The sequence below is a fragment of the Natator depressus genome, chromosome 24 (assembly GCF_965152275.1).
Source record: "Natator depressus isolate rNatDep1 chromosome 24, rNatDep2.hap1, whole genome shotgun sequence".
NCBI lineage: Eukaryota > Metazoa > Chordata > Testudines > Cheloniidae > Natator > Natator depressus.
The window spans coordinates 12587965-12656704 of NC_134257.1; the positions used below are offsets into that span (position 1 = coordinate 12587965).

General features: G+C 58.3%; 2 protein-coding genes across 9 annotated transcripts; both read right to left on the reverse strand.

The window, feature by feature from the left end:
* Positions 1–17471: 17471 nt before the first annotated feature.
* On the reverse strand, positions 17472–25248 carry SCN1B (sodium voltage-gated channel beta subunit 1). The gene is made up of 6 exons (XM_074938649.1): positions 24253–25248; positions 23001–23167; positions 21827–22067; positions 20638–20779; positions 19515–19624; positions 17472–19012 (listed from the first exon to the last, which is right to left on the reverse strand). The coding sequence occupies exons 1-5, from the start codon at positions 24293–24295 to the stop codon at positions 19558–19560; spliced, it is 660 nt and encodes a 219-aa protein (XP_074794750.1). The 5' UTR covers positions 24296–25248; the 3' UTR covers positions 17472–19012; positions 19515–19557.
* Positions 25249–29110: 3862 nt separating this feature from the next.
* Positions 29111–57450, reverse strand: GRAMD1A (GRAM domain containing 1A). Of its 8 annotated transcripts, XM_074938870.1 has the most exons (20): positions 57020–57081; positions 52793–52889; positions 50724–50925; positions 49149–49169; positions 48203–48287; positions 47529–47632; positions 42816–42911; positions 42099–42179; positions 41355–41476; positions 40777–40930; positions 39295–39499; positions 38901–39041; positions 38058–38176; positions 37350–37492; positions 34813–34916; positions 33015–33200; positions 32491–32578; positions 31205–31312; positions 30873–30993; positions 29111–30339 (listed from the first exon to the last, which is right to left on the reverse strand). In XM_074938870.1, exons 3-20 carry the CDS (start codon positions 50820–50822, stop codon positions 30253–30255), a joined length of 2064 nt encoding a protein of 687 aa, XP_074794971.1. In that variant the 5' UTR covers positions 50823–50925; positions 52793–52889; positions 57020–57081; the 3' UTR covers positions 29111–30252. The 8 variants fall into 8 exon arrangements, with proteins under 8 accessions (XP_074794971.1, XP_074794965.1, XP_074794966.1 ...); XM_074938864.1 differs by lacking the exons at positions 52793–52889; positions 57020–57081 and adding an exon at positions 57348–57450 and having other exon boundaries at positions 50724–50920; XM_074938865.1 differs by lacking the exons at positions 52793–52889; positions 57020–57081 and adding an exon at positions 57344–57419 and having other exon boundaries at positions 50724–50920.
* Positions 57451–68740: the final 11290 nt, after the last annotated feature.

Sequence of the window (68740 nt, forward strand, 5' to 3'; positions counted from 1 at the left end):
TATGTACTGACTTTCCTGGAAAAGCTCGCTGAGGTAAGCCCGAGGTAAGCAGGTCTGGTACGACCACTCAGTGCAAACTCGCTCCTATGCCACCGGGGACCAGGCGATGGTTCTCATTCCCGTGAGAAAGAACAAACTACAAGCTACCTGGGATGGGCCCTTTAAGCTCATCAAACAGCAGAATGAGGTGAACTATGTAGTGGAACTGTCTAACCAGGCTCACCAAGTCAACATGATGAAGCCGTACTTTGACAGGGAGAATTTTTTACTGACTGTGTGTGGCCTGTGGGAGGAGGCCGGCCCTTCGCTGAATCAATTCCCCTCTCTGACCAGCTAACCCCTGCCCAGCAGGCGAGATCTGAAAGGTGCTGGGTTCCTACAAGCAGCTGTTCTCCAGCCGGCCTGGGCTCACTAACCTGGCTGTCCGCCAGGTGGAGACAGGAGCTCACCCTCCTGTGAGATGCTCCCCCTTCCAGGTCAGGGGAACAGCCCAGGGCCTGGAGAGAGAGGTCAAGGGTATGCTGGCTTTAGGGGTGAGCCAGCCGTCCCCCAGCCATAGGCATGCGCACGGGGTGTGCCGGGGGTGCCCAGGCCCGCCCTAACCCCCTGAGCTCCGGCTGGGAAGGCTGCTCCTCCCCCTCCCCCGCTGGAGGCTGGGGAGGAAGAGGAGGAGGCTGCAGGAGTTGCAGGCAGCGATGGCGGCGGAGCCGGGGCCAGTGTTCACGTCGCTGCTGGCCCCAGCGGCGCGGGGTGAGTGGAGTCGGCCCAGGGGCCCAGCTCCACCAATATTTGGGGCCGCGTGTCCACCCCAGACCCTCCTGCTGCCCCCCTGCACCTCCCTCAACCCCCTCTTGCTGCCCCCCCACACCTCCCCGGGCCCCAGAGCTGAGCATCCCTGCCTCTGCCCTGCAGCTCCATGCTGCCTCCCTGCAGCAACTGCTGCCGCGGGGTCCTAGTGCCGCCATCTCGACTGCCAGGACAGACTGACTGATCCTGCCCTTCCACCTCAGACCCTTCCCTTTTCCAGCGGGACCCTCCACCAGCACAGGGCCCCCCACCCGCAGTCACCGCTCCTGCCCCATGCTGGGCAAGGGGCAGCCCCATCCCTCGCCCCCAGTGAGGCTACAGTCAGGGGCAACAGCAGGGGAGGAGGCGCACGCAGCTCCCCCCAGCACCCACCATGGGGGAGGTGAGGGAGATTCCTGGACCTGAGAGGGACCCTAGGAGCACATGCAGTGACAGTGGTGGGGGGAGTGTGCTGCTGGGGGGGGCGGGAAAGGGGGGCTCCTCCCCGAGAGCTCGCTGGTGCCGGCAGGGAAAGGGCTGGGGGGAGTCCTCCTCTCTGGCCCCTGTCCCAGAGCAGCTTGCCTGCACCCCAAACTCATCCCCAGCCCTGCCCCACCCCAGAGGCCACACCCCCAGCCAGAGCTTTCACCCCCCCACCGCACCCTCAACCCCAGCCTTGAGCCCTCTCCAGCACCACAAACCCCTCATCTTCAGTCCCAGCCAGAGCCCTCATCCCCCCCACACCCCAACCCTCTGCCCCAGCCCTGAGCCCCTCCAGCACCCAAACCCCCCATCGCCAGTCCCAGCCAGAGCCCTCATCCCCCTGCACTCCAACCCTCTTCCCCAGCCCTGAGCCTCTCTAACACCCCAAACCCCCCAGCCCCAGACAGAGCCCTCACCACCCACACTCCTACTCTCGCCCTGAGCCCTTCCCACACCCCAAACCCCTCATTCCCAGCCCCAGACAGCGCCCTCACCACCTACAGCCCTACTCTCACCCTGAGCCCCTCCCACACCCAAACCCCTCATCTGCAGCCACACCCCACAGCCCTCACCTCTGCACCCCCTTCCATCCCCAAACTCCCTCCCAGAGCCTGCATCCTGCACCCCAATCCCCTGCCCCAGCCTAGGGCCTGCACTCCAGATCTCCCCCACCCAAACTCCCTCCCAGAGCCTTGGGGAGGTGGGGGATGGAGTTTGTTGGGGTGGAGTTTGGACAGGGGCAGGTTCTGGGCATCACCAAAATTTCTACAAACCTGCCACCCCTGGTGATAGGGTCCCTCTGGCCCACCCACGCAGGGTGTATTTGTTACCTGTACAAACTTCCCCAGCTGCTGCACAAAGTTGTTGTAATTGTGTCACACAGCAAACCCCACGCTGCTACCATGATCCCTCCTGGCCACCCACCCAGGCCCGTCCAGCCAATCGCCGCCTCCCCAGTGCTACATGTGACCTTTGTTGACTTACGTCAGTCATAGTGCTCTTCCACCGCTGCGCTCCGGCTTGGTTGGCACTCTTTGCGCCCACCCCGTAAGTGCCATCACGTCATTAGTCAAGGGGATGTCCAGGGGGTGTATCATAACCATACAGCTAAGGATAGCCTAGAATGCCTCCTTACCTGTAAGGGGTTAAGAAGCTCAAATAACCTGGTTGGCACCTGACCAAAGGGATCAATGGGGAAAGAAAATACTTTCAAATCTTGAGCGGGGGGGGGGGGAGGGCTTTGTGCTGTGTTCTCTGGGGAAAGCAGAGAAACATCAGATAAAAAAAACCTCCTTCTCCTATAAACCATCCTGTACAAGTCTCTGATATTACAAAAAGAGTAAGTAAATAAGGCAAGGCGCGTTAGATTACCTTTTGTTTTCAACTTGTGAATTTTCCCTTTGCTAGAGGGAGGTTTATCCTGGTTTTTTGTAACTTTAAAGTTTTGCCTAGAGGGGAATCCTTTGTGTTTTGAATCTGATTACCCTGTAAAGTATTTACCATCCTGATTTTACAGAGGTGATTCTTTTACCTTTTCTTTAAATAAAACCCTTCTTTTAAGAACCTGACTGATTTTTACATTGTTCTAAGACCCAGGGGTTTGGGTCTTTGATCATTTTGTAACCAATTGGTTAGGATATTATTCTCAAGCCTCCCCAGGAAAGGGGGTGTAAGGGCTTGGGGGGGGGGGTTGCTAGGGGAAGAGGAACTCCAAGTGGTTCTTTTCCCTGATTCTTTGTTAAAATCACTTGGTGGTGGCAGTGATACTTAACCCCAAGGTACAAGGGAGAATTTGTGCCTGGGGAGTTTTTAACCTAAGGTGGTAGAATAAGTTTAGGGGGTCTTTCCTGCGAGTCCCCATGTCTGAACCCTAGAGTTCAGAGTGGGGAGGGAACCCTGAGAGGGTGGGATTTGGTGGGGACTCTGTTCTGAGTGGTGGTGTGGTAAGGGGGCCGGGCCCGAGGGGGTTGGATATGGGCCAGAGGATCTCGGGGGGCAGTCAGGGGATGGGGAATGGGGGCGTTGGCTAGGGTGTGGGGGTTTCAGGGGGCCTGTCAGGGGGAGGGGGTGTGGCTAGGGGTCGGGGCAATTGGGACAGGGGGTTTGGATAGTTGGTGGAGTCCTGGAGGGTGATTAGGGGGTGGGGGAGTCTCTGGAGGGGGCGGTCAGGGGACAAGGAGCAGGGGGAGTTGGATGGGTTGGGGGTTCTTGAGGGGCCTGTCGGGGCAGGGGTGTGGAGAGGTGTCGGGGCAGGCAGGAAGCAGGGGGAGTTGGATGGGTTGGGAGTTCTGGGGGTCCTGTCAGGGGGCGGGGAGCAGTTGGATAGGTGTGGGAGTCCCGGGGGTCTGTCTGGGGGTGGGGGTGTGGATAAGGGTCGGGGCAATCAGGGGACAGGTAGGGGGTAGGGTCCTACGGAGGCAGTTACAGTGAGGGGGTCTCAGGAGGGGGCAGTCAGGGGACAAGGAGCAGGGAGACTTAGATAGGGGGCGGGGTCCTGGGGAGCAGTTAGGGGCAGAGTCCCAGGAGGGGACAGTCAGGGGACAAGGAGCAGGTGGGTTGGGGGTTCTGAGAGGGGCAGTCAGGGGACGGGAAGTGGGAGGGAGTGGATGGGGGCTGGGCGGGGCCGGGGCTCCCTGGGTGCACACCCTAATGACATGTGCTGCCCACGCCTATGCCTCCAGCCCTTGGGCCTCTCCCGTGGTGTTGGTCCTCAAGAAGGATGGGTCAGTCCAGTTTTGTGTGGATTACAGAAGGCTTAATGCCATCACCAAGTTCAATGCCTACCCCATGCCTAGGCCTGACGAGCTCCTACACAAGCTGGGGGGGGGCGTTATCTCACTACTATGGATCTCACCAAGGGCTACTGGCAAGTACCTTTGGATCCAGATGCCCGACTGAAATCTGCTTTTATCACCCCTCTGGGTTTAAACGAGTTCCTTGTCCTACCTTTTGGCCTAAAGGGGGCACCTGGTGGACCAGTTACTCAAGGGGATGGAGAATTTTGCCCTAGCATATATTGATTATATCTGTGTTTTTTAGCCAGACATGGGAGGACCATGTGTCCCAGGTTAAACAAGTGCTGGACCTGCTCCGGGACACAGGTCTGACTATAAAAGCTGGCAAGTGCAAGGTGAGGGTGTTGGAAGTGTCATACCTGGGCCACAAAGTTGGGAGCAGTTGCCTAAAGCCAGAGCCAGCCAAGGTGGTGTTGATCAGAGATTGGCCTGCTCCCCAGACTAAGAAGTAGGTCTAGGCTTTCATTGGGATGGTGGGCTACTACCAGAGGTTCATGCGCCATATTAGCTCCATAGCCACCCCCATCACTGAGCTATGTAAGAAGGGTAAGCCAGATAAGTTGGTCTGGGCCGAGCAGTGTCAGAGGGCTCTCTGTGTTCTGAAGGAGGCTCTGGTCAAGGGTCTGGTGCTGGTAAACCCGGACTTTGACAAGCCCTTTATGGTGTTCACCGACGCCTCAGACACGGGCCTGGGTGCAGTGCTAATGCAGGTTGGCAGAAAGTGGGGGAGACACCCCTCATGTACCTGAGCAGGAAGCTGCTGCCATAGAAAAGGAATGTCTGGCCATGGTATGGGCCCTTAAAAAGCTGCAGTCCTATCTATTTGGGTGGCGCATCACCATGTACTACATGACTACACCAGATGAAAGAGGCCAATGCCAAGCTCCTGAGGTGGAGTCTCCAGCTTCAGGATTATGACATGGAAGGTTGTCCATGTTAAGGGGAGTGCCAACGTTATAGCTGATGCTTTGTCCCAGAGAGGGGGGCTGGAACTTCCCCAGTGGCCCCGCTCGGTTCAGTCTTGGAGGCGGGAGAGAGATGAAGTGGGGTTTTATTTATCTTGTTATGTTACATGTGAGTCTTACTGTCCTATACTAATACTGTGTGTACCTTAGATTCCCTGTGTACTGCACCAATACTTCGGTGGTGGGAATTGGGTGTGTGATTTTGCTGAGGCCCTCAGGGCAGGTGAGGCTGCCCAGCTGTTTGCACCTATGTAACCTGAGACCCAGGAGGGGGATGTGACCAGGTAACACCTTTTGCCCGGGAAGCAAGACAAAGAGAAGGAAGAGGGGCAACAGGGGGGTGTTGGAGGTTGGGTTGCTGGAAGCTGGCAGTCTGCATGCGGGGACTAGAAGAGGGGAGTCCAGGGCGTCTGGCCCAGAATTCCCAAGATGGACTTGGCTGAAAGTCACTGATGTCTGTAATAGCAAGCTCTGTTCTACGCTGTGTTCCTGTTGACTAATAAACCTTCTGTTTTACCGGCTGGCTGAGAGTCAGATCTGACTACGGAGTTGGGGTGCAGGGCCCTCTGGCTTCCCCAGGAGCAGACTCGCTGCAGGAAGCGCATGGTGTGGAAGGGGATGCTGAATGCTCTGAGGTCAGACCCAGGAAGGTCAAAGCTGTGTAAGCTTCTTGCCCTTGAGACAATATAGCTCAGAGAGAGGAGGCTCCCCCAGAGTCCTCACTGGCTTCGTAGGGAGTAGCTCCAGAACGTTAACCTTGTGACTCCGTGACAGAGGTGTAACTGCTATCTGTATGTGTGTATCATTTTTGTAGTTGAAGTTATGAATATTGGCTCTGTACTTGTATCTCAATATGTTTGATTCTCAGTAGCCTCAGTGAAGCATTTGGTCAGCTTCTTGAGAAAGGACGATTCTCAGTAAGTGCCCAATCAAGAAACACTTAACTGACAATAAGAAACGGAGTACTTGTGGCACCTTAGAGACTAAGAAATTTGTTAGTCTCTAAGGTGCCACAAGTACTCCTTTTCTTTTTGCGAATACAGTCTAAGACGGCTGCTACTCTGAAACTTAACTGACAATGAACTTTGGGAGATGCCAATCCACATCTGAGCTTTCCTGAGAAGGTCAAACTAACATGTCAACAATGTCCTTGGCCTGCAAACTGAGTCATGTGTGGACATGTGACTTGCCCATGTGACCCCAGATTCCATCTTGCTGCTGTGATTTTCCACAGTAATAACAAAGGGGTTTCCTTCCACATGGCAGAGAATATAAAAGTCCCTGGAAACCCCTCCATCTTGTCTTCAATCCTGCTTCTTACTTCTGGAGAGACTTTGCTACAAACTGAAGCTCTGAACAAAGGACTGAACGACCCATCCTGTTATCTGAAATTGGGCCAGCTAGAAAGCTTAGGGAGGACTAATGACCCACCAGAGTTTGGCAGAAAGCAGCACGTTTATTATTCTGATAGCTAAGCTCAAAAGAAGGGCGGGGGGGGGGGCAGGGAGGGGTGTCACACTCACACTCGCATACTCATGTTCCCAGGACAGGCACAGCACTGGAGATGTTGGGATCCTTCAAGGTAAGTGTCTCACAGCACAGCGATGGACGGTATGGTGAAGGTCAGTCTTCCCAAGGCACGGTGGAATGCAACGCGGTGAACCACTTGCCAGGTGGTCTGGGCGAAGGGCCTTCATGGGAGGTATAAGCTTGTGAGTGCACTCCTGAGCACATGGCCCCTTCCCCTTTTAAGGACCTGCTCCTCATGGCCTGTGACTAGAGATGACTTGGCCACGTCTGGTTGGTCACACTCCACCTCGGATAGTGTCCATGCATTGGGCACGTGATCGCTGCCTAATTAGAGTCCCAGACACCTTGTCTACCTGGGAGCTCTTCTGATCTTCCGGCTGTTCAACCAGCCCATTCATCCCACAAGCCTTCCAGGAGGGAGGGGGAGGGGGAGGGGGAAAGCCACTTCACAGGTATTCAAAGAGAGAGAGGAGACAAAAGGAGGGGGGAGTGCAACAGACCTTTTGAGCATACAGGTTATACAGCACATAGTCATGCAGAGCATACAGATCACTGCTGCTCCTACAACCCATCCCAACTGGGGGTGTTCTCCAGAGACTTGATTTGAACCTGCAGTTCATTCCACCACTGATGCAAGCCTGAACCAAGAACTTTGCCAATACTGTGTGTAATTGATTCCATTTAACCAATTTTAGCTCTCATCTGTATCTTTTTCCTTTTATGAATAAACCTTTAGATTTTAGATTCGAAGGGATTGGCAACAGCGTGATTTGTGGGTAAGATCTGACTTGTATATTGACCTGGTTCTGGGGCTTGTTCCTTTGGGATCGGGAGAACCTTTCTTCTTTTACTGGGGTGCTGGTTTTCATAACCATTCGTCCCCATAACGAGGGGCACTGGTGGTGATACTGGGAAACTGGAGTGTCTGAGGGAATTGCTTGTGTGACTTATGGTTAGCCAGTGGGGTAAAACCACAGTCCTCTCTGTCTGGCTGGTTTGGTTTGCCTTAGAGGTGGAGAAGCCCCAGCCTTGGGCTGTGACTGCCCTGCTCGAAGCAATTGGTCCTGAATTGATGCTCTCAGTGTGTCCCGCCGAAGGGCAACATTGTTACAGCTGCTATTAGAGTTTGTTAGATTTTCTTAGTGTTATAGGGGTTCTGTTAGTTTTTCCCCTGTTAAAAAACAAACCAAATTTTCTTACCCCTGTTGTTCCCCGCTTTGTCGCCCCTCTGGGGATCACCAGTAGGGGGCATGCCTGGGTCATCTGGGTTTAAACAGTGCCTGTCCTGCAGGGAGAAAATACCAGTTACGGATGGACATGCCGCTGCATCTGGTGCCTTGGAGAAGCTCCCTTCTGCAGAGGTGTACTTTCTGCCAGCAGCTGAAGGCTGGCTTCTGAAAAAAAACAAAAAACAACAGAAGTTAAAGATGAGGGTGCTTATGGAGGGTGCTCTTAAGCCGGTGTCCAACCCTCGTCCCGAATCCCCTCTGTGGCACAGAGCATCCCTGGACCCTTCTATTTCTAAGGAGGGCGAGCAAAGGAGGAAATCTGGACTTACCTCACAAGGCTTGCAGCCCTCTTTTTGCAGACATCAAACTGAGCCCTGGACCAGCCAGAGAAGATCCCTGGCTGGATTGATCACTATGGCACTGATGTCACCGATGGCTCCGAAGCACCATTCCCATTGGACACCTGGGTCCTCCAGTGCAGACCACCTATAAGCCTAAGGACCCAAAGGGTGCAGGCTCTGAAGTGGCACCATCACCTCTCAAAGGCAAGAGCACAGACCGTACTGTCTCTGCCCAGGTGGTACCGGTATGGAAACCCTCAGTACCAACTATGTCCAAGCAATCCTCCTTGGGCTGACCATCTAGGGCAAGATCTCTGATGATTTCCTCAGGGCCAGCGAGTCAGCACCAACAAGCCCTGATGGTACTGATCACTGTGGTGCTGCAGGAGTTTTGTTTTTTCAGAGATCTCATAGTGGCTGAGACTCCAGAGTTCTCGCTCCTTGGTACTGGGTGTGACATTATTGACATGAACTGTGACATGATCATTGTTGCAACCAGGGTCCTATGGTTGCACCAGGTCTTGTACAGAAAAGAATGTTATTCCTGCTACCCTTGTCAAAGATAACACAGAGGGAGGGGCCGAGGGCAGGCATGGTTGCAGTGCACTCTTTCCTTGCCAAAGCCTCAAACACATGCCAGAATTAAGAGCCTTCTCCAGAGAGGCAGAAGAATCTGTATCTGAGCACCTACCATGGTACACAAAGGGATTGGGAAATGTACTAAACACTGGGGAGCCAGGCTGTGTGAACAGAATCTGTCTGTCATAAGTTGGCTATTGATCCTGTGTCTTTTGCTACTTCATGAAGGCGTCAAGACAAAGGAGTTAATACTAATGGTAAACCCTTTAAAGATGTGTGACATATGTGATTTGTGGGGAAAACTTTTATACATGCTAGGGATGGTGACAAAACAGTTGCTTTTCAGTTTATAGCTGTAAACAGGCTGTAAGCTTGGCACAGCAGCAAAAGCATAACAGGCCGACGCCATTGTTTACATGTTAGTTTGAACATTCCCAGGAAAGCTCAGATGTGGATTGGCATCTCCCAAAGTTCATTGTGAGTTAAGTGTTTCTTGATAGGACTATTCTTAGTAAGTGCCCATTCTCAAGAAGCTGACCAAATGCTTCACTAAGGCTACTTAGAATCAAACACATTGAGATACTAGTACAGAGCCAATATTCATAACTTCAACTACAAAAATGATACACACATACAGATAGCATAATCATAACCAGCAAACCACAACCTTGTCTTAGACACCTTGTTTGACCCCCTTTATACAAGATTTGGTGCCATTACAGGACCTGGTTGCAACAATGATCTATACGGTCACAATTTATGTCAATAACATCACAGTAGCTCTAAAAACCGAACTCTAAAACTCTGAGGTAAGAGAAAGTGGACTGCTCTCCACCCCTTCTTAGGCCAGAGGGTGGTTTGCCCGCTCAGCACAAGTTAGCCTCAAGGCAGAGCACGTGGGAGGGAGAGTGCATGTGCGGGCTGAATGGACAGTGCCACCAAAGATCTCTCATCAGGGACACCCATAGGGACACATCTCAAAGAAGAAATCTGGGTTCTATCCTGGCTGATGGAGGAGAGTGGGTTCTGGTGGGTTAGAGCCAGGGGTCGAGTGTCTGGGAACCAGGACTCCTGGGATCTATCCTGGCACTGGGAGGGGAGCGTGGTTTGGAAGTGGGGTGGGCTTTGGAGCCAGGACTCCTGGGTTCTGTTGTCCATCTCTTTCAGGGTGGCTCCCTGGCTCACAGCCTGTCTCTGTGGGGTTTCTGCGCCCCACATGCCAGATGCAGTTGCTGGTGACATGCAGCAGCAGCCGCTGACCCTAATTCAGTGAGTAGTGCTTGGTGAATGGAGCACAGTGCCAGGAATCTCGAGTCCCCGATGGAGACCGGGGACCCTTCACTGCATCCACGTGCGTAACCAAGCCAGAGCCAGCTTCCTCACAGCCACCTAAGTATGAACCAGATTCAGTGCCCTTCAGGGGGAAAGGCCCCATCTCCCATTCCTCCAACTTTGTGGCCCCCTAAACCGGCATGGTGGCCTGGGGCAGATGGTTCCTGGGGTAGACAGACTGCACTCCCCACACCTTCTGGTCCACATCAGCCCCTCAGTCCTCGACATCCCAGCCCTCAACTTCAGAACACCAGTTTTGATGCCTTGGTCAAGGTCCTGAGAGACCATGTGACGAAGTTTGGGATTTTTGTAGTGTTTTCCATGAATAGTGTGTGCGCGCCTCAGTTTCCCTGTGTGCTGCATGTTTGACAAGGTGGTGGGAGAGGGTTTTTTGTTGCAAAGGACCAGGGGTGATCTCGCCTAGCAGGTGGGGCCCCCGGACAATGGCCTGGAGATGGGGAACCCTAACAACTGGTGACCTGGTGACAAAGAGGACCACCCCAGCTTGCCTGTCAGCTGGTTCTGGCCAGTGGGAGGACAAAGGGCTGAGGAGTGAGGACCCCGGTGACCTGACCAACCAGTTCCAGCCAGAGGGGAACAAAGGACTGAAGAGAGAGGGTCCCAGTGACCTGTTTACCTGGGATGGAAGTCAAAGGACAAGGGAGGAGCTGTTGGGGCCAGTGATATTGGATGCCCAGCTGGAAAGTGCAGGGTCTCTGGACTGGACAGAGAGAGCAGATAGAGCCCACCTGGATGCAGGGGAGACTTAGATGTATGGTGCTCAGGGAGGCCAGGCCTGAGGGTCCTGAGAGTTTCCTGTGCTGTGTTCAGATGCTCAGTAAACCCTCCTGTTTTATGTTGGCTGAGAGTAACTCCAGTCTAGAGAACAGAGTTGCATTATTTCCTCTGGGAGTGGAGGCCCCTGGGGGTCCAGAGCAAGTGGACTCCCTGTGGGGGCCCACGGAGAGAGACAGGCATATGTCTACACTATGAAATTAGGTCGAATTTATAGAAGTCGGTTTTGTAGAAAGCGGATTTATACAGTTGATTGTGTGTGTCCCCAAACAAGTGCTCTCAGTGCATGTAGTCGGCGGAGTGTGTCCACAGTACCGAGGCAACCGTCGACTTCCAGAGCGTTGCACTGTGGGTAGCTATCCCACAGTTCCCGCAGTCTCCGCCGCCCATCTGAATTCTGGGTAGAAATCCCAGTGCCTGATGGGGCTAAAACATTGTCGGGGTGGTTCTGGGTACATATTGTCAGGCCCCCATTCCCTCCCTCCATGAAAGCAAGGGCAGACAATCGTTTTGCGCCTTTTTTCTTGAGTTACCTGTGCAGACGCCATACCATGGCGAGCGTGGAGCCTGCTCAGCTAACCGTCACCGTATGTCTCCTGGGTGCTGGGAGACGTGGTACTGCATTGCTACACAGAAGCAGTTAATTGCCTTTTGGCAGCAGACAGTGCAGTATGACTGGTAACCATCATCGACGTAGTCCTGGGTGCTCTTTTAATCGGGCGCCTGGGCAAACATGGGAGTGACTCAGCCAGGTCATTTCTCTTTTAAGTTTCGTCTCGTGGCGATTGAGTCCTACCGGCAGTGCACTGTCTTTTAACCTCCAGCCAGCAGAAGATGATGGCTAGTCGTCATACTGCACCGTCTTCTGCCGAGCACCCAGGAGATGATGATGGCTAGCGGTCGTACTGCACAGTCTGCTGCCAGCAAGATGTATAAAGATAGATGAAGTGGCTCAAAACAAGAAATAGACCAGATTTGTTTTGTATTCATTTTCTCCTCCCTCCCTCCTTCCCTCTGTGAAATCAACGGCCTGCCAAACCCAGTTTTGATTTCTATCCTTGAGGTTTTGAGTTCTATCCTTGAGGGGGCCATTCAGTTTCTCGCAAAGCCACCCCCATTGTTGATTTTAATTCCCTGTAAGCCAACCCTGTAAGCCATGTCATCAATCGCCCCTCCCTCCATCAGGGCAACGGCAGACAATCGTTCCGCACCTTTTTTCTGTGCAGATGCCATACCACGGCAAGCATGGAGCCTGCTCAGATCACTTTGGCAATTAGGAGCACATTAAACACCACACGCATTATCCAGCAGTATATGCAGCACTGGAACCTGGCAAAGCGATACCAGGTGAGTAGGTGACGTCAGCGCGGTAACGTGAGTGATGAGGACATGGACACAGACTTCTCTCAAAGCAGGGGCCCTGGCAATGTGGGCATCATGGTGCTAATGGGCCAGGTTCATATGGTGGAACGCCGATTCTGGGCTCGGGAAACAAGCACAGACTGATGGGACCGCATAGTGTTGCAGATCTGGGACGATTCCCAGTGGTTGCGAAACTTTCGCATGCATAAGGGCACTTTCATGGAACTTTGTGACTTGCTTTCCCCTGCCCTGAGGCGCAAGAATACCAAGATGAGAGCAGCCCTCACAGTTGAGAAGCGAGTGGCAATAGCCCTGTGGAAGCTTGCAATGCCAGAAAGCTACCAGTCCGTTGGGAATCAATTTGGAGTGGGCAAATCTACTGTGGGGGCTGCTGTGATGCAAGTAGCCAAAGCAATCAAAGATCTGCTGATATCAAGGGTAGTGACCCTGGGAAATGTGCAGGTCTAGTGGATGGCTTTGCTGCAATGGGATTCCCTAACTGTGGTGGGGCCATAGACGGAACCCATATCCCTATCTTGGCACCGGAGCACCAAGCCGGCGAGTACATAAACCGCAAGGGGTACTTTTAAATAGTGCTTCAAGCACTGGTGGATCACAAGGGATGTTTCACCAACGTCAACGTGGGATGGCTGGGAAAGGTACATGATGCTCGCATCTTCAGAAACTCTGGTCTTTTTCAAAAGCTGCAAGAAGGGACTTTATTCCCAGACCAGAAAATAACCATTGGGGATGTTGAAATGCCTATATGTATCCTTGGGGACCCTGCCTACCCCTTAATGCCATGGCTCATGAAGCCATACACAGGCAGCCTGGACAGTCGTCAGGAGCTGTTCAACTACAGGCTGAGCAAGTGCAGAATGGTGGTAGAATGTGCATTTGGATGTTTAAAAGCATGCTGGTGCAGTTTACTGACTCGGTTAGACCTCAGTGAAACCAATATTCCCACTGTTATTACTGCTTGCTGTGCGCTCCATAATATCTGTGAGAGTAAGGGGGAGACATTTATGGCGGGGTGGGAGGTTGAAGCAAATTGCCTGGCTGCTGGTTTCGCACAGCCAGACACCAGGGCGGTTAGAAGAGCACAGGATGGCGTGGTGTGCATCAGAGAAGCTTTAAAAACCAGTTTCATGACTGGACAGGCTACGGTGTGAAAGTTCTGTTTGTTTCTCCATGATGAAACCCACCGCCCTTGGTTCACTCTACTTCCCTGTAAGCTAACCACCCTCCCCTCCTCCCTTCGATCACCACTTGCAGAGGCAATAGAGTCATTGTTGCTTCACATTCATGCATTCTTTATTCATTCATCACACAAACAGGGGGATAACTACCAAGGTAGCCCAGGAAGGGTGGTGGAGGAGAGAAGCACCAGGAGGGGTGGTAGAGGAGGGAAGGACAAGGCCACACAGCACTTTAAAAGTTTAAAACTTTAAAACTTATTGAATGCCAGCCTTCTGTTGCTTGGGCAATCCTCTGGGGTGGAGTGGCCAGAGGCCCCCCCACCGCGTTCTTGGGCGTCTGGGCGAGGAGGCTATGGAACTTGGGGAGGAGGGCGGTTGGTTACACAGGGGCTGTAGTGGCGGTCTGTGCTCCTGCTGCCTTTCCTGCAGCTCAACCATACGCTGGAGCATATTGGTTTGATCCTCCAGCAGCCTCAGCATTGAATCCTGCCTCCTCTCATCACGCTGCCGCCACATTTGAGCTTCAGCCCTCTCTTCAGCCCGCCACTAACTCTCTTCAGCCCGCCACCTCTCCTCCCGGTCATATTGTGCTTTCCTGCACTCTGACATTGTCTGCCTTCATGCAGTCGTCTGTGCTCTGTCAGTGTGGGAGGACACCATGAGCTCAGAGAACATTTCATCACGAGTGTGTTTTTTTCGCCTTCTAATCTTCACTAGCCTCTGGGAAGGAGAAGATCCTGTGATCATTGAAACACATGCAGCTGGTGGGAAAAAAAAGAGGCAGTGGTATTTAAAAAGACACATTTTCTAGAACAATGGCTACACTCTTTCACGGTAAACCTTGCTGTTAACATTACATACACAGCACATGTGCTTTCGTTCCAAGGTCGCATTTTGCCTCCCCCCACCACGTGGCTAGCCCCTCACCCCCACCCCCGGCTAACAGCGGGGAACATTTCTGTTCAGCCACATGCAAACAGCCCAGCAGGAACGGGCACCTCTGCATGTCCTCTTAAGAAAAGCACCCTATTTCAACCAGGTGACCATGAATGATATCACTTTCCTGAGGATAACACAGAGAGAAAAAGAACAGATGTTGTTTGAATGCCAGCAAACATACACTGCAATGCTTTGTTGTACAATGATTCCCGAGTACGTGCTACTGGCCTGGTGTGGTAAAGTGTCCTACCATGGTGGGTGGAATAAGGCTGCCCTCCCCAGAAACCTTTTGCAAAGGCTTTGGGAGTACATCCAGGAGAGCCGCAAATGCCAGGGCAAATTAATCATTAAACATGCTTGCTTTTAAACCATGAATAATATTTTAAAAGGTACACTCACCAGAGGTCCCTTCTCCGCCTGACGGGTCTGGGAGGCAGCCTTGGGTGGGTCCGGGGTGGACTGCCTCCAGGTCCAGGGTGAGAAACAGTTCCTGGCAGTCAGGAAAACCGGTTTCTCCGCTTGCTTGCTGTGAGCTATCTACAGTTTCATCGTCATCTTCCTCGTCCCCAAAACCTGCCTCTGTGTTGCCTCCATCTCCATTGAAGGAGTCAAACACCACGGCTGGGGTACTGGTGGCTGAACCCCCTAAAATGGCATGCAGCTCATCGTAGAAGCGGCATGTTTGGGGCTCTGACCTGGAGCGGCCGTTTGCCTCTCTGGTTTTCTGGTAGGCTTGCCTCAGCTCCTTAAGTTTCACGCGGCATTGCTTCGGATCCCTGTTATGGCCTCTGTCCTTCATGCCCTGGGAGATTTTGACAAATGTTTTGGTCTTTCGAAAACTGGAACGGAGTTCTGATAGCACGGATTCCTCTCCCCATACAGCAATCAGATCCTGTACCTCCCATTCGGTCCATGCTGGAGCTCTTTTGTGATTCTGGGACTCCATCATGGTCACCTCTGCTGATGAGCTCTGGCCAGCGTGACAAGCTTCAGGTGACCATGCAAACAGGAAATTGAAATTCAAAAGTTCGCAGGCCTTTTCCTGTCTATCTGGCCAGTGCATCTGAGTTGAGAGTGCTGTCCAGAGCGGTCACAATAGAGCACTCTGGGATAGCTCCCGGAGGCCAATACTGTCTAATTGCACCCACAGTACCCCAAATTTGACCCGTCAAGGCCGATTTAAGCACTAATCCACTTGTCAGAGGTGGATTAAGGAAATCGATTTTAAGAGCCCTTTAAGTCGAAAAAAAGGGCTTCATCGTGTGGACGGGTGCAGGTTTACATCGATTTAATGCTGGTAAATTCGACCTAAACTCCTAGTGTAGACCAGGGCTTAGGCTCAGAGAAGTGCGGTTCCAGGAGGTGGAGGGGCTTAACCCCTGAGAGTGGACCCTCCAAGAAGGGCTGTCACAATGAAGGAGGTTCCCCCCCAGGGACTGTATGGGGCCAAGAGTGGGCACAATCTGTGGGTCTGTGACAGACCATGCCCCACATCAGCTACAACCTCTCTGCCCGCATGGCCTGCACTCCCCACGCCACCCCCTCCCATGCTGACGGGCTCCCTTCCAGCCCCCTTCCTTCACTTCCCCCATGCCACCCCCTTCTCCCCCTGTCAGCCTGAACTCCCCATGCTGTCCCCTCCTCTACTGCCAGTCTCCCTTCCTATCTCCCAGCCCCCTCCCCCGCAGCCTGCACTACTCACACCACCCCCTCCCCTGCTGCCAGGATCCCTCTCCCCATTCCGGCCTGCACTCCCCATGCCTCCCACTTCCCAAGATCCCCCTCTACCTAACCCCATATTTCCCATCACCCCCCACATCTATCACCCACATAGCCCCCTATCTGCTCCCTGACCCCCCTGTGACACAGCACCCCATACTCATCATAGTGATGATTATGGTGTGATTATTGCATAATTATGATGCATTTTGTACAAAATGGGTCATGTGAGGTGTCTTTGGAAAAGTTATGATTTGCCAAATATGATTATCCTATTTGTGGGCATGTATCATTTTTGTATCTGAAGTTATGAATATTGACTATGTACCTGTATTTCAAATGTGCTTACTGTGGGTAACCCCCACAGCTAGCCTTTCAGGTACAACAATGAAGAAGCTAGACAGTGCTAATGGCTCATCAACAAAGACAATGGACCATGGAAGTGTTTAGCCTTCCTGTGTGAACATTTCAGCCAGCCTATGAGTAATGGCTGCTATGACTCAACAAGGCATGTAAGGGCATGTGACCAGACCACATGACATTGAACTCCATTTTGGTACCTGTATTTGTCCACAAACTGGACTGGGAACTGAGTTTGGAAGACAGGGTTCCCGCTATATGTTAAAGCTATACAAGGCAGGGAGTGACATCATCTGGTGTCCTCACACAAGGACACTCCTGGCAACACCTGGGAACAAAGACTGAATTGGGGGAAAATGCTGGTCCCAGGCTAAAGAGATTTTTAACCAGTATATGAAAACTCAATGAACTGCTTGTATCATCAGTAAGATGGAGAAATTGCCACTTCAAATCTTATCCCTCTAGTATTTTAGGCTGTTTGTGGTTTTGTTTATTTACTAGGTAATCTGCTTTGATCTGTTTGCTGTCACTTAAAATCTATCTTTCTGTAGTTAATAAACATGTTTTATGTTCTTATTTTTACCAGCATGTTTTAAATGAAGTGGGTGGGAAAATCTCATCTCTGTAAACAAAGGCTTTTGCATATCTTTCCCATATCAAGGGGAAAGCAAACTATATTAATGAGCTTGCATTGTACAGTGCAAGATGGTATAATACTGGGTTTATACTCCAGCGAGGGTGAAAGGCTGGGGAGATGGGAAATTGGCTGCTGTCTTCTCGCTGTCCTTGAGTGGCTTAGGTAAAGCACTCAGGTAGCTCAGTTGGGTATGTGGCACCACCTGATGTCATGCTGGGTGATAACAGGGCCTGGAGAGGCTGGCTGAATCTCTACAAAGCAGTGTGAGAGCAGCCTGCCCAGCTGGTGGGTTAGGGGGCACAGCAGTTCCCACAGCTCCCAGGCTGCACCCTGGGGGTTGACAACCCATTACACCCATACCCCACCTCTATCCCCCGCCCCATGTCCCCTCCACCCTAGGAATCACACTGTGAGTGCAGGATGAAATCCAGTCTCTTTATTCCATGAACAGCCCCTACGGCACCGTGACAGGCGGGTCCCCAGGACCTATCCAAGGGTCGGAGGAGGAGGGGCCAGAAGCCACTCAGCTGTATTCCCTGAAGAGCCCAGAGTGGCTGGGTTGGGGTGATGGGTCCCCTGGGCCAGGGGGACTGAGAGGGACATGGCATTGGGGAGCAGGATGGCATGGGGGTGCTGGCTGCCACAGGGAATATGGCTTTGGAAAGATGGCATTGAAGGGGCTGGCTGGCATGGGAGATATGGCTGGATGGCATGGGGGCTATGGGCACTGGGGGGCTGGATGGCATGGAAGGATATAGCACTGGGGGGATATTGCATGGGGGGCTGGATGGCATGGGGGCAGCTGGTATCTCAGGTGTCAGTGCATGGAGGGGAGGGGGTAGAGTCTGCAGCACCCCTTGGAAGGCTGAGGAGGGCACTCACTAGCAAACCCCTCAGGTACCCTCTGTGGGGGCTGCTCCCCCAGATCTCAGACCCGCCCCACCCCCCACACAGGAGGAGCTATCTGAGTGCCATGGACCTGGAGGAGTCCTAACCCAGCCCTGCCCTGCCTGCCATGCCTTGACCGTTGGGAGGGGATGCAGGGTGGGGGACCCAGGGGAGTCTGCTCTGGGAGCCCGCAAAGCAGCCCCCTGGGGCAATGAGGAACATCCCATTTGCGAATGGAAACACTGGCTCCTTCAGGGAACGTGCCTGGGGTCCTGAAGGCAGCCATCTTGTATGCCTGTCTCAGCCTCTGGGTGGGGCCTCAGGACCCCTTGGCAGCCATCTTGGACATTTCTCCCATCCCCACGGTGCCTTGGGTGTGGCCAAGTTGGAACCCATTGGACAGCCATGTTGGAAGCATCCCCCATCCTCTCATGTGGCTGGGAACATGGGATCCCAGGATGCAGGAATCCTGGACACTGCTTCGAGTCTGGCTGAGGCCTAGGAACCCACTGGGCAGCCAGCTTGGAGGCCTCACCCAAGTCCCTGAGAGGCTGATGCTTTGCGCTGGTAACCTGGGACCAGGCTGGAAGCTGTTTGGGGCTCTGATGCCCTTCCCTCCCCGTCCAGGATGTCCCACATCAGGCCCCCGCTCCTCAGACCCAGAACATGCTGGCAGCGAAGTCACCAAAACAACCTGAAGCGCGAGAAATGTGCAAACCAGAAAGCGCGAGTGCAGTGCCCAGAGGTGGGGGTAGGGGGGCTGGAGCAGGCCAAGGCCAAGCTTTGCATTGCGTGAGCAGCGGCCATGTTGCTTCCCCCATCATGCATTGTGGCGGGGGCAGCCTCGCTCACTGTGAGGTGAAGGGATGTATCTAAAAGAGCGAGGTGCCCACTGTCCGCCCCCCGTGGGTCTGGGAGAGCGAGCACTAGGATTCATAACAACATGCTTTGTTTGGGGCGGCACCAGGCGTGCAGGGTGTGTGGGGGAGCCAGTTGCGGGGTACTCTCTGGGGGGCACCCCATCTCGAATCACTCCCCTCGTCCTTCATTCGTTCCTCACCGTCGCCTCAGGCCTGCAACAAACAATGTCACTCAAAACCAGGCCACCCTGACCACAGCCCCTGCAGCCAAAGGAGAACCTCGCTGCTGTTAGCAGTAGTGGGCTGTTATCCTCTCTGGGATATCTCTCTCCCCACCATGGGAGTGGGACGTGACGCTGTGTTACAACAAATTGTAGTTGAAATAGGGAAAGGAGTGAGGCCTAGTGGTTAGACTGGGAGCCAGGACTCCTGGGTTCTCTCCTGGCTCTGGGAGAGGAGTGGGGTCTAGTGGCTAGAGCAGGGGGGGCTGGGTTTTCTCCTGGCTCTGGCCCGCAGGGCAGGGGCACAAGGCACAGCACTATGGTGGGTGCAGGGAACTCTTGTGCCCCTACCAAGGAGGGGAGGGGCCATGGGGCTGGCAGAGGCAGTCGGTGCTGGGGGTGCAGCGAGGCAGAATCTGATGGGAGGATGCAGGGTAGCGCCAAATCCTGTGGGCCAGGCCGACCCCCCAGGGCTCCCGCCTGTCTGGGCTTACCCGCCTCACGAGGTTCCCCAGGCTCACGGACGGCCCCCAAGAGCTATTCTGCCACCTGCACCCCGGCACAGTTCTCCTTGCTCTCCGACGTGATGGCCAGGTACTCGGAGCTGTGGAGAGACGGGGGTGAGGACAGCCCGCCACCCACTGCCGACCCCAGGGTTGCCAACTTTCTAATTGAACAAAACCGAACACCCTAGACCACCCTTCCCGAGGTCCTGCGCCCCACTCACTACATTCCCCCTCCCTCGGTGGCTCGCTGTCCCGCACCCTCACTCACGTTCAGTAGGCTGGGGCAGGGGGTTGGGGTGCAGGAGGGGGCTGCGGGTTGCACCAGGGGGTGGGGTGCAGGGTGGGTGAGGGCTCCATTTAGGGGTTTGGGCTCTGGGGTGGGGCCAGGGTTGAGGAGTTTGGGGTGTAGGGGGGGGCTCCAGGATGGGAGCTGGGGCAGAGGGGTTCAGGGTATTGGAGGTGGCTCTGGGCTGGGGCAGGTGGATTGGGTGCAGGAGGGGGTGAGGGCTCCATCTGGGGGTGCAGACTCTCAGGGATGAGGGTTTTGGGATGCAGGAGGGGGTTGGGGTGCGGGCTTACCTCCTGCGGCTCCCGGTCAGCGGCACAGTGGGGAGTCTAAGGCAGGCTTCCTGCCTGTCCTGGCTCTGCGCCCCAGAAGTGGCCAGCAGGTCCAGTTTCCAGGTGGGAGAGGGTGGGGCAGGAGGCTCTGTGCGCTGCTCTCACCTGTAGGCACCGCCCCACAGCTCCCATTGGCCACAGTTCCTGGCCAATGGGAGTGCAGAGCCAGTGCTCGGGTCTGGGGCAGCGCGCAGAGTCCTGTGGCCCCCCGGCCTAAGAGCTGGAACTGCTGGCCACTTCCGGAGTGCAGCGTGGAGCCAGGACAGGAAGGGACTAGCCTTCATTACTCCTGCAGCACTGGACTTTTAACGGCCTGGTCAGCAATGCTGACCGAAGCCACCAGGGTCCCTTTTCAACCAGGTGTTCTGGTTGAAAACTGGACACCTAGTCACCCTACCACACCTGGCCTTCCCCAAGGCACCTTCCACCTGGGTCCTGCCCCCCTCCCAGCCTCCACCTGCCCCTCTGAGCGCTCCCAGCTCTCTGCACTCACGCATTCTCCTGTGCAGCCGCCTCAGTGGCCGCCGCGATCTTCTTGTAGCAATAAATCATCTCAGCCACCAGCCAGATGGTGAGCACCACAATGAGCACATACATCATGATCTCCGACACGATGGACGCCATGTCCCGATTCGCTGCGGGGGAGGAGAGGGTGAGACCCCCTTCCCACTGTCCACAGCCTTCTCCTCTGCCCCAGCACTGCTCCTTGCTGGAGAAGCCAGCTCAGTACCCAGCACCACGCAGGCCTGGCAGGCAGCCCTGTCTCAGCACCCCCTCCAGGAACCCGAGCTCTGTCGGCAATGGGACAGGTTCCCCCAGCTCCTGGGGGCTGCCCCAGACCCTCCCACCTCCGGCCGTCAGAAACTGGCTTCTCCCGACACTGCCATGGCCACCTGCCCAGTTCAGCCCCAATGGGCCTTGTGCCACGGGGGCCTTTAGCCCCTTAGCTCTTCCCCGCCCTGTCCCCCTCCCTCGCTGAATTTATGGGGTGCACACGGAGCCTCCCAGCATGCATGGGAGGTAACCAACCCCAGCTCTTCCTGCCCCTCTTGGGAGCTCAGCCTGATTGTCCTGCAGCCCCCTGCACCAGACCAGGTTGGACTGAAGTGGGGATGGGTGTACACCCCCACTCCTCTGTGTGGCTCCGCCCCTGGTGAGTACCTCCACCCCCATGTGTGTGGCTCTACCCCCTTGTGCCCTCACTCCCCGTGGGTATGGCCCTCTCCCCATGTGATTCAACTCCCCCATGTATGTGCCTCCACTCCTGAGTGCATGGTGCTACCCTCACACCTGGGCTGCCTTACTTTCAGGATGTGGGACCATGCCCCATGTGTGTAGCCCCACCCCAGTGAATAAGACCCCTCCCTCCATGTGGCCACAGCCCACATGTGTGGCCCTGCCCTGATGTCTCTGGCTCTGCCCTCTGTAGGTAGCCCCACCCCTGTGTGTGGACCTGACCCCATTACTGTGACTTCCCTGTACCTGTGGCTCTGCCCCATGTACGTGGCACTAGGGCGACCAGAGGTCCTGATTATATAGGGACAGTCCCAATATTCAGTGCTTTGTCTTATACAGGAACCTCTTACCCCCCACTCTCTGGCCACCCTAGTGGCACCACCCTGTGTACATAGTTCCGCTCCTGCCCGTGGTCCCACCCCCTGCCCGTGAACCCGCCCACTCACCCTTGTCCACCACTTCAACGTGGATGGTCTTGTTGATGACGATGTTGTAGACGTAGCTGTTGAAGGTGAGGTTGCGGTCGACACGGCACAGGTACTCGCCCGCCTGCGCATAGGTCACGTTGGTCAGGAAGATGGACAGATCCTGCAGGTCCCGCGTGTTCTTGCTGCCGTTCCACACCACCAGATCCTGGAACCGCTCATCCACCACCTCCAGCAGCGCATCAGGGTCGTAGCGCAGGATCTGGGGGGGAAGGGAGTCAGAGGGACGGCCATGCAGTGCGGGGGACGCCTGTCTCAGACCACAGCCCCATGGAAGATGTCTGTCCTGGACCAGACTCCCATGAGGGATGCCTGTCACGGACCAGACCCCCACAGGGGATGCCTGCCACAGACCACAGCCCCGCGGGGGACACCTGCCCCGGACCATAGCCCCACAGGGAGCAGTGGTGGTGTGCTGGGGACGGGACAGCAGCCTCAGCACTGTGGGTGAGGCTGGGGTTACCCCGCCGGGGGAGCTAGGAGAGTGGAAGCCAGGCTGAGACCCTCATGTCCGTGGGCAACTAATGGGGCCAGCCCCCTCGTGAGTGACACTCCCTCCCACGGCCCCACAGAGAGTGACCCCTCTGGCCCCACAGAGAGTGACCCCGCCCGGGCCCACAGCATCACAGAGAGTGACCCCCCCTATATTCAGCGAAGGGAGACATAAGGCAGTATGGATGTGGTATCTGTTTTTCATAGGAGGTTCTAACCTCCTGGGAAGGGGATGGGGTATACTGGTTAGAGCCGGGGGGCTGGGAACCTGGTATCCTGGGTTCTATCCCCAGCCCTGGATGGAGAGTGAAGTCTAGGGGTTGCGGGGGGGGGGGGGGGGGGCGGGGGAGGTGGCGGAGAGTAGTGAGCACCCAGCAGAGAACGAACCTTGTCTGCCTTCACCCAGCTCAGGGCAGCTGGTTAGTAACCAGGGCCTGTCTGGAACAGGCCAGTCCTGAGATGCAGCCACCTCTGGGGTGGGGCCCAGCTGCTGTCTAACAAAACATGGGGTGAAGGAGGAGGCTGCGTGCAGGGGAAGCCCCAGGGAGGAGAACAGAAAGCCCTAGACAGAGACCTGATTCCCTCTCCCGTACCCTGTGCTTCCCCCAGTGCGGTCCAGCCCCCCCCACCAGCCCTCACGCACCCTGGTGAAGGTCTCAGTGCCCTTCTCCTTGAAGTACCACTCCGTGTAGGCCTCGGCTGCGGTCTCGCTCCGCTTCTTGCAGGAAATGCAGAGGATCTTGAAGGTCATCCCGAAAACGGCCTCGGTGTGGGACTCCACCTCCACGCAGCCGGCCCAGCACAACGCCACTGAGGAGGGAGGGTGTGAAAGGGTCACACAGAGCCCCCTCCAGGCCCCCAACACCACCCCTGAGCTCCAGCTCCAGTCCCCAATCTGCACCCTCCAGAACCCCCTCAGCACCCCACATCTGCATCCCATCATCCTCTGATCTACACCCCTTCCACCACCACCCCCAGATCTGCACTTCAGTACCCCGAGAACCACCCCCAGCCCCCAGGCTCCCCCATATGCTCCCCCTTCCCTCCAATCAGCTCTCGAGGGCCTGCACTGGCCCTGCCCCCTGGGGGAGCTGCAGGTCACTTGCCGGAGAGGTAGGGATCAAGGCAAGGGCCTGGGAAGGCCACTGTTGGCTGGACAGGATGACACCTGCTCTGTGGGTGTCTGTCTGTGTCTGTGCTGCCCCCAGCATGCACCAGATTACCTTGGGGCAGTGCTGGGTGGGGCGGAGCCCAGGGCTGGGCTAGCAGAGGGCTGCAGGTCGGGAGTGAGAAGCCCCAGCAGAGATGCAGGGAAGCCCAGGGCTGGGCTAGCAGGGGGCTGCGGGTTGGGAGTGAGAGGCCCAGCAGAGCTGAGGACAGAGCTCAGGGCTGGGCTAGCAGGGGGTTGCGGGCTGGGACTGAGGGGTGCCGGCAGAGCTGGGGGGCCCAGGGCTGAGCTATTCATTTTGTCACTGCAGTTGGATTCTGATACCTAAACTTTCCTGGGTGGTTCCTGCCCTGGTCGCTTGGTGTCATCCCAGGGCCTGTGAGGGATCAGCCCCTGCGAGGGCAGGTGGCCCCGTTTCTCTGAATCATGGCTCTGGGCACTCGACGTCCCCCTGTCTGTCTCTGTCTATCTGTCTCCCCATCCCCATCTCTCCATGCCTCAGGGCTAGTCCCACCCCTGCCCCGGTCAGTGGCTACGTCCTGCTCCAGGCTTTCCCTGAGGGGAGGGAATCTGCCCCAGAACGGGATGGGGGGAGGGGGAAGGACGGTGTGGAGAGGGCTCAGGGAGTCCCCACTGGGACAGGCCCTGCGGCCCCTCCCCCCATGGCCCAGGAGCCCCCTCTCTGGGCAGCCCTCAGCCCAATCTTTTGCCCCAGGTGTGCACTCACCAAGGCTGAGGCAGAGCAGGAGTGATGGGCCCAGCAGGGCCATGGTGGGTCCCTGGGATCAGGGGCCCAGGCCAGCTGGGGCAGCTCCTCAGTGGGGCTGGTGCTGTGGGCCCCCTCTGCCCCTGCCCGCCGGCTCCGTGCTCAGCGGACAGACGATCTCTGACAGGAATCTTCCAGGAGGGTATTTATAGCTAAGGGCTCGGCGCCCTGCACTGCCCGGCCTGCGCCTTGGAATGTCCTGGCCGGATGCTCCCAGCTGGTCCTGGCCGGCCCGTTCCCCAAGGCAGAGGCTAGCACAGCCTGGCTGCCCCTGCTGCCATGCGACACCCCAGATGAGCCCAGGGCCCAGCACTGCTGGGAAAGGGGCACCCCCACAGCCCAGGGCAGACAACAGGGCTGGCCGGAGGAGCCATAAACAGGGGAGCACGGGGAGCTGTCAGCAGGCCTGGGTCCCTTGCCCTCCACAGCGACCCCGTCCAGACGCAGCTCTCCTGGTCCACAGAGCACAGTCCACAGCTCAGCTGCTGCCACCTGGATCCTGGCAGCCCATGAAATGACTCAGGCTCACGAGGGATGCACTTGCTCTGCCTGGGACTGGTGCTGTCAGGACTGGGTGCCTGGAGTCCTGGGGGGTGGGGGGGTCACTGCGGTCCCAGCTCGGTCCGGTCCAGCCGCTGTCTCAGTGTCACTGCAGAGCTGCAAACTGGCTACTCAGCAAATCCCTGGGTGGTGCCCACACCCAGCCAGCTGCCCTGACCCACCTCCGACGGTGATCAGGGCATGGTGCCCTGCCGGAATCACGCCCACTTTGGGGATGCCCAGGGCGACCTCGACACTGCCCACTAGGCTGGAATAGGGAGGCAGTGATGAAGCCTGTGTCCAGTAGGGAGGATGCAATGGAGCCAGTGCCCACTTTGGAGGGGGCGATGAAGCCGGGGCCCAGTCAGGCCGGGAGGGGGCGATGAAGCCGGGGCCCAGTCAGGTCGGGAGGGGGCGATGCAGCCGGGGCCCGGTGCGGAAGGCGCGCGGGGACCCTGCGGCTCAGCCCCTGTCCGGCGCACTGCAGGGGAGCCGGCTGCGGCGAGCAGCTGCGAATGAATGGAAGCGCCAAGCGCAGAGGGCGGGCGGGGATTGATGCATTGCAGCATGCGCCGACGGCAGGCCGGGGAGCGTGGGGCTGGGGGCGGGACGCAGCGGCCGGTCCCCGCCCACCCGGGACACACGTGGGGACGGGACCGACAGTACTGGGGGCAGCAGCCACATCCACGGACGGAGGAGAGAGTCATGAGGACGGATCCAAAGACCCAGCTCTGGTGGTGCCCCTCACACCCAACCCGCAGCCCCCTGCTAGCCCAGCCCGCCCACTCTGCCTGTGCCCCTCACTCCTGACCTGCAGCCCCCTGCTAGCCTAGGCTAGCCCAGCCCTGGGCTCCCCACCCCCGCAGCTCTGGCAATGCCCCTCACTCCTGACTCGAAACTCACTGCTCGCCCAGCCCTGGGCTCCCCAACACCCAAGCTCTGCTAGTGCCCCTCACCCCAACCTGCAGCCCCTGGCTAGCTCAGCCCTGGGCTCCTGCCAACTCGGCTGGTGCCCTTCACTCCTGATCCTTAGCCCCCTGCTAGCGAGCCCAGGGCTTCCCCCAGCTCTGCCAGTGCCCCTCGCTCCTGACCCACAGCCCCCTGCTAGCCCAGCCCTGGGCTCCCTACCCCCCCAGCTTTGCCTGTGTCCCTCACTGCCAATCCAGAGCCCCTGCTAGCCCAGCCCTGGGCTCCCTACCCCCCAGCTTTGCCAGTGTCCCTCAGTGCCAATCCAGAGCCCCTGCTAGCCCAGCCCTGGGCTCCCTACCCCCCAGCTTTGCCAGTGTCCCTCAGTGCCGATCCAGAGCCCCTGCTAGCACAGCCCTGGGCTCCCTACCCCCCAGCTTTGCCAGTATCCCTCACTGCCGATCCAGAGCCCCTGCTAGCCCAGCCGCTTTGCTCTGTGGAGTGGGTGAGCCAGAGCAGATGGAGGCTGCTGTGGTGCTGGTGCTGCCTGGCTCCCCCGACCTTTCCCTTCCTCAGTGCACCTGCCTTCATTTGTAGAGCTAATGTCAGGTGTGCAGGGATCCAACCACTCCCGTTTCTCCCTCCCTGTCCGCCAGCCCAGAGGGGCCGGCTCCCTGTGCACTCAGCTCCCTCCCGCCTCCCAACTATAGCAGTGCCTCAGGGGGATGGGACATGGGGCCTTTCCCTTCTAGATGGCGCTATCCCTTGTCCGGCCCAGGGCAGGGGGTTGACTGAGCAGGGGTTGGAGGGAACACCCCATAAGGGATGGAAGGAGGGCTATGTCTACGCTGGCAAGTGAAAAACAAAACTTTTGCCATTCAGAGGTGTTAACCCCCCCCCACACACACACACACACAAAAGACAAAAGTTTTGCCCACAAAGTTTTATGTCGGCAGGAGAGCTGACAAACAGCAGCTACACTGTGTGACTTTTACTTGCACAGCTGGGTCGCTAAAAGCAAGGTCTCAAGTGGGGCGAGGCCTCAGCTGCAGTATTGGGTCCGGTTTTGGTCACCAATGTATAGAAAGGGTGTAGAGAAACTGGAAATGATCCAGAGGTGAGTGACAAAGATGAGCAGAGGGAGGGAATGCAGGCCATCTGACCACAGGCTGAAAGAATGGGTAGGTTTAGTTTGGAAAAGAGGAGATTAAGGGGGGACATGATAGCGGTCTTCAGATATTTGAAAGGCTGCCATTAAAAAGATGGAGAAAAGTTGCTCTCTCTTGCCACGGAGGGCAGGACAAGAGGCAGCGGGTTCAAACTACAGCAGAGGAATTTAGATCAAATCTCAGGAGAAACTTCCTAACGGTAAGAACAGAAGGACAATGGAGCAGACGCGTAGGGAGGTTGTGGAAGCTCCTTCACCGGAGGTTTTCAAAAGGAGGCTGGAGCCATCTGTCTGTGATGATTTAGACACAACAAATCCTGCACCTTGGCGCGGGTTGGACCAGACCCCTGTGGTCCCTTCAAACCTGATGGCTCTGGAATTCTAAGGGCACCGCTCGTCTCTGCCCAGCTGCCTCTGGGCTCAGGGAGTGACAGCCCCAGCTGTGGGCTGAGTCTGGGAGGCTGGGTGTGTGAAGCAGGCTCAGCGCACCTCACTCGGCCCCTCATAGGGGCTCCGTGGGGCTGCAACCCAGCAGTGGGGCTGGGAGACAAGTCTGGAGTATGGGGGAGGGGCCCTGTCACAGAAGAATCTGGGTCACTGTCACCACTGCCCTAACACTTCACCATACTGCCCCTAAGCACTGCCCCATACTACCCCCAACACTGCACTGCCCCACCCCATACTGCCCCCAACACTGCACTGCTCCGCCCCATACTGCCCCCAGCACTACCCCTGCACTCAGCCCTGTACAATATTTCCCCAGCACCCTGAGGATCATGCTGTGCTGCCCCATGCAGGTGCCGCCTGGCCAACGCAGCACACTCTCGACAGCTGAAGGCAGCCTTGGCCAAGGAAGTGCCGGTTACGGAAGCAGATAGGTGGGATTCCAGCTGCAGGCTCCAGCCATCTCGAGCCATGGGGAGGGGGGAAAGCCCAGGGCTGGGCTAGCAGGAGGCTGTGGGTCAGCAGCAAAGGGCACCGCAGGGTTGGGTGGGGAGCCCAGGGCTGGGCAAGCAGTGGGCTGTGAGTCAGAAGTGAAGGGCCCAGGCAGATCTTCTGGGGGTAGCCCAGGGCTGTGGGTCAGGCGTGAGGGGCCCTGGCAGATCTTGGGGGGTAGTCCAAGGCTGGGAGAGCAAGGGCTGTGGGTCACGAGGGGCACCAGTGGGGCTGGGTGTGGAGCCCAGGGCTGGGCGAGCAGTGGGCTGTTAGTCAGGAGTGAGGGGCCTCAGCAGATCTTGGGTGAGGGGAGTCCAGGGCGGGACTAGCAGGAGGCCGTGGGACAGGAGTGAGGGGCATTGCAGGGCTGGGTGGGGAGCTCAGGGCTGGGTTGGCAGGGGGCTGTGGGTTGGGAGTGAGGCGGCATCACAGGGCTGGGTTGGCAGGGGGATACGAGTCAGGAGTGTGGGGCACTAGCAGGGCTGTGGGTCAGGATTGGGCCTATGGCCAATGTCTAAGGACTGCAAGGGGGTCTCCGCTTGCAGCTGGGTCACGCCAGGTGATGTGTCCTTGGGTGGGCTGCAGGAAGCTGCTGGGCCCATCTCTGTCCCCAGGGAGGGGGCCTGGCAGGGCAGAGCAGTGAGATGTGGTCAATGGGGCCAGGCAGTGGCAGAGCAGGGGGGCGAGGCAGGTGTACATTGGCCTGGGAAGGATCCTGAGCAGTATTGGAGCTGAGCTCCACTGCAGAGGGGAATGGGACAGGACATCGGGACAGTAATTGGCTCATCTGCACGCGCCCCTCCTGGCAGCTGGGGTGGAAACACTGCCTAGGGGGCAGTGGGGGGGCGGTGCTGGGCAGAGCGGGGCATGGATGCAGGGTCAGAAGCACTGGCTGGGGGGGCGGAGGAGAGCACTGATTGTGGGGTGGAGTATGGGGAGCGCTGGCTGGGGGGGCCCTGGGCAGAGCAGGGATGCAGGGGGTAGATAGGGGCGGAAGTGGCTGTGGAGCAGGGGGGAGCGCTGGCTGCGGGGCACTGGGCGGAGTGGGGTGGGGATGCAGGGGGTTGATGGGACAGGGGCAGTAGTACTGGCTGGGGAAGAGCTGGCTGGGGGGCAGCAGGGGGAGGGGCAGGAGCACTACCTGGGGGGCAGTGGGGGGGAGGGATGGAAGCCTTGGCAGGTTCTGGCTGTGGGGGGGCACTGGGCAGAGTGGGGCAGGGATGTGGGGGGGTGATGGGGGCAGTGGCAGGAGTGCTGGCTGGGGGCCAGCAGGAGGAGGGGGAGGAGCTCTACCTGGGGGGCATTGGGTGGAGGGATGGGAGCAGGCTCTGGCTGTGGGGAGGCGCTGGGCAGAGTTGGGCAGGGATGCTGCGGGGGCCTCTCTCCCTTGTGGTCCCCTCACCCCCAGACACAGAGACTCGTCTTGGGTGACACTGTCCCAGCCACTCTCTTTAATCAGCTAATAAATAGTGGGGTGGGGCCAGAGCCCCATAACACTGAGGATAGGAGGGAGCAGACAGCGTGCAGGCTGGTGGGGGTGCTCACGCACACACACAGTCCCTTCCCCCCCAGCAACGGCGAAGGGCAAGAGGCCCAGGCCGGGAGACAACAACCCAATGCCTGGTGGGCACCGAGCCCTCCAGGAATCGAGTGTTTGGGAAGAGGGCAGAGACATGGGCAGTGCCCCCTGCAGTGCACAGAGCCTGCCCCAAAAGTGCCCCTGCTCCAGCGCAGAGAGGACCCAGGAGTCCTGGCTCCAAGGTAAGGGGATGGGGGAACGGCCCTGGCCACTCCTCACAGTAACACCATGCAGCTAGACCACCTAGAAAGTCAATTCCCAGCCCAGACTGGATGGGTTCCCCCCAGGTCACAACAGGCTCTCAGCCAGCAGACATGGGGGGCTGGACCCAGCTGGCAGCCACAGTCCAGCCACCGTTGTCCTGGGCTGCAGCCAGCGGGTGGATCACGGGGGGCAGAGCCGGCCCCCAGCGGATCCTCCATGTGTCCCACGGTGCAGCCTCCACCTAGCTGTCCCCACAGAGACTGGCTCCGCCAGGGGGTGGCAGGAGCGCGGAGCAGCCCAAGCCAGGGCCGACGCCAGCCAATGGCTGGGTGCTGCTGACCCAGCAGGAGAAGCAGACCCTGGGAGGTGTCCACCAGCCAAGGACGGGGCAACACTGAGCTGGCCGACAAGGGGCGTCCGGGCGGCGCTGACCCGGCTGAGGGAGCCGGCCGACGAGGGGCGTCCGGGCGGCGCTGACCCGGCCGAGGGAGCCGGCTGACGAGGGGCGTCCGAGCGGCGCTGACCCGGCCGAGGGAGCCGGCCGATGAGAGGCGTCCGGGCGGCGCTGACCCGGCCGCACTCTCAGATCCAGGTCAGTCTCCCGTGGCCCCTGGTGGCCAGCGCAGCCTCAGGAGACAGCATCAGCCTGGCCCGGCTCCGGGGGCGGCTCTGCCATCGCGATGCCCTGGTGCAGCTTCTCCAGGGAGACCTTCATCTGGGGGGCGGCGGGGGGAGGAGGTACCAGTTATTCCTGAATGGCCGACAGTCCATGAAGAGGGCTTCAGCCTTGTAGTCCTGGCTCCCAGCCCACCCCTCCCCCCATCTAGACTGCACTCCCATCAGAGTAGGGAGAGAAACCAGGAGCCCTAGTGCCCAGACCCCCACACACACTAACCCCACTCCCCTCCCAGAGCTGAGGAGAGAACCCATGAGTCCTGGTGCCCAGCACCTCTGCTCTAACCAGTAGATGACACTTTCCCCAGTGTTTCCTCTTTCCTCAGGCTCCCGGATCACCAGCTGGGCTGGGTCCTGCTGCCAGGCAGGCGGCGCCCCAAGCAGCTCTGGGTGCAGGGATCTGGGGCTGGGTGACTGTGCATTAGTGCTGCTGGCACCAGGGCTGCAAAGCAGGCAGGGGGAGCCAGGCCCAGGGGAGAGCCAGGCCAGGGGGCCGTGCAAGCAGAGCTGCAAGCCCCCACTGGGCAGGGACCCAAAAAGCAGAGTGAGTCCGGCCCAGCCCGGCAGCATCACCTCGTCCAGCAGTTCCACAGAGGCCTCCAGGATCTGCCTCCACTTCCGCACCTCGGCGCCATGGAAACGGTGCTGCAGCTCCAGGACCTCGGCCCACTCGCCTGCTGTCTGGGGCAGCTTCCTGGGGGGGCAGGGGGTCATGGCCAGCTGAGGTGGGGGTCATGGCCCCCAACGCGAGCTGCTGGGACCCCTCCCCTGGCACCTCAACCCTGCTCCAAGAATACCCAACCCCCCTCGCCTCTTATGCTCCCCACACTACCCCTCCCCCACTGCCAGAAATCTCCCCATTCCCCCACCCACCCACCCACCCTGCTCTTGCCGGGATCACTCACCCTCGGGCCAGTGCGGAGGCCTGCCAGGCCTGGAAGGCGCAGGCTGTGTGCTCCAGCGCCCACAGCCGGTATAACAGCATCACGTTGAGAACCACCAGGATCAGCAGGCTGGGGGGAGAGGGAGAGTGAGGGGCGGACAAAGCCCCCCCCCAGGCCGGATGCTGGTTAGGGACACTGGGTGACCCTAGGACGCAGCCCTGTGTTACATGGGGCAGAACCCAGGGATCCTGGCTCCCAGCCTCCCTGCTCAAACTACTACACCCCACTCCCTTCCAGAGCTGGGGAGAGAACCCAGGAGTCGTGGCCCCCCTGCTCTAAACCACTAGACCCCTCTCCCTCCCAGAGCTGGGGAGAGAACCCAGGAGTCCTGTCCCCGCCCCCCAGCTACATGTGTGGCTGTCTCAGACCCCATCTCCCTGCCCAGAACACACTCAAGGCAGGCTGTCAGATTTGCATACTGCACTCTGATTGGTGGGGCCCGGAGCTGAGGCCTGCCATTACCCATCATGTCCGTGGTATGCTGGCCAATCAGAGCACAGTATGCAAATCATGCCACCTCAGTCAACACTTCAAAGCTCAGAACACTAGGGGCACGGCAGGGGTGGTGCTGGGGGCAGGCGGGGCAGAGCCAGTGGTCCATGGGGGCGTGTCTGGGGGCACAAGGGGGCGGGGTCAGGGGGTCCATGGCAGCCTGAGGGGGAGGGGGGGTCACACCGTACCTCACACAGATCCTGTGAGGCAGCAGAGACAGAAGGAAGGAAAGAGACACGTGAAGCCTCACCCCAGAAAATCACCCCATAGCTCCCTCCACGTGCAGCCTCCCTCTCCCCACACACAGCTCCCCCCACCAATAGCCCCTGCCTGGCCATGCACAGAGCAGCTCCCATCCCCCCCACAGCCCAGTCCAGTCCAACTCCCACATTCCAACTCGGGAAAGGGTCTGTGGCTCTGCCCCCAGGGGGTGCCCCTGCTCTGCTCCCCAGACCATACCCCCTCACATCACCCCCAGAGCCCAGCCTGAGCCTGGCTGTGTGTCCCAAATCCTGGACCCTCCACCCCCGCCCAGAGCTCCACCCCCGCATTACTCCCCTCAGAGCCCTGCCCTGCCCCCACATCAACCCTCCCCACAGCGCCCTGCTCAGCCTCCCGCATTATGCCCCCCAGAGCCCTGCCTGGCCCCCTATATCACTCCTCCAAAGAGCCCCAGTCCCCTTTAGTCCCATCCCCCCATAGCTCAACCGCCCACCCCTCCGCCTCCCCATAGCCCAGCCCCACATGCCCCTTACACCAGGCTGACGATGAGGATGAGGGTGGACATGGTAGGGCCCCGGCTTCGCTCCACCAGCTGCTGGGAGAGCCGGGTTGCCAGGCTGCCTGCGGGGAGAAGGGGCAGGTTAGGTGGGGGCCGAGCCAGCCCCATGCGCCCATGAGTCGCTCCCCATAGGGGACTGCAGCAGCCCATCTCCCATCCTCTGGCGGGGAGGAATAGCTGCCCTCGCCGGCTCCCTCATGGGGGATCGTCGCGGACAAGGCATGTTCCCCCTTACCGGGGGGGCGGTGATGGGGGTGCGTTCCCCTTTACCTGGGAGTGGAGGGACAGGGATGGGGGTGCATTTGGGTGGGCGGGTTCCCTTTGTGCTGGAGATGGGGCTGGGGCGGGTTCTGGGGGGCAGGTTACAGGAGGGGGCATATTTCCTTTGGACGGGGGGTGGGTTGTGGGTAGACGGTTGGGGGCAGGTTCCCCTTTACCCGATGGGGGGGAACAGGTTCCTTCTGGACATGGGCAGGGATTGGGTGGGTTTTTCCTTACTGGAGGGGTGCAGGGGGCGGGGCCCCATCTCTCTGGGGGGCAGCGTGGCCAGGGTAGGCTCAGCATGGGGGGCCCTCCAGCTCAGCGTGCGCTTCCTGCGGTGCAACCCAGCCAGCAGCCCCCGCGGCTCCGTCCCGCGGCCACTCTCCTCCAGCAGCGTCTTCTCCGCCCGTGCCAGTGCCAGCCCTGCAACACCGAGAGGAGTGAGACACCCACGCCAGCCCCGCCACACCAGGGGGTGAGACGCCGATGCCAGTTACGCCCTGCCATGCCAGGGTGGGTGAGACGCCCACACCAGCCCCACCACACCGGGGGGTGAGATGCCCACGTCCGCTACGCCAGCCCCACCATGCCAGGGGGATGAGATGCCTGCGCCAGCCCCACCATGCTGGGGGGTGACGCCCGCTACGCCAGCCCTGCCATGCCAGGGGGGTGAGACACCCACGCCATCCCCACCATGCTGGGGGGTGATGCCCATGTCCGCTACGCCAGCCCCACCATGCCAGCCCCGCCATGCCAGGGGGGTGAGATACCCGCGGGGGGAGGGCACACACACCCCATAAGGCCCAGGGGGAGAGAGTCACTTGGAGCCCAGGGCCCATCCCAACTGTGTCCCTCCAGCTGCCCAGCTGTGTCACCCCCACCCAACCAATGGATTTATTGGGAAACCCCCTCTGATTGGTAGCCTGTCCCACCCGGACCCCTTCACGTCACCTCCCCAGCCCCCTCGTTTTGCCTGCCCCCCTCCTGCCACCACACATGGGATATGACACAGTGGGAATTTTCTTAGTATTTTGTACGAGTTCTGGGTGTGCCTCAGTTTCCGCAGTGTGCTGCATGTTTACGTAGCTGGAGGGAAAGGGAGTTTAATTTTGCAAAGACCCAGAGAACCAGGTGGGACTGTTGTATGGCTGCCTGGACCCAGACGATGGCTAGACATTTTATAACTCAGCAACTGATGACCTGGGGGCTAGGACCAGGGAGAACAAAGCTTAGGTGGAGACCAGGTGACCCTCTTTGCCCTGAAGGGGAACAAAGGATGGAGGAGGGGCAACTGGGCCTGACCGAGGGTGGGCTGCTGGAAGTGGATCTCAGCCTCCTGTTGGGGTCCCGGGTGGAGAGCAGGGCTTGGAGCTCTGGGTCTGACCAAGATGGACGTGGCTGGAACTTCCTGGGTTCAGTGCTAACAAAGAACTTGCCTACGGGACGGCTGATAAACCTTCTGTGTCACACGCTGGCTGAGTCACTCTGACTGTGGAGTGGGGGTGCAGGGCCCTTCTCCAGGTGTCCCATCCAGGCAGACTCCCTGCGGGGAGCTCAGGGTGGAGTAGGGGCTGAACGCTCTGAGCTCAGACCCAGGAGGCGCTGAAGCCAAGGAGGCTTCTTGCCCCTCTGAGAGTGTCTGGGGGTGTCACGCTGAAGAGGGTCCTGCCTGGGTTTGATTCAGAGCTGTTCAAGAGCACCGAGCCTGTGACACAGCCCCACCCACCCAGCCCCCCTCACATTGCCCGCCACCCGCCCACATCACCCCCCTTGCCTTGGCCACCCACGCAGCCCCGTCCACATTTCCCCCAGTAGCCTCCCCCGTATCTCCATCCCTGCCCGATACCCTCTGACAGTCCCCTGCCCCTCCAGGCCCCCCTCCCCCCATAGGCACCTCTGAGACCCCAGAGCACTCCCAGACTCCAGCACTGGGCGCACTCTTCTGAACCTGCCCCCTTACCCCGGTGCCAGCCATCCCTCGCAGGCCCCATCCGTTCCGTCCCGCCCCCCATCCCAGGTGCCAGATGCCCCATACCCAGGTGCTGGAAGTACTCCTCCACGCCGCTCCATGTATTCTTTTCAATCAGGGCTCTCACCAGGTTCCAGGGCTGCTTCCGGTACCGGATCTCAGAGGAGACTCTAGAGAAGGCAGAGCCAGGGGGCAGGGAGGGGGCCGTGTCAGTGACCTGCTCCTTGAGGCGCACTGGTGGGGGACGGGAGCTGCCAGGCCAGGATGCTGGGAAGCAGCTCTCTAGAGCAGATGCGGTGGGGGCCTGTTTCCCAGAGATTCCCAGCAGCAGGCCCCTCCGTCACAGATCCCAAGGCCAGAAGGCACCATTGTGCTCATCTGAGCTGAGTTACCCCTAGCATGGGCCTGTCACAAATGAACGCCTGCCCCCACCCCATGGCTGCAGCAGGGCCTCAGCGGGGTCCTGGCTCCAACTCTAGCCCCCCAGGGCCAAGAAAGATCAGCTCCACCCAGGCTGATGCAGGTGGCTGCAGTTACACTCAGGCCTAGCTCCTGAGCGGGGCGGGAAGAGCTGGGCTTGGTTAGCCCCCAGTGCATGCTGAGAGGCTTGAGAGGCTCCATGTGCACCCCATAAATCCAGCAGGGGGTGGGAGTAGGGCAGGGAAGAACTAGGGGGATAAAGGCCCATTTGGCACAAGGCCCAGTGGGGCCGAGCTGGGCAGGCGCCTGTGGCGGTGTCGGGAGAAACCAGTTTCTGACCGCTGGAGGTGGGAGAGTCTGGGGCAGCCCCCAGGAGCTGGGGGAACCTGTCCTGTTGCAGACAGAGCTCAGGATGTCCCTGAAGGGGTGCTGAGATGGGACTGCCTGCTGGGCCGGGGACCTGCCAGCCCTATGTGGGCTTTACAGATGGGCAGTGAGGGGGAATCTGCACAGCCTTGGAGATTGTTCCAGGGCTGAGTTCTGGGCACAGTTCAGTTCCAGGCTGATTTAGTCCAGCTTCAACTTCCAGCTGCTGGCTGCTCGTGTTGGACTTTCGTCTGCTAGAGAGACAAGCCTAGCACTGGGTGTCTGACCCCACGCAGCACGGCCAGACGGGAGCCTCACCCCTGACCCTACTCTGGGTTAAGTGAAAGAGCTAGAGCTCCGGGAGCCTCTCCCTCTCAGGCAGGGTTCCTGACCCTTTCCTCATTCTCGAGGCTCTTTCTGGACCCCTTCCCAATTTATCACCATCCTCGTTGGCCTGTGGGCGCCAGACCTGGACACGGGCCCAGCTGCATCACACCAGGACCAAACCCAGAGGGAAATCACCTCCCTGCTCCTCCTTGAGATTCCCATTTGTGCACCCAGGGCTGCATTAGTCCCTCTGGCCCCAGTGTTGCATGGGAAGCTCGCATTCAGCTGGTATCTCTTTGATGCCAAGGCTGGTGGCAGGAGGGAACACTGTTCACGTAACACACTTAGATCTCCTACAGCCTTTGACTTGGGACCACACGACATTTAGAATGACAAACCGAGACTGATACGAAATCGGCATGGCCCACACTGAAAGCATTCACAGCCAGCTAACTGAGAGGGCCCAAAATGAACCTGTAAAGGGGGACCAGACCTTGAGGGGGGTGTCTCTGGGGTGGTCCTGTACGGATCAGGTCTTGGCCTGTGCTATTTGCAGCTTTATCAGTGACCTGAAAGAAAACATCAATTCGTCCTTGGTAGCGTTAGCAGAAGACACAGACTTTGGGGGAGCAGGAAATAATGCAGGGGCCAGGTCGCTGGCACAGAGCCACTGGGATGGGGGACTCCACGAAATCTTTTCACCATCCCTGCTCCACACAGAGGAGGGACAGAGTCCCTCTGGCCTGCGTGTGTGGCCAATGCTCTTTGTGCCTAGCTGGACAGTTACATGGAACCATATTACAAGACACTGTGTGCTCATGGCCAGCTCACCAAGTCGTCCTGATTTCGTATCAGTCTCGGTTTGTCACTCTAAATGTCATGTAGTCCCACGTCAAAGGCCGTAGAGGACCCAAGTGTGTTACATCAACACTGTTCCCTCCTGCCACCAGCCTTGGCATCTTCTCCCAAAGAGACCAATCAACACTGTTCCTTCCTGCCACCAGCCTTGGCATCTCCTCCCAAAGAGACCAAGTTAGTGACAGGATCTATTCTCCATAAACCCATGGCGATTGACATTAATTCCATCCCCCTCCTTTAATTTGTTATTAACTGAGTCCATATCAGCTGCTCCTTTCTCTCTCCCAGGATTGCTGTCAGGCCTATAATCATCCAGACCATCCCCCTTACCCTTTTTAAAAGAGTGGCATAATAGCAGTTTTCTACCAGGCCTCTGGAACTTCCCCAGTGCTCTAAGACTCATTGAAAATCAACCTTAATGGGCCAGCGAGTTCCTAAGCCAGCTCTTTTCAAACTCTTGGATGCAAGTTATCTTGACCTGCTGATTTCAAAGGGTCTGACTTTCATAGTGTGGAGCAGCCATGAGACAAAGAGAGCCAGCCACCAGAGGAATTCCCAGCACCACTCTCTGGATGGGGGGGGGGTAACCCCCCAAACCCCCACTGCAAAGGGGCTCTTAGCTTAGTCGGTACCTGAGGCGGGCCGTGCCTGTGGCCAGTGTGCTGATGCAGTAGCGGTGAGTGGTGTAGAAGTAATCCTGGTAGGGGATGCCCTGAGTGATCACCTCCGAGTCTACCACATAGGCACCGCTCTCGGGGCTGGCACGGAACAGGGTCTGGGGGGAGGCCAGCTCTACTCATCCCATCACAGGCCAGAGACAGCCCCGCTTTGTTCCCCCACACCTGCCGCCATCCTGCACCTGCTGCTCCCCCACACCTGCTGCCCGCCACCGCACACTCCAGCCCCCATGCCTGCTGCCCTCCACCATGCAGTCCAGCCCCACCCCGACCTGCCGCCCCACACTGCGCAGTCCAGCCGCCACACCTGCTGCCCCCCACCATGCAGTCCAGCCCCACCCCTGACCTGCCGCCCCCCACCGCACAGTCCAGCGCCCACGCCTGCAGCCCCCCACCATGCAGTCCAGCCCCACCCCTGACCTGCCGCCCCCCACCGCACAGTCCAGCGCCCACGCCTGCAGCCCCCCACCATGCAGTCCAGCCCCACCCGTGACCTGCCGACCCCCACCGCGCAGTCCAGCGCCCACGCCTGCAGCCCCCCACCATGCAGTCCAGCCCCACCCCTGACCTGCTGCCCCCTACCGCGTAGTCCAGCCCTCCCATCCAGCTGCCCTGTATCTGCTCCTTCACGCCCTCCTGGGGCTGCGCTGCCCCCTCCCTCACCTGTGTCTCCACCACAGCAGCTGCTTTGGGGCCCAGCGGGTTGCTGAGGGGGATGGTATAGGAGAGGACGCGGCGCTGGCGGCACTTGCTCTTGCTGCTCCATGAGGTCAGGGTCACGTCTGGGGAGAGCAGGGGGTATGTCAGGGCAGGGGGATCCCCCACTCAGGGGCCTCCCTCTATGTCCCCCCACGCGTCCCTCTCGTCCCTGACTCCCAGCTGCAGGGCCCTGCCCTTGGTGGCATTAAACTGGTGTGGCCCAGTGGGGTGCCCAGCAGCACAAACACCTGACCCAGTGCTCTGCCACGGCCCCTTCCCTCTTGGGCCCTGCAGCAAGTTTGCTCCCCTCCGGCCAGAGCGAGCGCATGGCTAGTGCTGCCATAGGCAGCAGCCGCCAGGGCTGGAGACCCATGTCCTCCAGCCGGCACAGGCTACACGGGTTGTGTGCAGTGCCAGGCGTGGGCCTCGTGCCCAGTCCAAGGCCTCCCCCGCGCTGCAGTTGGCAGCTCCCTTGAGCACCAAGCCCAGACACTCTGAGGGCAGCGAGTCCCAGGTGTTGGGTGACCCCCCCCACCACGCTTCCTTCCTGTGCCCATCACACACATGCCCAACACCCTCGGCCTGGCCAGCGCAGGGTGTGTGTCCTCCGCTCAGCTTCAGGATCTCCACCAGGCTGCCTGGCCTGGAGCTACCGGGTCCCCTGGCCCATACACCTCGACTCAGGCCAGCAGTGCCCCATGGGTGTCCTAGGCAGTGAGCCAGACCCAGCCCAGCCGTCATCTGGCGGGTGGCAGGGGGCAGCCAGCTCGCGGCCCCAGGGAAGACTCAGCCCCTGCTCCACCCCACCTGTGAACTTGCGCTGGCCCAGGAAACTCTGCATGAACAGCGAGTCGGTGAAGAGCATCTGCTGCAGCCGCTCAGCCCCCAGGCAATAGACGCAGTTCAGCAGCAGCCGCCCGGGCAGGTCCGAGAAGGCATCCACCTCCGCTGTGGGGAGAGAGGGGTGAGTTGCTGCCTGGGTCCTAACCCAGTTCTGGCAGGACAGTGGGATCAGAGCAGGCAGGCTGGAAGCCAGGACTCCTGGATTCTATTCCTGGCTCTGGGAAAGGAGTGGGCCTAGTGGTTAGATCAGGGGACTGGGAGCCAGGACTTCTGGGTTCTCTCCTTGGCTCTAGGAGACGGGTGGGGCCTAGTGGTTAAAGCTGAGGGCTGGTATGTTTGGGCAATGCTGAGCTGTCACCTTCATCCTGTGTGGAGGAGGAGGAGGAGGAGGAGGAGTTGCTGGTGTCAGTGGGGAGCTCCTCAGGGGGCAGCAGGTCCCCCAAGGCAGGCAGCGGGGCCCCCCCCAGTGCCGCAGCCTTCGGAGGCTCCAGCCCCAGTGTTGCAGTGCAGTTGGAGGCAGCATCCGCCCGGCTGTCCACATTCTCCTCGGGGTCCTCTGCCAGCTGGGGAGAAGGGAAAGTGAGGGGGCCCAACCTGGGCCCAAAACCTCCCCCGGCCCTGCCCCTTCCCTTCCCCAACTCCCCAGAAGGTCTCCCAGCCCTGCCTGCTTCCTCCCCAACACCCCCCCACACACCTCGTATGGCGCTGGCAGCTGGCCAGCTCAGGGCAGGACCTGGAAGAGGGGTTAATTTACTGTGTGTGGGTAACAAAGGTCCATTAACTAGGCTAACTAAGACAAGCCCATGCACTTGTGTTGACAGAAACCAAGAACTGATGGTAATTGTATTTACCTACATCCTGGTGGCTGTAACCAAATGAACTGTTACCTGCAAAATCCTTTTCACCTCTTGTCGCTCTTTATTACCTGCACATCCTGTATGCAGCTGTACTCAGGTGTCAGTAGATGCAAAGGCCTGTAGCTAGCATGGAGGGTGAATTCACTGACCAGAGAACCGTTTGGCTAGGGCATGTCATGGCTATAAGGTGTTCACAAGACTGAAGCCTCAGATTGAAGCATTTGATCTTCAAAGCAAGTGTTACTGGGACTTTTCACAGCTTCAAGTGTCCATCACATGCTGTGACAGGTTTTCTGTGAGGACACCTGTCCGCTGGCTCTGTGCACGGGAGAGCCATAAATACCCCATTCATTGGCCCGAGCCAGTACCTCTGATCTGCTGAACTCTGACCAGGGAGTCTGAGCCATTGGACTGAGAACAGGACGCCCGGAAAGATTCGTGGAAGGACTCTAAGAGACTTATGGAGAATTTGCCGACATTAAATCTCTGCTAACAACTGGACTCTCACAGTCTCATTCACCTGTAATGTGTTTTATCTGCTCTGACTTTGAATAATGCTCGGTTATTTTCTTAGCTAGCTTTAGACACTAAAGCAAGCGGCTACCTGTGCTGTCTATGGGGAGATCTGACCTGAGGTAAGTGACAAGTCCTTTGGGACTGGAAGAACCTAATGTGTGGGGAATGTGGATTTAATCACCTTTCATCGCAAAGTGCAGGTTGTCTGGGGGGTAATGAGGGGTTGGAATGCCAAGGGGCTGTCTGAGCTCCATGGTAAAATGGGTAGAGTGAGCCGGGGTACATTTCAGTGCCGGGTGAAATCAAATGATAGAATACACCCCCAGCCTGGGGTGTCTGTCCTGAGTTTGGCTTTCTCAGCTGTGAGTCACTCCAGGCACCTGACACCTCCCCAAACCCCATCCCCCGAACCACCCCAGTCCTGACACCTCCCTAACCCGCCCACACCAACCCTTCCCCCCACTCACCGAGGCGGCCCCATCGCTGCTGCTGGCCAGTGAGTGGAAGCTCTGACTGGCAGCTGTCCTGGCCAGCTTCGGGCTGGGGTCCACCTTGAGGTCAGCAGTGCAGGGCAAGGCCAGGTCTCTCAGCTCGATGATGTCACTGAGCTCCCTGGCTGGCCTGGAGGGGGGCAGTCACTGGGGTGCCAGGGGTCGCACAAGTGTTGAGGTCACTGGGTCCCGTAGGATCGGGGATCGCACCAGGGCAAGTCTCGGGGTCAGACCCACGGGTGGCGGAGGGGGGGAGGGTGCCAGTTTGTCCCAGGGTGTGGGGGAAGGGCAGGCACCAGCTCATCCCGGGGGGGGCAGGGCAGGCGCTTCCCAGTCGACAGGGGTCCCAGGGCTCCCAACACTCGGGTGGGGCCAACCTATTCCTGGGGAGACAACTCCCTCCCAGCTCCCCCTGGGCAAGAGGACCCAGACACTCTCATGGGGCGATGGGGGAAGGTGCAGGGAGGGGCAGCCAGACCTGAGGGACCTGTAGCAGAGGTCGGAGGCCTGTGGCTGGCCCCACGCAAGTCGGGGGTGGGGGGGCTCACACTCACCCCAGACCATTGAGCTCGTCAGTGGGGACGGGACAGACGTAGTCATCGTCCTCGCTGGTGAGGCCGAGCTCAGCACCATAGCCCTGGTGGACGATATGCCAGAGCTCCTGGGGGGACAGTGTCTGGGGGGGAGAGAGACAGTGTCTGGAGTGGGGAACTGCATCAGGGGGACAGCGTCTGGGGTGGGGGAGAGACAATGTTGGGGGGGGAACAGCGTCAGGGGGGAAAGAGACAGCGTCGTGGAGACAGCGTTGGGGGGGAGAGAGACTGCGTCGGGGGGACAGTGTGGGGAGGGAGAGACAGCATCGGGGGACAGACAGCATCTGAGGGGGGAGAGAAACAGAGTCGGGGGCAGACAGCATCTGGGGGCAGGTGACAGCGTCTGCAGGGGAGATAGACAGCGTTGGGGGCAGACAGTGTCTGGGGGCGGGTGACAGCATCGGGGGGGGGAAGGAACAGCATTGGGGGGACAGCATCTGGAGGGGGAGAAAGCATTGAGGGAAAGGGACAGCATCGGGGGAAAGGGACAGCGTCTGGAGTGGGGGACAGTGTCAGAGGGGACAGTGTCAGGGGAAAGGGACAGCATCTGGGGGGGAGACAGTGTCAGGGGGAAGGTACAACGTCGGGGGAGGGGACAGCATCTGGACGGGGGGGACAGTGTTGGGGGAAGGGACAGCGTCTGCGCCCCCCAGAATCCCATCCCCAGCTCCTCATCCCCAAACTGCCCCCCCTCCCCGTCTGTACCTTCTCCAGCAGCGCGTTCTGCCACAGGCGGAAGATCAGCATGAAGCAGCGATCGCGGGCTCCAAATGAGGTGAAGAAATGCTGGGGGGAGGGGGAAGTGAGACCCGACTCCTGGATCTCCTGGTGCCCCTCACTCCCGACCCACAGCCCCTGCTAGCCCAGCCTGGGCTCCCCCACTCCGCAGCTCTGCTGGTGCCTCTCACTCCTGACCCGCAGCCCCTGCCAGCCCAGCTCTGGGCTCCCCCACACCTGTCCCACTCCTGCCCAGAAGGGGGCCCAGCAGGGCACTGATGCTGCTCAGACAGTGGCCTCCAGTGGCGAGGAAAGCCCCCTCCCCCCAGGTCCCAACTCAGAGTGACCCGGGAGTGGCCAGACTCAGTGTCCTTGGGGCAGCACTTCTGTGAGGGGCAGGGATGGGGGTTGGCCCCTTGGCACTCCCCAGCCCCGCCTCTTGGGGATCAGGTCCCCACCTGACCCCTCCTCAGGTGAGGATGCCATCACCCACACAAAGTGGCAGGCAGGACCTGTCTCCTCTCCTTGTGGGGTTGCCCCCAGGGGACCCACCCGGCTGTCTCTGCGTCTACCCTGCATAGGGCAGGGGCACCTGGGATGCCATAGTCCTGTGGGGAGGGGCTGTGCGGAGGCCAGACAGGGGCATGGGGCTGCCCCCCAAGGAGAGGGGCCCTGGGGTGGGGGGGAGCCCCAGCCCTGTCTCACCTTGTCGGCCGCAGTGCAGACCTGGATGGCGTTGGGAATCAGTTTGGCCATCTTCTCCTTCTTCAGACATTTCACCTCCCGCAGTGGGACAGAGATCTGCAGGGGGCAGCGGTCAGGGTGTGGCACAGCAGAAGATGCAGGTAATGTGGGGTTGGGGGGATAAAAGGGAAGCTGGAGGTGGCCCAGGACAGCAGTGGGAGGGGCAGGGAGGCGCCTGGGGGTGGAGGGGAAGCTGGAGGCATCCCAGGGCAGTGCCTGTGGGGAGGGGAAGCTGGACAGAAGTGACAGGGTTGGTATGGGGGGGGCGGGTAAAAGGGAAGTTGGAGGCAGCCTAGGGTAGCAGGGAAGTGACCAAGTGGGAATTTTCTTAATGTTTTGTATGAATACTGTGTGTGTGTCTCAGTTTCCCTTATGTGTCACATAAGTATCTAGGTGGTGATAGTTGCAGAGGCCCCTAGGGGGCGGGTGCAACTGCCAACTGGCTGCCTTGGCCCAGACAATGGTCAGACATTCCGTATCCTGGCAACTAAGGCTGGGGCCTATCCTCTGCATGGAGCCAGCGAAGGAGTTAGACAGGTGGAGGCCAGGTGACTAGTTTGCTGGGGAAAGAGACAAAGCACAGAAGAGGGCAGTTGGGCATGACTGAGGCTGGGCTGCGGGAAGCTAGTCAGTCTCTTGGTTTGGGGACTTGGGGGGAGAGCCCAGGGCTCTGGATCCCCCCAAGATGGACTTTGCTGTAACTTCCTGCTCTCTGGCTGAGAGTCACTGCTGAGTGCGGACTTGGGGTGCAGGGCCCTTTGGGGCATGTGAGGCTTCCCCAGGTGTCCTAGTCAGGTGGACTCCCTGCGGGGAGCTCACGGCATGGAACAAGGGTGCTGAGCGCTCTGAGGTCAGACCCAGGAGGCGCTGAAGCCGAGGAGACTGGCCCTGATGAGTGTGCCCTGGCGGGTGTCACACTACAAGAAGGTCCTGTCTGAACTTCACTCAGAGCGGTTTCAGAGCACTGAGCCTGCTCCCGTGGCAGTTGGTGGGTGAGGTGGGATATGCTGCACCCCGTGGACGGTTGGCTTCTGAAGGCACTGGGAGCATCCTGCAGTAAGTGGCTGGGTGCAGTAAAACACAGGGAATTAGAGGGAAGAGCGGAAAATGACAGAGAACCATCTCCATAAGACGGGCACTGTCGAGCTGTGCAGAGGGAGAGCGCTACGCATTGGAAAGTTCACCAAGGCGCAGCTGATTGCGCAGCTGGAGGAGGATGATAGAGCTAAGGAGCCAGTTCCTGACACAAACTGGGCTACAAGAGGGACTGGGAGCAGCCGGAGCAGCGGCAGGGTGGTCCTAAGACCCACTTCCCCTGTCCAGCAAGGGGTCTTCATGTCAGGGTCCCCCGTTGGTGGATCTGAAATGGATGGAATTGGAACTGAGGCAGAGTGACCCCCCAGTGGTGAGTGGGGATAGACCCAGGGATGCTAATTCCTTAGGGAACCTAGATACTAATTTGGTGCCCCAGTTTAAGGAGTGGGGCTATGGATGCTGATCTCACTGCCTCCGAGAAGGCTTGTAATGTGAACTAGCTTGACCCTGCAGAAAGGCACCAGTATCTAACTCCCTTACTGGGTCCCAAGGCCATAGAGGCATTCAAGCCAGTGGATGGGGTGGAAACAGGAGACTAGGAACTGGTCAAGAAAGCTCCACTGCTTAAGTTTGGCTGAGCCCTGAGGTGGACAGGAAAAGGCTCCAGGGGGTGAGAGAGACCCTGGGGGTGACCTCCATGGAAATCACCACCCTGCTGGGAAAATCTCTCTGCAAATGGGGAAAGGTCCCAGGGTCACCAGCATGGAGAACGTATAGGATCTGGTGGGGCTGGAGCAGCTGTAGATCTGCTCTCTGGATCTTACAGTCGGTTAGTGGACAGGAAGCCCCAAGAGGGCAGGCAGGTTGGCCGATGAGTTTGTGGACAGCAGGTCTGGGTATGGGAAGGGACCACTAGGGGACTGGCCCAGGGACAAGTCCGAGGAAGGGGAGCCCATGGAGGCATCCCCAGTGTGAACCTGGTGTTGTGGGAGAGGCTGAGGAGGTAAACCTCCTCCGGGGGCCTCAGGGACCTGAGATTTAATTATGGCAGGCAGGACGGCCATAAGGCTACGCAGTGCCCAAAGGTCAAGGAAGCATGGGTCACAAGACCCCTCAAAGGGTTAACTTGGTGAAGGGAAGACAGCCTGTAAGTCAGGCTCAGAGAGCGGGCTGTCTCTCTGACAGACCCCAGCATGTATATCTGCTTGGATTCTACTGGGCTCAGGCCCCTCCGATCCCCAGTGCAGCAGAAGGTGGTGGTCAGTGGGGAGACATTCCTGGGGTGGTGAGACTCTGGGACAGAGAGAACTGTTATCAGGCCCTGGGGGTGCAGCCCCCCCGATGCTGAGGGGCTGCGTGACCTGGGTGAAGGTCCCAGGGATGAAGCCATTCACCCTGCCATGGCTCAGACCCTGGGGCAGACACAGGAGGGACTGGGGTGGCTAGTAGTTAGGGTTCTCCAGGACATCAGCTCTGACATACTCTTGGGGAATGACTGTGTCTCTGAGACAGGATCCAGGCCCTTCTCCTGTAAGGGCCAAAGAGCTGAATTTGAATCCAGGGAACCAAGTGGCTGAGACTGAAGCAGTCAGTGAAAATGCAGATGACCCGGCTGGCAGAGGGAAGGAGCTGCTAAGCTCGGGATACCTGCCTGTCTGTAACTAGAGCCCTGGAGCTGAGTGGGATGGGACAGAGGATTGGTCCAGCAGCCCACTGCAGGGGAGAGATAACTCACCATAGCTCTGTAGCTCGGATGCTGTGAGCAAAGCAGCGGGCTTGCTGCCTGCCCTCACTGGGACAGCGGGGAGAAGCTGAGCACAGGGGGATCGGAGACCCCAGCTGAGCATGGGGAACCACAGCCAGAGCAGGACAGCTGCCAACCCAGGTTACCTTGTTCAGAGGTGTGAGAGGCCCCAGGGAAGGGGGAAGCAACTGGAAGGGCTGGTCAGATGGGGGTCAGAGGTGGGGTCAAGGCAAAGATGGGAGCAATTAACCCTGAGAGCCCGAATCCCAGCGTTCCAGACGGAGGGCCAGGAGACATCCCGATTCCAGTTTGAATCCCAAAGGCTTTGGGGTGGCAAAAGGGCACGAGCCCCATTAAACTTCCCCACATGTGGCCTGTGAGTGTCATCAAGCAGACCAGACCTAAGGGAGGGCGTGGAACTGAAAGGGACTGGTGTAACTCCCACCAAGGAATGGGAGCGGTGCTGGGGCATCTATGGGAACGGTGGGTTCAAACTTCCCCAGGTCACTGGCTGAAGTGACCCCGCTCATTTGGTCTCGAAGGGGGTAGAGATGTGACAAAGTGGGAATGATCTTCATTGTTTGTATGAATACTATGCGTGCCTCATTTCCCCTACGTGTGGCACAAGTTTCTAGGTGGTGGGACAAAGGTGTGTGATCCTTGAAGAGCCCCCTAGTGGGCAGGCATGACTGCCATCTGGCTGCCTGGGCACAGACAATGGCCGACACTCTGTATACTGGCAACTGATGGCCGGGGCCCATCCTCTGCAAGAGCCAGCTACGAGGAGTTGAAGAAAAGCGAGAGGTGGAGGCCAGGTGACCAATGTACCCAGGAAAGAGACAAAGGATGGAGGAGGGCAGCTGGGCGTGACTGAGGCTGGACTGCTTGAAACTGGGGAGTCTCCTGGTTTTGGGACTCGGGGGAGAGCCCAGGCTCTGCGTCTTCCCCAGATGGACTCTGCTGCACTCTGTGCTAATAAGATCTGTCCTATGCTGCGTTCAGGTGGCTATTAAACCTTCTGTGTCACACGCTGGCTGAGTCCCTGCTGAGTGCGGAGCTGGGTGCAGGGCCCTGTGGGGCATGAGGCTTCCCCAGGTGTCCTGTTCGGGCAGACTCCCTGCAGGGAGCTCATGGGGTGAACAGGAGCTGAACGTCCCGAGGTCAGACCCAGCAGGCGCTGAAGCTGAAGAGACTGACCCTGGTGGCCTGGGGGTGTCACACTACTTGAGGGCCCTGGCTGAACTTCACTCAGAGCTGTCCAGAGCATCCAGACTGTGCACCTGTGACAAGAAGGGGCAGGGTTCTGGGCCCCTAGGTGGAGGGGCAGGGGAAGCTGGAGGTGGCCCAGGGCAGCAGGGACACGGCAGGGCTTGGGGTCCCCTGGGGGGATGGGAAGCTGGAGGCAGCTCAGGGCAGATGGGGCAGGGTAGAGCTCAGGGGCACTGGGGGGAGAGGGGCAGTGGCCCAGGGAGGCAGTGAAGGTGCAGGATTCGGGGGTGCTGGGGGGCCAGGGGAAGCTGGCTGCCCCAGGACAGTGGGGGTTGGTACAGGATTCAGAGGTGCCTGGTGGGGGGCGGAGCAGGGCCATGGGGCAGCTGGGAAGGGCAAGGGAAGCCGGCAGGGCCCAGAACAGTGGTGGGAGGTGCGGGCTTGGAGTCCCCTGGGGGATGGGAAGCTGGAGGCAGTCCAGGGCATTAGAGGCAATGCAGAGTTCAGGGGCACCGGGGGGGAGGGGCAGCAGCCCAGGGCAGCGAGGGGAGGTGCAGGGCTCGGGGGCACCTGGGGGGGTGAGGGTGGGTGCCACGGGCGCACGGGGGGCAGGAGCAGGGACCAGGACAGTGGGGGAGGTGCAGGGCGGGAGCAGGGCCACAGGGCGCCCGATGGGGGTCACTCACTGCCGTCTCCCAGCGGAAGATATTGCTGTAGAAGCAGAGCCAGTTCTCAGACAGGTAGAGCCGCCCCTGGAGCAGGATGTCACGCTGCAGTGCACAGGAGTAATCTGGGGAGAGGGGAGATGTCAGAGCCAGCCCGGGGGGGCGGGGGGGGGCTGTGGGTCGGGAGTGAGGGGCACCGGCTGAGTGGGGGGAAGCCTAGGGCTGGGCTAGCAGGGGCTGCGGGTCGGGAGTGAGGGGCACCGGCTGAGCTGGGGGGAGAGGAGAGAGACACTCCCATTTGACAGTGCAGGGAGCAGGTCAGGTCTATGGGGGGAAGGAAGCTGCCAGTGTGGGGGGCCTATGGAAAGGGGGGGCAATAGGTGATACGGAGTGGGTACAGCAGGAGCCACAGGGCCAAGTGCCAGCACAGCCCCCCCAGACACACGGGGGGAGTCCCCCTGAGTGACCAGGGACTGGAGGAGGGTGGGGAATAGTTGTGAAAACAGCTGAGGGACAAGTGAGAAGATGCGGGGGCCTCGTTCCACAGCCCCCCTCCCTGCTCAGCCTACTGCTTTGTACCCACATCCCCTCCCTGCTGGCCCCTGCTGCCCCTCCCATGTCCCGCACCCCTCCCCTGGCCCTGCCCCTCCATGCCAGCTCCACCGTGGTGCCCCTCCCCCATGGCCCCTCCTCACCCACAAGCAGCCGCTCGCTCTCCGGCAGCCCCTTGAAGATCCTGCGGAAATCCTCATTGCGCTGTTTGTACGTGGGGCTCAGCATCTGCGGGGGGATCAGGCCCGTCAGGGGTGCAGAGGGCCATGCCCTGCCCCCTCCATGGCCCCGCCCTCAGCTACGGTTTTGGAACATGCAGGGGCACCGGGGAGGGTCCCGGGGGGTCCCTAGGCCAGGCGCAGGGGGGACTCTGGGAATGGGGGGATCCGGGAAGGGCGGCATTGAGGGGCTAGGAAAGCTCTGCCCAAGTTGGCTCCCCCTGCCCAGCCATTGGCTGCTCCCCCTCCCCCTGTCAGTTACAGGAAACAAAGGGGGGAAGGGTCAGGCTGTGGCTCCCCCACCCACAGCGGGCTTGGGCCCTGGCTGGGGCTGAGCAGAGCTAGCAGGGAAAGGAGAGAGCTCAGAGTACCCCCTGCCCCTCCTGCTCCAGCCATGCTCCTCCCCCTGCCCCTCCCCACCCAACTCCACATCAGAAATCATGGGGGGAGAGGGGGACATGAACCAAGCCCCTTCCCACCCCCCTTCTTACTCCTCCTCACCGCCCCCCCCATCTCTGCCCCCCATCTCCAGTAGGGCTGCAGCTGAGCGTGGTGGGAGGTCTCTGAAGGCAGCAAGGGGGCCAGGCTCAGCCCCAGCAAATGGGGGCAGGACAAAGCCCAGAGAAGGGGTGAGGGGCGCAGCGATGGCGGGGCTGGAGGGTGTTGTAGGGCCTGTCTGCCCTACCCCAGGGATGCGCCCAGCTCTGGGCTGTGCTCAGATGGGGAGGTCCACAGAGTCCCTCATGCCACCCCCTCCCACAGCTGCCAGAGGCAGAGATTGGGGAGACCAGGGTGGGGGGTGCGGGCTGAACCCTGGGAACTGGGCAGTGTGTGGGGTGCTGGGGCTGCAGGCAGAGCCAGGGGGACTCACGCTGTACCAGCTTTGTGCTTTCTGCAAGGGAAAGAGAGAGATGGGTTAGAACAGGAGTCCCACAGGGGCACACACCCAAAGCCTGCTCCCCCAGAGGTACACCCCCAAAGTCTGCTCCCCACAGGGATACACCCCCAAATCCTGCTCCCACCAAGACCCCCCCAGTTCCCTGCGGTACCCCCAAAGCCCTGCTCTCGCAGGACCCCCAGACGCATCCCAAAGCCTGCTCCCCCAGGGATACTCCCACAAGCCCCTGAGTACTTGCCCCCCCCGAGAGCCCTCCCCTGAGCATGATGCCCCAGGGGATACCTCCCAGAACTCCCCAGAGGCTGGCCCCCAGGAATGGCCCCCAAACATGCCCCAGATGCTGGCCCCCCAGGGAATAACTCCCCAGAATGCCCAGGACCCCCACAGAGCTCTCAGTACTGCAATGCAGACCCTCTTCACAGGGATCCCAACAGCCCTGAATCCAGGGAGTCCCCCAAACAACCTTCAATACCCTGCAGAGCTGGGGGTGGGGAGCCCAGGGCTGGGCTAGCAGGGGCTGTGTCATAAATATAAAAGGAAGGGTAACCCCCCTTTCTATATACCACCTTTCTATATACAGAACTATAAAATCCCTCCTGGCCAGAGGCAAAACCCTTTCACCTGTAAAGGGTTAAGAAGCTAAGAACCTGACCAAAATGACCAATGAGGAGACAAGATACTTTCAAAGCGGGGGACGGGGACGGGGACAAAAGGGTCTGTCTGTCTGTGTGATGCTTTTGCTGGGAACAGATCAGGAATGCAGGTCAGAACTCCTTAAGTTAGTAAGTAATCTAGCTAGAAATGCGTTAGATTTCCTTTTGTTTAATGGCTGGAGAAATAGCTGTGCTGAATGGAATGTATATTCCTGTTTTTGTGTCTTTTTGTAACTTAAGGTTTTGCCTAGAGGGATTCTCTGTGTTTTGAATCCAATTACCCTGTAAGGTATTTACCATCCTGATTTTACAGAGGTGATTCTTTTACTTTTTCTTTAATTAAAATTCTTCTTTTAAGAACCTGATTGCTTTTTCATTGTTCTTAAGATCCAAGGGTTTGGGTCTGAGTTCACATGTACAAATTGGTGAGGATTTTTATCAAGCCTTCCCCAGGAAAGGGGGTGTAGGGCTTGGGGGGGATATTCTGGGGGGAAGACGTCTCCAAGTGGGCTCTTTCCCTGTTCTTTGTTTAACACGCTTGGTGGTGGCAGCATAGGGTTCAAGGACAAGGCAAAGTTTGTACCTTGAGGAAGTTTTTAACCTAAGCTGGTAAGAATAAGCTTACGGGGTCTTTCATGCAAGTCCCCACATCTGTACCCCAGAGTTCAGAGTGGGGAAGGAATCTTGACAGGCTGCAGGTTGGGATTGAGGGAAACTGGCAGAGTTGGGGGGAGCCCAGGGCTGGATAGCAGGGGCTGCAGGTCAGGTTTGAGGGGCACTGGTAGACCTGGGAAGGGAGCCCAGGGCTGGGCTAGCAGGGGCACCCAAAAAGTCCCCAATATCCTGGCACCCCCCCCCAGACACCCACAGCCCCCCAGGATCCAGCCCCCCTCACCTTGTTGTTGCGGATGAAACTCCTGGCGCTTAATGGGTAGTTGAGGGGGGTGGACAAGGGGCCCCGCTCTGGGGTGCTTTCTGTGCTCTTTTCCACCATGGCATCTGCAGGGAGGTCCGGGGAGGTCCGGGGGGTCAGCAGTACGCGCTTCCGCAAGGACGGAGAGCTGCTGGGGCTGCTCCGGGGAGAGGGGCTGCCTGTGCTGGGGGAAGATAGAGTGAGGGGGGCCCCACATTTTCCTTCAGTTCCCCTCCCCATTCCTCCCAGGGCTCTTCTCCCCCTTCGCTCCCCTTTGCTGGGCCCTCCAGTGCCTCCTTTCATCCCCTGTTCCCCATCTCCGCCTGTGGCACACTGTACCTCAAAACAGCACCCTGTAACCCCCATATTCATCATTCATATATAGTTGTGATATTTCATACAAAGCATGCCACGTATGACCTCATATGAAAGGTCATGATCTGCTGAAACCCCTTGTTCTGTCCAAATATGTATATTCTCAGTGAGTATGAAGTTATGAGATTGTGCTATACGGTTGTTACTGAAATATGTTCTAAGTTTGAGAGTTTGTACTATACGGGTGGTGACCCCAGCCCAGGAGGGTGTTAATCGACCTTTAATCAGTATGGGGATTGTAATCAAGCGATTTACAATTCAACAACAGTTGTGCAAGCACCACACCAAGGGATCGCTCAACCCTGTGACTCAGCAAAGCCCACCAGGACCCGTCTAGGCAAGTGTCTTCCAGGCACGTGGACTGAGGATATAAAATAAGGAACAATGGCATCATGCTTTGGCCTTTCTCCTCCCCCACTTACAAGCAACAAGGACCTGAGAAGACAAAGAACTTCAGCAGAGGAGACTGGTCCCAGGTTTAAGGGAGAAACCTATGTATTGTGAATAAGGCTGCAAGTCTTTCACAGAGGTCATGGATTCCGTGACTTTCCAGGATCTCCGTGACTTCCACAGCTGCAGTGGCTGATGCGGCTGAGCCCAGTGTGGCCCAAGCAGCTGGGGCGGTCCTGGGGCCAGCTGCACTGGCCGCTGCTTCGGCAGCCCCAAGCAACTGGTCCCAGGCGCTGCCCCAAGCAGCAGTGGCGCCCCAGGCCACCCCTGCCCGAAGGAACAGCAGTGGTGGTCATAGACTATCAGGGTTGGAAGGGACCTCATGAGGTCATTGAGTCCAACCCCCTGCTCAAAGCAGGACCAATCCACAATTTTTGCCCCAGATCCCTAAATGGCCCCCTCAAGGATTGAACTCACAACCCTGGGTTTAGCAGGCCAATGTTCAAACCGTTGAGCTATCCCTCTCCCCAAAGCAACTACAGCCCGTATGGGGCTCAAACCTGCGACCTTGGCATTATTAGCACCATGCTCTAACCAGCTGAGCTAACTGGCCACAGGATGCCCCCCCCACCCCCAGGAGCAGCAGCGACCGCCGGAGCACCCCCTCCCAGCAGCAGCAGCATCGATTGGAGCACCCCGACACCCCACCCACCCCCAGCACCTAAGATTTACATAGGGGTATTTTTAGTAAAAGTCATGACAAGTCACTGGCCATGACTTTTTGGATATTGCCCGTGACCTTTGTCAGTGACTTCTACTAAAAATACCCATGCCTAAATCGTAGCCTTAATTATGAACTGTAACATCCAGTGGGGTGAGCAAATTGCTTTATCTAAATCAGTGGTTCTCAAACTTTTGTACTGGTGACCCCTTTCACATAGTAAGCCTCTGAGTGCGACCCCCCCTTATAAATTAAAATCACTTTAAAATATATTTAACACCATTATAAATGCTGGATGCAAAGCGGGGTTTGGTGGCTGGATGCAAAGCGGGGTGGCGGCTGACAGCTCGCGACCCCCCATGTAATAACCTTGAGAACCCCTGAGGGGTCCCAATCCCCAGTTTGAGAACCCCTGATCTAAATACTGCCAAGTATGATAAGTTTAAGATTTAGGTTGTGCGCTTATTTTTATTTTCATTGGTAACCATCTGTCCTTTTATGTCTACCACTTATAATCACTTAAAATCCATCTTTCTGTAGTTAATAAACCTGGTTTATATTTTACCTCAAACAGTGGGTTTTGCTTGAAGTGCTTGGCAAACCTTAGCTCGGACCAGAGCTGCTGCGTGTGCTCTCCACACTGAGGGGAGGGGCGGGGCGGACTGGGTAATAAAATTCCACTGGTCAGGCTCTGCCCAGGGCAGGACGGTGCAGCTCAGGGGGGCAAGGTCGGGGAGCCGGGGGGAACTGGCTGGTGCCTTTCGCTGTGTGAGTCACGAGAGGCTTTGGGTGCCTCCATGCAATCTAGCTGGGTGTGGGGCTCCACCTGCTGTTGTGCTGAGAGAGGGGGGATACAGGGGCGCGGGTTGCTGCTTGTCACTAGCAAGGCATACTGAGAGAAAGCCCAGGCTGGAGAGTGAAGGGGGCACAGTGGTACCCCAGTTTCAGGTTGTACACTGGGGATCCTGTAAACCACCCTCCCCCCAGCTCAAGACAGGGCTGTTCTTGGGGCCAGGGACTAGAAACAGGAAATGCTGCCCCCATGGGGTGACATGACTCTGATTCCAGAGGGGGCACCTGGGGATGCCCAAAATTGGGGGACAGCTCAGAGCAGGAGAAGAGACCCCCAAGGAGGCAGAGCCACATGTGAGGGAGCTCGTGGGTCTGATGGGGGGTTGTGCCAGCTGGGGGGGAGTCTGTGGGTCTGATGGGGGGGTAGTGCCAGCCAGGGGGGCATGGGTCTGATGGGGGGTAGTGTCAGCTGGGGCGGGGGGCTGTGGGTCTGATGGGGGTAATGCCAGACGTGGGGGACAGACTGTGGGTCTAATGGGGGGTAGTGCCAGCTTGGGGGAAGCTGTGGGTCTAATGGTGGTAGTGCCAACCGGGGGGACGTGGGTCTGATCGGGGATAGTGCCAGCTGTGTGGGGGGCAGGAGTCAGCCCCACTCCCAGTGCAGTGGGACTGAGCTGGAGCCGACCCACCCATCTCACAAATGGCTCTTTGTTCTGAGCTCCATCCCAACTCCGCTCCCCAGTGCAGCCAAATGGCTTGATCACCCCCGTCCACCCCCAGCCTGACCCCAGCCTCCCAGGGCCTGGTGCCTCCCACTGGTGCCCGGAGACTGGGAGAGTGACACCCCCCAGCACACACAGAGCCCAGCGGAAAGAGACAGAACTGCAGTGGCAGGGGCTGCAGGTCGGGAGTTAGGGGCTCCGGCAGAGCTGGGGGGAGGGGAGCCCACGGCTGGGATAGTAGGGGGCTGCAGGTCGGGAGTGAGGGGCACCGGCAGAGCTGGGGACAGAGATGACACTGACCAATGTTGCTGCCCCCAAAACTTCTTTCCCCCTCCCCCTGCCCATCACATGCCCCCCCATGCCCGACACTTACTGGCCACCTGGGACTCAGGCTAGTGGCAAGGGCAGCATGGGGGGGCACGCTATTTCATGGGCAGCTCCAGATCTGGCTACTGTCGACCCGCCCCTCCCCCCCAACAGATGACCAGGGCTAGCGTGACCTGAGACAGCTGCTGTGGGCCAGCGCATGGGGGAAAGGGGGCCTAGAACACCCAGCACAGCCAGGGCTGGGGGGCAGGGGCAGTATGAGCCACCCACGCCTCCCCTCAGCAGCGTTCAGGCCAAGCAGGAAGGGGGTCATGGCCAGCACTGGCCCTAATGCCCCCATACAGTGCTATGGGGCGCTGTGCTGCAGGGAATGTGGCTGGGGCTCGGGGGGGTGTGCCAGGCTGTGGGGAGAGCATCCCCTGCTGACCCCTCCACCCCCTGCAGCACAGGCCCCCTAGTGCCAAGCAGGGGCACTGGGGCTGGCACCAACTGCCAGGGAAGAGTGCTCCTTGCTGAGCCCTGGCCCCACTCCCTGGCCACCTACCAGGGTCCAGAAGGACCTGAGATTCCCCCGGCCACTGCTGTCAGCTGGGCTGAGCCTTTGGGCTGTAGGACTCTGGTGGCTCCTGGGGGCCCAAAGTGACGGGGGGGCTGGGGCCTGTCACATGCAGCAAGATGCTGCCGGTCCCAGCCCTGGCACGTGGGGCCCCAGACTGCAGGAGAATGGTTGGCCCAAGACCTGGTGCCAACTGGCGGAGGAGGGAGGTAAATATGGGGCAGATCCTGCTAGCTTGGCTGGGCTCGAGGAGCTGCATGCCTGGCCAGTGACTGCCAGCAACCTCCGGCCCCGTCTGACGTTGGGGGGGAGCCCAGAGAACATCCCTCAGCCCAGGTAGGACAGACCATGCAGGACAGCTCTGCCAGTGCCCTTCACTCCCAACCCGCAGCCCCCTTCCAGCCCAGCCCTGGGCTCCCCCAACCTAGCTCTGCTGGTGCCCCTCACTCCTGACCTGCAGCCCCCTTCCAGCACAGCTTTGGGCTCCCCCAACCCAGCTCTGCCGGTGCCCCTCACTTCCAACCTGCAGCCCCAGCTAGTCCAGCTCTGAGCTGCATAGATTCCTGGGCCAGAAGGGACCATTGCGATCATCTAGTCTGGCCAGAGAGATTTCCCAAAATAATCCCTAGCACAGAGCTTTGAGAAGAACAGCCCCTCTGGTTTAAAAATGGCCAGTGACACGGAACTATTGGAACAATTAATTCCCCTCCCTGTTCAAATGAATGCCTCATTTCCCGTGTAAATTCCTACAGCTTCAGCTTCCAGCCGTCGGGTCATGATTGGGGTGTCTGACCCCCCACCCCACCCCTGCAGCATGGCCAGACGGGAGCCTCTCCCTCTCAGGCAGGGTTCCTGACCCTTTCCTCATTCTTGGGGCTCTTCCCAGACCCCTCCCCAATTCATCACCATCCTCCTTGACCTGTGGGCACCAGAACTGGACACAAGGGCCCAGCAACGTCACACCAGGGACAAACCCAGCCTCCCTGCTCCTCCTCGAGATTCCCATTTGCGCACCCAGGGCTGCATGACCCGCCCCCAAGTCCTTTTCAGTGTCCCTGCTCCCCAGGACAGAGTCCCCCGGCCTGTGCGTGTGGCCAGCGCTCTTTGTTCCTAGCTGGACAGTTATATCGACTCATATTAAACAGTCACCACGCCTCACTCTTGACCTGCAGCCCCTGCTATCCCAGACCTGGGCTCCCCACACTTCCACCAATGCCCCTCTACTCTGCCCTGCCCTGGGGGCACAGAGGGAAGGGGAAGATGGGCATTTCCTGTCTCGGAGCCCCTTGAGCCTGGGTTCTAATGCCATAGGGGGCAGACGCTCAGCCTGTTAAAGGGGCTGTGTCCCAGCTGGGCACAGAGGCCCCTGAGCGCAGGGCCCCCTGCCCTGCCCATTGCCCTCCCAGGAATCTCCAGGAGCACAGAGCAGTCAGGGCGGGCACTCAAGACACCCAGGTCCCTCACCCACCGTGGGAGGGCATCAGCCCTTGCCGGGCTTGCAGAGGGATTTGGGGGCTAGTGAGGCCTGGCCTGCCCTGTTCCTGCAGTGCTCTGGGCCGGCACAGACTCGATGAGATGCTGGCATCCTCCCTGGCCTGTGGGCTCCAGGTTCTCTGGGATCTCCCTGCTGCAGGAACCCACGGCCCCGGGCACTGCTTGGCAAACCAATTCCTAGAGCACTGGTTCTCAACCAGGGCCCCCTGGGGGGCCGCGAGCAGGCTTCAGGGTCTCCACCAAGCATGGCTGGCATTAGACTGCTTGCTATCCCTTAACGAGGCCCTGGCTTTTATATGCAGAATTGTTGTGGCACAGCTGGACCATGGAGTTTTTATAGCATGTTTGGGGGGGAGGTCGGGGCTGGGAAAGAAAAAGGGAGAACCCCTGTCCTAAGGCAGCTCTGTGAGCTCGGACAGCGGGCACCAAGCTGGGAGGGGGACCCAGGCGTCCGGCTCAGCTGAGTGCAGGGGAGGGTGCTACAGGTGCCCGTCTCTCCACTGGGCCCATCGCTACCCAGACCCCCAGGGCTAGAGCAAATCCCAAAGGCCTGCGCCCGGCCCAAGATCCCCAGCCAGGAGCTCAGCGCAGGGCACCGGGCAGCGCTGGGCTCAGGGCCGGGGACTCGCTCGGCAGAGCCTGGGAACCTGCTGGGGAGCAGAAAAGGGGGTTCGGGCCGCTGGGGGGCACGGAACAGGGAGGGCAGGGCAATAACAGCCCAGGAGTCCTGGCTCCCGGCCCTCCCCCCTCTAACCACTAGACCCCACTCCCCTCCCAGAGCCAGGGAGAACCCAGGAGTCCTGGATCCCAGACACCCCTCCCCCCAATTCCAACGCACCAGAGCCCACTTCCTTCACCTCCATCCCCGCTCACGCCACCCCCCGCCCCGGCGCCCCCTTACTCGGACATGGCCCGTGTCCCGGCCCGGCCGGCCAGCGGCCCTGCCTCCCCGCGGAGGAAGAGGAAGGAGCCAGAGGCCCGGCGGCTTCCTCCCCTCCCCCTCTCCGCGCTCCGCCCGCTGCACAAAGGATGGGGGTGGGGGCTGGGCACCAGGACGCCTGGGTTCTCTGTCTGGCTCTGGAAGCGCCCCCAACCCCTTGGAAAGCAGCGGAGGCTTCCAGGAGAACCCCCCAAACCTGCCCCCGCCTCCCGGGCGGCAGCCTCCCCCCCACGCCCCACAACAAGCACAGGGTTACTGGGCAGAGCAGCCCCGCGAGCGACGCACCGACCTCCCCCGGCCACGCATCGAGCCCTCCGGGCCATGCACTGAGCCCCCCCAGCCACATCGGCCATGCGCCGCGGCCTCCCGGCCCCACAACAAGCACAGGTGTCACTGAGGAGAGAAGCAGCCCCCCTAGAGCCCCCCGGCCATGCACCCAGCTCCGCCCCCCGCCCCCGCACGCCGCCCCCTCGGCCAGGCACCGAGCCCCATGGCAGGGAGGGGCTGCTCTTGGGGTCTGTGTCTAGAGCATCCAGCGGGGAGTGGGGCCCTCTGGGCCTGGTGCTGCACACAGCCCAGAGGCTCCACTCCCTGCCCCCCACCACCCTGAGGCCCTGGGATGCGGGCGGGGTGCACAACCCTAGGGAAGGCAGACGATGGCAGCACCTGGCCCGGATCAGATGGGCCATGGGGCTCCCTCAGCCACTGGCTCCAGCTTGGCCCCAGCACAGCCGAACCCCACGGCGGCAATGCCCGTGGCCCCGGGGAGGCCAGAGAGCAGGGCTTGGCTCCAGCAGCACAAGCACACCCAGCCCCGGTGCCCACCATGTCCATTTCTGCACCCCCATCCTCTGCCACCACCAGCCCTGTGCCATCTCCCCTGCCACCGTCAGCCCCATGCCCTCAACCCCGCCGTCCCCAGCCCCGTGCCCTCACCCCCTGCCACCATCAGCCCTGTACCCTCACCCCTTGCTACCTCTCAGCCCCATGCCCTCAACCCTGCCATCCCCAGTCCTGCGCCCTCATCCCCTGCCACCCCTCAGCCCTGCGCCCTCAACCCCGCCACCCCTAGTCCTGCGCCGTCAACCCGCCGCCCCCAGCCCTGCGCCCTCACTCCCTGCCACCGCCAGCCCTGTGCCCTCACCCCCGCCTCCCACAGTCCTGCACCCTCACCCCGTCACCCCTCAGCCCTGCTCCCTCAACCCCATCACCCCCAGTCATAGAATCATAGAATCATAGAATATCAGGGTTGGAAGGGACCCCAGAAGGTCATCTAGTCCAACCCCCTGCTCGAAGCAGGACCAATTCCCAGTTAAATCATCCCAGCCAGGGCTTTGTCAAGCCTGACCTTAAAAACCTCTAAGGAAGGAGATTCTACCACCTCCCGAGGTAACGCATTCCAGTGTTTCACCACCCTCTTAGTGAAAAAGTTTTTCCTAATATCCAATCTAAACCTCCCCCATTGCAACTTGAGACCATTACTCCTCGTTCTGTCATCTGCTACCATTGAGAACAGTCTAGAGCCATCCTCTTTGGAACCCCCTTTCAGGTAGTTGAAAGCAGCTATCAAATCCCCCCTCATTCTTCTCTTCCGCAGACTAAACAATCCCAGCTCCCTCAGCCTCTCTTCATAAGTCATGTGCTCTAGACCCCTAATCATTTTTGTTGCCCTTCGCTGGACTCTCTCCAATTTATCCACATCCTTCTTGTAGTGTGGGGCCCAAAACTGGACACAGTACTCCAGATGAGGCCTCACCAGTGTCGAATAGAGGGGAACGATCACATCCCTCGATCTGCTCGCTATGCCCCTACTTATACATCCCAAAATGCCATTGGCCTTCTTGGCAACAAGGGCACACTGTTGACTCATATCCAGCTTCTCGTCCACTGTCACCCCTAGGTCCTTTTCCGCAGAACTGCTGCCTAGCCATTCGGTCCCTAGTCTGTAGCGGTGCATTGGATTCTTCCATCCTAAGTGCAGGACCCTGCACTTATCCTTATTGAACCTCATCAGATTTCTTTTGGCCCAATCCTCCAATTTGTCTAGGTCCTTCTGTATCCTATCCCTCCCCTCCAGCGTATCTACCACTCCTCCCAGTTTAGTATCATCTGCAAATTTGCTGAGAGTGCAATCCACACCATCCTCCAGATCATTTATGAAGATATTGAACAAAACCGGCCCCAGGACCGACCCCTGGGGCACTCCACTTGACACCGGCTGCCAACTAGACATGGAGCCATTGATCACTACCCGTTGAGCCCGACAATCTAGCCAGCTTTCTACCCACCTTATAGTGCATTCATCTAGCCCATACTTCCTTAACTTGCTGACAAGAATACTGTGGGAGACCGTGTCAAAAGCTTTGCTAAAGTCAAGAAACAATACATCCACTGCTTTCCCTTCATCCACAGAACCAGTAATCTCATCATAAAAGGCGATTAGATTACTCAGGCATGACCTTCCCTTGGTGAATCCATGCTGACTGTTCCTGATCACTTTCCTCTCATGCAAGTGCTTCAGGATTGATTCTTTGAGGACCTGCTCCATGATTTTTCCAGGGACTGAGGTGAGGCTGACCGGCCTGTAGTTCCCAGGATCCTCCTTCTTCCCTTTTTTAAAGATTGGCACTACATTAGCCTTTTTCCAGTCATCCGGGACTTCCCCCGTTCGCCACGAGTTTTCAAAGATAATGGCCAAGGGCTCTGCAATCACAGCCGCCAATTCCTGCACCCTCACCCCCCCCCAGCCTTGCACCCTCACTCCCTGACAGCCCCATACCCTCAATCCCGCCACCCCAGCTCTGTGCCTTCACTCCCATCATGCCCAGTTCCCTCTGTCCTCCGCCTTGCTTAGCTCCTGCTGCCCCCAGCCACGGTGCGGGCAGAGAGGTCAGTACCGAGTGGTTCCCAGGCCAGAGGGGACCCTTGTCACCATCCCAGCTGCCCGCTGTGTCACATGGGCGGCACTTGATGCTGGCCAGGGGAAGGGGCCACAGCTAAAGCGGGACAAACCCAGCAGGGCCTAGTCTGCCCCAGGGAGGATCTGCTGGCATGGCTGGACCGGAGCTCCCATAGAGCCATCCCAGAGTGTCCCAACAGGACAGCGCCAGTGCCCCCAGCTCAGCCATGTCCCTGGGGCCCTGGCTTCTAGTGGCAAAGCCCCCAGGGCTGGCAGAACTGCAACCACGTGGCTCTTCAGCTGGCACTACTCTGCCGGGCAGGGGTGGAAACAATCCGTTCCGGGCTGGGAAGTGTGGAGCAGGCTGGTGGCTGGCCCGAGTGGGTTCTTGGGTAAGATGGCTGTTGGGAGCAGCCAATGCCCTGCCACCGTCAGTGAAGCTGGTACCCACACCTTGAAGGGAGAACACAGCCATGCCATGCAGGGCTTTGGCTGGGGTGGCACTGTCAGAAACCAGCACCCCTGGTCTAGGGCTGAGCAGCCCCTGGCCCCATGGGGCCATCTCAGCTGGTGGCAACACACCTGCTGAACAGCCATCCTGCCAACGGGCAGGGGGGCTTGCCACAGTCACATGCTGCCATGCATGCTGCCACGCAGCCCACACCTACCCTGTGTCCAGGAGTCACAGGTTCTGTGCTCTGGAACTGCTTTAAATGAAGCCAGCCCAGACTCTGGTGCAGCATCTCCCCATCAGGGCGCCCATACACCAGGGCAAGAAGCTTCTGCGGCTTCGGTGCTTCCTGGGTCTGACCTTGGAGCGTTCAGCCCCCTGTTCACCTGAGTCCACCCCACTAGGACACCTGGGTAAGCCTCACACGCCCCCAAAGAGACCACGCACCCAGTTCCCCAGTCACAGGGACTCAGCCAGCGTTGACACAAAAGGTTATTACAGCGTAGAACAGAGCTTGTTAGCACAGAGAGCAGGAACTTTCAGCAAAGTCCATCTTGGGGAAGGGCATCCTGGGCCCTGGTGCCCGTTCCCCTGAGTCCCAAAACAGGAGACTGACCTTCCAGCTACCTGGCCTCCATCAGGCCCATCGCCCCTCCTCCTTCCTTTGTCTCACTCCCTGGCCAGCAGGTCACCTGGTCTCTTTGTTCTCCAACACCTCCCGCTGATTCTGGCAGAGGAAGGGGCCCAGCCATCAGTTGCCAGGCCAGAGTGTGGGCTGTTCTCTGCAGCCAGTCAGCAGTCAGACCTGCCCTCTAGGGGTCCCTGCAATGATCACACACATGTGTCTCACCACCTAGATACTTGAGTAACACATAGGGGAAAAGAACAAGAGTACTTGTGGCACCTTAGAGACTAACAAATTTATTCGAGCGTAAGCTTTCGTGAGTTACAGCTCGCTTCATCGGATGCATGTAGTGGAAAATACAGTGGGGAGATTTTACATACACAGAGAACATGAAACAATGGGTGTTACCATACACACTGTAAGGAGAGTGATCAGGTAAGGTGAGCTATTACCAGCAGGAGAGCGGGGTCGGGGGGGAACCTTTTGTAGTGATAATCAAGGTGGGCCATTTCCAGCAGTTGACAAGAATGTGTGAGGAACAGGGGGGAGGGGGAAATAAACATGGGGAAATAGTTTTACTTTGTGTAATGACCCATCCACTCCCAGTCTTTATTCAAGCCTAAGTTAATTGTATCCAGTTGCAAATTCATTCCAATTCAGCAGTCTCTTGTTGGAGTCTGTTTTTGAAGTTTTTTTGTTGAAGAATTGCCACTTTTAGGTCTGTAATCGAGTGACCAAAGAGATTGAAGTCTTCTCTGACTGGTTTTTGAATGTTATTATTCTTGACGTCTGATTTGTGTCCATTTATTCTTTTACGCAGAGACTGTCCAGTTTGGCCAATGTACATGGCAGAGGGGCATTGCTGGCACATGATGGCATGTATCACATTGGTAGATGTGCAAGTGAATGAGCCTCTGATCGTGTGGCTGATGTGATTAGGCCCTATGATGGTGTCCCCTGAATAGATATGTGGGCACAGCTGGCAACGGGCTTTGTTGCAAGGGTAGGTTCCTGGGTTAGTGTTTTTGTTGTGTGGCGTGTGGTTGCTGGTGAGTATTTGCTTCAGGTTGGGGGGCTGTCTGTAAGCAAGGGCTGGCCTGTCTCCCAAGATCTGTGAGAGTGATGGGTCGTCCTTCAGGATAGGTTGTAGATCCTTGATGATACGTTGGAGAGGTTTTAGTTGGGGGCTGAAGGTGATGGCTCATAGCATTCTGTTATTTTCTTTGTTGGGCCTGTCCTGTAGTAGGTAACTTCTGGGTACTCTTCTGGCTCTGTCAATCTGTTTCTTCACTTCAGCAGGTGGGTATTGTAGTTGTAAGAATGCTTGATAGAGATCTTGTAGGTGTTTGTCTCTGTCTGAGGGGTTGGAGCAAATGCGGTTGTTTCGTAGAGCTTGGCTGTAGACAATGGATCGTGTGGTGTGGTCTGGATGAAAGCTGGAGGCATGTGGGTAAGTATAGCGGTCAGTAGGTTTCCGGCATAGGGTGGTGTTTATGTGACCATCACTTATTAGCACCGTAGTGTCCAGGAAGTGGATCTCTTGTGTGGACTGGTCCAGGCTGAGGTTGATGGTGGGATGGAAATTGTTGAAATCATGGTGGAATTCCTCAAGGGCTTCTTTTCCATGGGTCCAGATGATGAAGATGTCATCAATATAGCGCAAGTAGAGTAGGGGCGTTAGGGGACGAGAGCTGAGGAAGCGTTGTTCTAAGTCAGCCATAAAAATGTTGGCATACTGTGGAGCCATGCGGGTACCCATAGCAGTGCCGCTGATTTGAAGGTATACATTGTCCCCAAATGTGAAATAGTTATGGGTGAGGACAAAGTCACAAAGTTCAGCCACCAGGTTTGCCGTGACATTATCGGGAATACTGTTCCTGACGGCTTGTAGTCCATCTTTGTGTGGAATGTTGGTGTAGAGGGCTTCTACATCCATAGTAGAATGGAAAAATTAGTGGGTGCTCTGCACCCACCGGCAGCCAAGCTCCACTCACCCCCCCCCACCTCACCTCTGCCTCCTTCCCTGAGCACGCCGCGTCCCCGCTCCTTTGCCTACCTTCCAGCGCTTTCTGCTGCCAAACAGCTGTTTGGTGGCGTAGCAAGCTCTGGGAGGGAGGGGGGAGAAGCAGGAACATGGTGCGCGCAGGGGAGGAGGCGGAGAAGAGGCGGGGCCAGGGCTGGGATTTGGGGAAGAAGTCGGAATAGGGGCAGGGAGGGGGCGGAGTTGGGTCAGGGACTTTGGGGAAGGGGTTGGAATGGGGGTGGGACAGGGGTGGAGTCAGGGTGGGGCCGGGGACAGAGGGGGGTGGAGCACCCACCAGCGAGAGCAGAAGTTGGTGCCTGTAACTCAGGGTGTGGAGGGAACGAGAATGCCGTACATAATACAAACAACACTAAGGACTGGCCAGCCTGGCAGGTCCTGCCGCAACCCGGGAGTGCTGGTCTGAGGTGCCAGGGAAACACCTGGATCTGGGAAAGAGCCCATGGGTGTCAGTGAGTGAATTAGCCTTTCATTCAAAGTAGGTCAGACAGCACAGCACTGGGGCCAGCTCTGACTGCCAGGGGACAGTGCCCCTTACTGAAAGCCTTGACCCGTTCCCTGCAGCACAGCACCCCCTACTGAGCCCCCGCCCCATTCCCTGCAGCACAGCGCCCCCTACTGAGCTCCTGCCTGGTTCTCTGCAGCACAGCGCCCCCTACTGAGCCCTGGCCCCGTTCCCTGCAGCACAGCGCCCCTTAACGAGCCCCCCGCCCCGTTCCCTGCAGCACAGCTCCCCCTACTGAGCCCCCCGCCCCATTCTCTGCATGTTCCTGAGACCCCATCTGCTTCCCCCTGGGAATAGACCGGAGGGGACAATCCCTCCTCCACCAGGAACAGACCAGAGGGGAAGATTCCCCCCCTCGGGAATAGACTGGAGGGGATGATTCCCCCGCGATTCCCCCACGCTCCCTACACACACACACACACACACACACACACAGGAATAGACCGAAGGGGACGACTTTCACCCACCCCCAGAATAGACCGGAGGGGACAATTCTCCCCCCACCCCGGGAAATAGACTGGATGGGAGGGGCCGATTCCTCCCTCCCCGGGAATAGACAGGAGGGGACGATCCCTCCCCAGGCCCAGGCGATGGGGTTGCCTGGGAGCTGTTGGGACATCTCAGTCTACTGTCCCCCACCCTTCAGGCCCTGAACAGACAGTGGTTCAGTGTGTCCTTGCCAATGGCCTCTAGGTCCATTTTCCCTCCCCAGAACGGCGGGGAGGGGGAAGGGCACACAGGGGCAACAGGAGCTGTCTGTGTCCCAGGTGCCTGTCCAGGGCCCAGCAGGGAGTGAGCAGAGCCTGTGTTTGCTTTGCAATCCAATCACCCATCAGCAAACACCTCCTGAGATTACCCAGCCCTTATCAGCCTGGCAGGACACACTGCATTGGCACCGGCCCAGCCACACCCAGCTCCACGGGCACAGAGCCAAGGCACCCAGCTCTCTGCAGACACCACAGGGAGAGACCCAGCCAGGCCTAGCGGGGGAAAGGCCCCATGGCCCATTTCTCATTCCTTGAGCCAGCCAGTCCCCTGTCATGGGGCCGGATGGGAGCTGGGGCCCCCTACAGGGGACAGGCCCTGGACCCCTTTCCCTGTCCCCCCCTCCCTCAAGCCAGCCAGTCCCCTGCCATGGGGCTGGATCGGAGCTTGCACCCCCAAGGGCTGAGTCTGTATGTTTCACTCATGCCCTCCATCCCGTCAGATCTCAAAGCATCCTCCGGTCCATGCTCACAGATGCAGCCACCTCTGGAGGAGGGGCATCCCCTCAAGCCCCCTGGCATCAGCTGCCTCTACCAGATGCCGCATATCCAGCCCTGAGCCGGGAGCCCTGACACTCTTACACATGGGGGAGGCGAGCATGGGGCTAGGGGCACCGAGCCTCCCAGGAGCCGGGGCTGCCACAGGGTTATTGGCCTCCACAGTCCCTGCCCAGGTGCTGTCAGACCAGGGCACGAGTGGGTCTGGGGACCCAACCTGCAGAGGCCTGTTTGCCATAGGCACCATTGTGGTGACACCCCAGTCGACCTATGAGCAGGCCAAGCAGCTGCCACCCCCAGCCTCTGAGCAGCAGCAATCAGCTCCCCAGTGGGCTGACAGGGGTCGCTTGGCTCCTCACACTTGCCCCATGTGCCCCCCTGACCGTGGCTCAGGTGCTGAGTGGCTCAGGGCTGCTCCTGGGGGCACTGGCAGCCTGCCAGCACTTTGGCTACAAGCGTAGCAACCTGCCCGGCTCCATGCCAGCGCCAGCCCACACCTGCTGCTCTGCACACGACCCCCTGCTCCTCGGGAAGCCCCCTGCCCAGCCGCCACCCCCCCCACCCCCCGAGTCAGAGCGTGGCCACCACTTCAACAACAAGGAGCTTGTCCAGAAGGGGGAGGCAGAATGGGGGCGGGGACAGGGGAACCTGTGGGGTGTGCAGTGCAGTGCAGGCAGAGGGGAGCCTGTGGGGTGGGCTGGTGGGGGGCAGCATATGGGGGGGGCGTAGGGGAACCTGTGGGGCGGAGACCTATCAGGTAGCCAGTTTTTAATCCAATCACTGGGGGCCATGTTAATTTTGTACCTTTCTAGTTTTTTAATGTAACTGTCCTGCAGCACTGTGTGAAATGCCAGGTCAGGCCGTCAGCCCCCGCTGGGCTTTCCCTGTCGCTGCAATGCGTCCGGACCCAGGCTGGGCAGTGCAGTGCCAGTCTCTGGGAACGAGGGGCCAGCTGATCGGCACTCCTTCCCCAGGCAGTGGGCCAAAAGCCTGGCAGTTTGTGTAACCAGAGGTGGGGAATTTACATTACCCACTCCCACCCCCCCATACTCCCCTGCCCATGGGCAGCATATGAACCATGTTCAGGTAGGTTAGCCCCCGCCCCCGCACCCGCCCCTTCTGCCCAAGGCCCTGACTTTCTCCCACCCATTCTTCCCACTCCCCACTAGAGCCCTGAGCCTCCCCACTGTGGCTGCCAGGCTCCCTGCCCCAGCCCTGGGCCACACAAGCACTCCCAGCCCTGGAGTTCCTGGCGGCATGAGGGGTGAGCTGCAGGCCAGAGCACTCTAGCCCCAGCCCCAGCCCAGGCCACAGGGGAAGAACGGGAAGCAGGAGGGGGCCTTGGGTGGAGTGTGGACAGGGTCACACTTGGCAGTCTGGATTCCCTGGCCTGTGATACCCACAGGGGCAGCCCATCCATATAGGCGAACTAGGCGGTCGCCTAGGGTGCCAAGTTAAATGGGGCACCAAATTCGAGGAAAAAAATCAAATAAAGAAAAAATGAAAAAGATGAAAAAAAATACAAATAAAATAATGATGTCATTATTTCAATTCCCATGCGCGTACGGAAGGATTATGAATTATAATTCATTTCTCTACATTTCTGAGAATTTATTAATATGTCAAATCTTTTATTTACTGCAAAAATAAATAATATTTTAGTGAATTTTTTTTCAATTTGCAATGTAGGGTCAAGATGACCCACTCTGCAATTTTGATAAGCAATAACTCAGCCACAATCACAAACACGTCCGCCACTCGCAAGAGCTGCAATGCTAGTGACACCTAATTCGAATATACCTCAAGGTCGCATAGCCAGAAATTCCTGTAGAGCGGAGATATCGCGAGTTGATACATGTCAAATGGTCATTTTAACACAAGTTGCAGGTAGATGGTTAAGAATCAAGCAAATACTGTGGAAATTTGTGTTTCTTGGTGCCAAAGAATAAAGAATAATGTCTTTCGGCATTATAAATCCAAAATGTGAGTCTCTTTAAGCATTATTAAACTTAGTGTTATTATCGGCCTGTATAATTATGAACTTTTCTTTGTTATAACTGGTTCACATGTAACAAATAAGGTCCATAAAAGACAAGTAACAAGCGTTAACGCTTAATAGACTACGCAAGTGATGACGTCACACTCCAAGCAGCTAACCATGAGGAAGGGGATTACTTTCCAAACAACCGGTGTTGGGTTATAACATCAAAAAAGGTCATTTTGTTTCTGTGTAAATGCTGTAACTAAGTGTTTTAATAGGTAAGTGAGTGTGTGTTACTAATCAGTGACCCTTTAAGCAGTGAAAAGACGTGTTGGGATGGCTGCAATGTGGTTTAAATCGTTAGCCATCCCTTAACGCTACAATGCTTGCAGTCGGGAGCACAGTACATAACAATATTCAAATGCCCCATGGCAGAAAGAGGAAAAAGAAAACCCTCAGGAGCTGAGTATCCGAAACAAAAGGCTGAGAAGGAAAAGGACCAAGCAAAACAGCAGGGATCCTTCTTGAAATATCTTCTCTTTAATCCAAATAAAGATGGAAGCAGTTCACAGAATCCAGATGAAGGAATTTTACTCGGAGAGGAAGTTAGCTCACATCCGCATGGAAGCAGTTTGGAACATCAAGATGCAGGTATATTACTTCGAGATGCGGGTAGCTCACATCCACAAAAAAGCAGTTTGGAAACTCAAGATGATGGAAATTTACTTCTAGATCAGGGGTGGGCAAACTTTTGGCCCAAGAGCCACATCAGGGTTGCACAACTGTATGGAAGGCCGGGTAGGGAAGGCTGTGCCTACCCAAACAGCCTGGCTCCTGCCCCGTATCCACCCCCTCCCACTGCCTGCCCCCCTCAGAACCCCCAACCCATCCAACGCTCCTTGTCCGCTGACTGGCACGACCCCCTCCCAGGACCCCGGCCCCTAACCGCCCCCCGGGACCCCACCCCCTATCAAACTCCCCCTGCTCCCAGTTCCCTGACTGCCCCCCCAGAACCTCCACCCCATCCAACCGCCCCCTGCTCCCTGTCCCTTGACTGCCCCTGAGGACCCCCTGCCCCTTATCCAACAGCCCCGCTCCCTGCCCCCTTACCATGCCGGAGCCAGCCACGCAGCCACGCTGCCCTACAGGAGCGGCGGGCCAGAGCGCTGCCCCGTCGGTGGCATGACTGAGGGGGAGGGGGACAGTGGGGGAGGGGCTGGAGGCTAGCCTCCCCAGCGGGGAGCTCAGGGGCTGGACAGGACGGTCCCGCAGGCCAGATGTGGTCCGCGGGCCATAGTTTGCCTACCTCTGTTCCAGGTGAAGGCAGCTCACAGCATCAGACTGATATGGAAGTGGAGAAAATTTATTCACTTTCAGAGACACATGCAGAAATTGAAGTAAATGAAGTAGAAGGAAGAAAGGATGAGGAAGTTACAAACAAGTTACAGTATGGGGACCCAGCTTCATGGCCCAGATATGATGACAGTGTGCAGCAAATTCTCATGGAACATGGACCCGAACAAGTTCAAGAATTTCCCTTCCCTAAGGATGGAAATAAAAGAAAATTCTCTGCTCAGCATTACAAGAGGAAACTCATTAACGGGGAAAAAATTAATCAAAACTGGTTATAATATTCAGTGTTGAAGGACTCTGTGTTTTGTTTTTTCTGCAAGTTGTTTAGAAATCAAGCAATTGGTACATCACTTACTGAAAATGGTTTGAAGGACTGGAAAAATATATAGAATCATAGAATCATAGAATATCAGGGTTGGAAGGGACCCCAGAAGGTCATCTAGTCCAACCCCCTGCTCGAAGCAGGACCAATTCCCAGTTAAATCATCCCAGCCAGGGCTTTGTCAAGCCTGACCTTAAAAACCTCTACGGAAGGAGATTCTACCACCTCCCGAGGTAACGCATT

Coding starts and splice junctions, on each gene's coding strand:
- SCN1B (XM_074938649.1), bottom strand. CDS start 24,295: ATGGCCCTGCTGGGCCCATCACTCCTGCTCTGCCTCAGCCTTG. Junction 20,780..21,826: donor CGTTGAAGTGGTGGACAAGG/GTGAGTGGGCGG, acceptor CCTCCCCCGCAG/CGAATCGGGACATGGCGTCC. Junction 19,625..20,637: donor GCGGCTGCACAGGAGAATGC/GTGAGTGCAGAG, acceptor GTCTCTCCACAG/CTCCGAGTACCTGGCCATCA.
- GRAMD1A (XM_074938864.1), bottom strand. CDS start 57,411: ATGGCCGATGTGGCTGGGGGGGCTCAGTGCATGGCCCGGAGGGCTCGA. Junction 42,180..42,815: donor TCTGCACTGCGGCCGACAAG/GTGAGACAGGGC, acceptor CCCTCCCCCCAG/CATTTCTTCACCTCATTTGG. Junction 39,500..40,776: donor GCAGCGATGGGGCCGCCTCG/GTGAGTGGGGGG, acceptor CCTTCTCCCCAG/CTGGCAGAGGACCCCGAGGA.